General features: G+C 42.9%; 4 protein-coding genes and 1 long non-coding RNA gene across 12 annotated transcripts; 1 reads left to right on the plus strand and 4 right to left on the minus strand.

Moving 5' to 3' along the window:
* Nucleotides 1-676: 676 nt before the first annotated feature.
* On the minus strand, nt 677-8,638 carry LOC128417849 (leukocyte elastase inhibitor-like). Its single transcript, XM_053397047.1, has 6 exons — nt 8,402-8,638; nt 5,750-5,887; nt 4,261-4,378; nt 2,794-2,936; nt 1,333-1,500; nt 677-1,187 (listed from the first exon to the last, which is right to left on the minus strand). Exons 1-6 carry the CDS (start codon nt 8,567-8,569, stop codon nt 774-776), a joined length of 1,149 nt encoding a protein of 382 aa, XP_053253022.1. The 5' UTR covers nt 8,570-8,638; the 3' UTR covers nt 677-773.
* Nucleotides 8,639-15,656: 7,018 nt separating this feature from the next.
* On the minus strand, nt 15,657-25,589 carry LOC128417845 (leukocyte elastase inhibitor-like). 5 transcript variants are annotated; one of them, XM_053397040.1, is made up of 7 exons: nt 25,568-25,589; nt 21,713-21,888; nt 21,119-21,256; nt 19,965-20,082; nt 18,984-19,126; nt 17,417-17,584; nt 15,657-16,311 (listed from the first exon to the last, which is right to left on the minus strand). In XM_053397040.1, the coding sequence occupies exons 2-7, from the start codon at nt 21,878-21,880 to the stop codon at nt 15,904-15,906; spliced, it is 1,143 nt and encodes a 380-aa protein (XP_053253015.1). In that variant the 5' UTR covers nt 21,881-21,888; nt 25,568-25,589; the 3' UTR covers nt 15,657-15,903. The 5 variants fall into 5 exon arrangements, with proteins under 5 accessions (XP_053253015.1, XP_053253012.1, XP_053253011.1 ...); XM_053397037.1 differs by lacking the exon at nt 25,568-25,589 and adding an exon at nt 23,735-24,037; XM_053397036.1 differs by lacking the exon at nt 25,568-25,589 and adding an exon at nt 23,398-23,602.
* Nucleotides 25,590-27,070: 1,481 nt separating this feature from the next.
* LOC128417847 (serpin B6-like) lies at nt 27,071-39,788 on the minus strand. 3 transcript variants are annotated; one of them, XM_053397041.1, is made up of 7 exons: nt 39,517-39,788; nt 34,115-34,292; nt 30,804-30,941; nt 30,185-30,302; nt 29,930-30,072; nt 29,496-29,663; nt 27,071-28,419 (listed from the first exon to the last, which is right to left on the minus strand). In XM_053397041.1, the coding sequence occupies exons 2-7, from the start codon at nt 34,280-34,282 to the stop codon at nt 28,015-28,017; spliced, it is 1,140 nt and encodes a 379-aa protein (XP_053253016.1). In that variant the 5' UTR covers nt 34,283-34,292; nt 39,517-39,788; the 3' UTR covers nt 27,071-28,014. The 3 variants fall into 3 exon arrangements, with proteins under 3 accessions (XP_053253016.1, XP_053253017.1, XP_053253018.1); XM_053397042.1 differs by lacking the exon at nt 39,517-39,788 and adding an exon at nt 39,394-39,499; XM_053397043.1 differs by lacking the exon at nt 39,517-39,788 and adding an exon at nt 39,348-39,369.
* Nucleotides 39,789-39,944: 156 nt separating this feature from the next.
* Nucleotides 39,945-41,675, plus strand: LOC128417850 (uncharacterized). The gene is made up of 2 exons (XR_008331572.1): nt 39,945-40,049; nt 40,585-41,675. It is a non-coding gene; the product is annotated as an uncharacterized LOC128417850 (long non-coding RNA).
* An 895-nt stretch (nt 41,676-42,570) lies between these two features.
* Nucleotides 42,571-49,706, minus strand: LOC128417848 (serpin B6-like). Of its 2 annotated transcripts, none has more exons than XM_053397046.1 (7): nt 49,408-49,706; nt 47,451-47,628; nt 47,074-47,211; nt 45,379-45,496; nt 45,130-45,272; nt 44,199-44,366; nt 42,571-42,985 (listed from the first exon to the last, which is right to left on the minus strand). In XM_053397046.1, exons 2-7 carry the CDS (start codon nt 47,616-47,618, stop codon nt 42,581-42,583), a joined length of 1,140 nt encoding a protein of 379 aa, XP_053253021.1. In that variant the 5' UTR covers nt 47,619-47,628; nt 49,408-49,706; the 3' UTR covers nt 42,571-42,580. The 2 variants fall into 2 exon arrangements, with proteins under 2 accessions (XP_053253021.1, XP_053253020.1); XM_053397045.1 differs by lacking the exon at nt 49,408-49,706 and adding an exon at nt 48,876-49,039.
* Nucleotides 49,707-51,124: the final 1,418 nt, after the last annotated feature.

The raw sequence follows: 51,124 nt of genomic DNA on the forward strand, positions 1-51,124 counted from the left end.
GAGCTGGGACTGAGCAACGGGAGTTCACACCGTCGCAGGGATTCGAACCGCCGACCTTCCGATCGGCAAGCCCTAGGCTCAGTGGTTGAGACCACAGCTCCACCTGCATCACCGAGAAGATGATGATGATGGTGGTGATGGTGATGATGATTATATTTATGAATAGCTTTCCATGAAATATCGCAAACTGATTCCACAGTACAAACAATTAAAACAATTCCATATTTATTTATTTTTTAAAAACCATTTCAAATACAGTACAAATACAGACTAGGAAAAAGATCTCCAGACTGGACATAGAATACCAAATGCAGACTGGGATGAAAGCTTGCCCTCAAAAGGCTCTCTCTCTCTAATAGAAGCCTATTCCTAAGAGTTTTTTATCTTTTACTGTAGGCCCTCATTGAACACTTCTTGAAGCAGATGTCAAACAAATTAGTCTCTATAAGAAGAGGCTAGCTGGGGGGGAAAAACCTTATCAGGTTTGAGTATAACAAACAAATTACTGGAGCTGAATCAGCAGCATGCTGTGATGAATAAAGATTGAATAATTTCCCCAAATTAATCCATATCTAGAATGGACCTCATTCCTTCAAAAGCCTATAAGAACCAAGGAAGGCCGTGGGGAGGATTCCTGCACTTAAAGCAGTTGGAATGTCCCTTCCAACTCCACAATTCCATGATTCTAAGTATCTGGAAAAAAACTAAAACAAGGAAACAAACAACAGTATGTTGTCCATCAATTTATCCGGTTCAATCGTTTATTCTACTTTTCATGGAGAAGCAAACCTGCCCAAGAAAAGTACACTTCTTGTTGGGTTGTGGCAGATAAAAAACAGGAAGGGGTGGTCAGCGTTGAAATCCTCTTCCATAAAATGTGTAGAGGTACATGTTGTTGTAATAACCACAGCAGTTGCTGCCGCCGCTTCTGCTCCCTCTTCATTCACTTCTATAAATGACTTGTGAACAATATGGGACACATAGAGATTCCGGGCTTCTGACATTCCAGACAAATCTGCCTTTCCGCTGTTGAAGATATCCAGCAGTCCCAACGCTGGCAAGTCATTTTTGAGGTTATAGCTCTCCTCCAGTTTAAATTTAGGCAGATGCACATAAACTGCAGTGTTTTCCATCTTTGCTGGGTGTGTCCACTCTAGGAGCTTTCCTAAGGTGAGGTGCTTCTCCAGCTGCAATTTAAATTGAGAGAGAGAGAATGAATTGAACATATTGTTGCTGTTCCGCTTGTACTGCAACTACAGAGTTTTGGCAGTGTACCATTTGGAAAGGTTATTTTAGAGGAAGAAAGGGGGGAAACCAGAAAGTCAGAATCACCTGTTCCAGGCCAGTAGAGTTATCCTCGATATCATCAGGCAGAAGGATCATCATGCTAAATTCTTTTTCCTTGTAAGGAAGTTCTAGCACATGACACCTACACTCAGGAATGTGCCCAAAAGGAAGCTTCTTTTTCAGAAACATCATATTCACTATCTTCTTTTCCTTCTGGATAGTTTTTTTTAATATATAAAGAAATACACAATAATCATATAAAAAGAGAATGTAAGCAAAGACTTCCATCATATGATATGATATGATATGATATGATATGATATGATATGGTATGATATGATATGATATGATATGGTATGATATGATATGATATGGTATGATATGATATGATATGGTATGATATGATATGATATGGTATGATATGATATGATATGATATGATATGATATGATATGGTATGATATGATATGGTATGGTATGATATGATATGATATGATATGGTATGGTATGATATGATATGATATGATATGATATGGTATGATATGATATGATATGGTATGATATGATATTAATTATGTTATATTATATATATTATATTGTTATGTTATATTATATTGTATTGTATTTATTTGCAAGAGTTCATACAGAGAAGGAGGATCTTGTAACAAAACAAAACAAAACATATTAACAGTTAAGCTGTGCTTTATACCATGGCAGAGGAATCCTACTTGGAAGAAAGTCAAACTGAATTCATTGGAACTTACTCCCAGGGCTAAGTGTGCAAAGGATTGTAGCCATTAACAGCACAATCAATTTACAGCACAGCTGATTGTTCTTTGGCAAGGCCAATAAAATAATGACAGGCAAATGCTAAAACAAAGCCTGTAAGTCATTTCCAATGCTTTGCTTTCAAGTTGACCAATGGAAAACTGGTCCAGGAAGTTCAATAAAATGCTTGCTCTTGGTTAAAATTTGATGGGGAAATGTTTGCAATCATATAAATACACCGGGTTGGATCTGGAAGTGTGCCATTCACAATCTGCTACGTCTAGTCATGAACAAGCAACCTTTTATATGTTTGATTGTGAGGTGTATCCAACTAAGCTCTTCTAAGACTCAGCTATACAGCTGCAAATAAAACATCTTAAGTGTGTTGTAAAGTGCATTATACAAATGTGACAATAGATGGCAATGGTGAGCTATGACAAATTTGATATCTTTTTCAAAACCTTTTTTTAAAAGGCATTTTCACAACGTTATTTTTTATGTGTCTAGATTCCACCTAAGAGTATTAATTTAGTAATGTCCATTAATGTTAATAGATCTATCTTTAACCTGACTAACTTGGATACAACCCAACAGCTCAATTGAGCTCATGTGATTCACTGGTACTAACCCTTCCACCCCTGATAATTCAACCATTACATATTTAGCCCTATATATACCTTGTACATTGTACAAGTTGGAGGTACAAGAAAAAATCTTTATAGACTAAGCGTTTAATTACCATATTCAGTCTAAAAGGCATCTCCATAGTGAATTTGTCTTGAAACGTCTCTGCCCAGTCGGCTCTGAAGTAGATGGCATTCACCACAACCAATTTCGTACATTTATCAATTGAATGTTCAGGTAACAAGTCACAGATTTTGCCTTGAAGGAAAAGTTGCATAATAAATTATCTAGCTATTAAGAGCCAATACACACACAATATTATTATTAGAAGAGTAGGGTTATGCTGGAGTCACCCTTATTTTGTTCAGCCCCCAAATCTACCCTTTCCTTTTCATGGACGACCTCTTCAAAATAAAATTATACAAGTTTGAAATAGCAAATCGACGCTGTGCACAGCAGGATTGTATGTCCTCAAGAAATCTCCCCCGATCTCAAGTAGTTTTGCACTTCGATATAATTTTTCATCTTAATTAATAAAGCAATAAATGAACGAATGAACGAAACAGGAACGAAAGAGGAGTGGTGGCAGTTGTTCTACCTAACAGGGCTGGTTTTACTCCCTGGCTGTTGACAATCACCTGGGTTTTGGGGTTTTGGCTCAGGTTTCTGTTGAATCAGGAACACCAAACTCTAACTGGATGCCATCAAAATGGAGGACTTCCATTTGGAAGTCAAGTATCACATGTGTCCCCATTCACACAATAAAGCAGGTGCAGTGTGGAAAACCTTTGGCTCTCCAAATGCTGCTGACCTACAGATCCCATTATCCCTAGTCATGCTTCTTGGGCTGCTGGGAGTTGTGGGTATGCAAAATCTGGAAGGCCAAATGTTCCCCAAACATGCTATGGAGATGACTCCTTGCCAGATTTCTCTCAGTACAAAGCAGTCCTCAAGGTTTTCTACTTTGCCTGGGTAAGGTTAAATAAAGTGTGAAGAATGGTCTTACTGGATTATATTTAGTTGAGATTTCGGTTTCCAGCAGCAGCCAGCCTGCTACTTCAGTGGCATTTTATTTCCAGACCAGTCCCGTTCATCTCAAAATTTAATCCCATGGTTACAGATAGGTAGCCGTGTTGGTCTGCCAACACGTATCTGAAGAAGTGTGCATGCACACGAAAGCTCATACCAAGAACTAACTTAGTTGGTCTTTAAGGTGCTACTGGAAGGAAAAAATTTTTTTGTTTTAATCCCATGGTGTTCACAATAGATTATTCCAGGTAAATGTGCACAGAATTGCAACCTTGGTTAAGCTGCTGTTCCCGACAGTGAAGGCTTCTGCAACACAGTCTCTTAAATCATGTGTGTGTGTGTGTGTGTGTGTGTGTGTGTGTGTGAATGGGTTTTAATTTTCTGTTTTGTTTTGTTTTTTTGTTTTTTGCCACGGATGCTGAAATCATGGCAAATGAGGTTGACAAGCAATGGAATATACTGCAAATTGCAAGAGAGAGAAAAGTGGTGTTGGCTGTTCTTCTTAGTAAAAGATTTGGAAAGCTGAGATAAGAATATTTCAAGAGCCACTCACCTTCAGTTTGGTCCTTAACCCACTGGTTGATTTGTTTTCGTGCATTGTCTGAATTATATCGGAAATCCACTGTGGCTAACTCAGCTCTGTAGAACTTCTGAGTGCCAGCCAAAAAATCCTGGAGAAACCATAGAGGATAGCTGTCAGTGGGCAATAAAACCTTTTAGTCACCCAATTAGATTGGAAGATGCAATTAATCCTCCCATTCCGGAATGGAAAGAGTAATTATTTTATGGAGATTATGAAAGGAACTGTAGTTAATCTTACTCCGAGAAGACCCACTGAAGTTAATGGGGCTGTCTAAATGTTGGTTCTCTTATAATGTACGGAACAGATAAAGAACACTGAGAAATCAGCAATAGCCTCCCTTCCACCTCAAAAAATAAGTATATTCTGGGACAATACAGCCCTGTAGAAAAGGCCTACACACAAGGATGTTCCTTCAGTAATAGTGAACGGACTGTGAATGCACACCTTCCAAGACTGGTCTGCATTATATTTAGTTATGACTGAACTGAAACCTTGGACAGAATGTTCATTAGGGGAAGTCTATTTCATGAAATCAAGATATTGTCATAATAAGGATTATAAACATGATGAAATTTTAGATGCACCCAAAAATGCCAACCACAATAAAATTGGTATCTATATCCCAGTGGCGGCAGAGCCAAATAAGACTACTTTTTCTCCCTTCCCTACAAGGCACAACACTGAGTCTGAAGAGGAGGAGGCTGATTGGAAGTGCCACTCCCTGGTTAGAAGGCAGGAAGGTGGGGGCTGGATGAGGGCAGACAGGTTGGTGGAGCACGGACTGCCCCATTCATCTCAATGGACCAGCTTCCACTGCCCTATCCTTGTTGGAACAGCAACATTTGTGTGTGCATTTTTTTAAAAAAGCATTCAAAGAACAGATGTTTTAGAGTGGACCTATCAGCTCACTGGACTGCAACACACAAAGTCACTTCGTTTGAATTTATTGAAGATTCAACAACCAAGAGCAATGGTTCAACAACACGGAGCAATGGTTCCAAACTACAAGAAAGAAGATTTCACCTAAACATTAGGAAGAACTTCCTGACTGTAAGAGCTGTTCGACAGTGGAATTTGCTGCCAAGGAGTGTGGTGGAGTCTCCTTCTTTGGAGGTTTTTAAGCAGAGGCTTGACAACCATATGTCAGGAGTGCTCTGATGGTGTTTCCTGCATGGCAGGGGGTTGGACTCGATGGCCCTTGTGGTCTCTTCCAATTCTATGATTCTATGATTCTAAGAATAATTGTATTGATGAGTTCATTAAATAACAGAGTCTAGAACCCCTTTCTCCACCCTGCTGACACCCAGATATTTTGGACTACAAATCCCATCACCCCTGTACCTGTCTGATACATTCTGGAGGGTACCAGATTGGGCAAAGATAATCTAGGGTAATAGAAAGCAATTCTGGTGGCCAAGCAAGTTCTCAAAGTTCCTTTACAGTCCAGCAAGCAACTTACCTGCAAAAAGGTGTATGTCTTTTCTCCGTACAGGCTATTAGCCAGCTTCAATATATAGGGTGCACTACTCCTATTAATCTCAGTACTGAGTGCCTGGAATCTTGAATGAAGGTCTTCAACATCATCAAAGTGAAATGTCTGCATGGAAGAAAGAAGTTCTAAGTCATCAGGACGGCAGCCATTTAAACAGATGCTGATTAAGAAACAGACTGCTCAACAAACTTTCTGGTCTCCTAATGATACACACACAGTGTACAGTACAGTTGCCGTGTGGCAGAACCATTGTCAGAGAAAGGATTACTGCAATTAGAGTTCTTTTAAAAGGGGAGGGGGCTGTATGGAACTTTTACTAACAGAGATACAAGAGGAAAAACTGGGGACTCTCCAAAAGCTTTTAAGTGTTATAAGCCATGGTCTTATTCAAAGCGGCTTTGGGGGGCTAGGAATAGAAAAAATTAAAAATCACATATTGTTTCCCTGACAGGGAGTGAATAGAGGGGAGATGTTAACTATAGTTACAAATAAATGGGGCAAATATTCTGAAATAAATGAAAACTGTTGCTGGACTGTGGGGTTTAATTAATTCATTAATATTAATTTTAGTTCCTGTCGTTTTCCTCGCTTATCTTACGACAGAATTGTTATTTATTGGACCTATTTATAAGATTTTGGTAATGATGGTCGGCTGGAGCCCGCCCTACCTGGCCCTTACTCCGCCCCCCAGCCAGCAGCTGATTGGCTACCTGGGGAGAGGGCGGAGCGATGGCCTGCAAGCCAACGCTCTTAAAGAAAACTTCATTAGATCCCTTAGATCTATCCAATTATCACCCAGTTTTGAATCTTCCATATCTGGGTAAGGTAATTGAGAGAGCGGTTGCTGAACAGCTTGGCAGGTTTCTGGAGGAAACAATGGCTTTAGATCCATTTCAGTCCGGTTTCTGTCCTGGTTTCAGGACTGAAATGGCTCTGGTCGCCCTAACATATGATTTCCATAGACAACTGGATCAAGGTGGGTCGGGACTGCTGATTCTCTTAGATCTGTCAGCAGCCTTTGATATGGTCGATCATGATCTTCTGGACCACTGCCTCACCGATGTGGGGATACAGGGCACAGCCCAACAATGGCTGTGCTCTTTTATCTCTGGTCGGGGACAGAGGGTTTCACTAGGGAGGGAGATGTCGTCGTGCCATTCCTTGGTGTGTGGAGTGCCACAGGGCACAATCCTCTCCCCGATGCTTTTTAACATCTTAATGCTCCCCCTTGCCCAGATTGTCCGGAGCTTTGGGCTGGGTTGTCACCAATATGCTGATGACACTCAGCTCTATCTGCTGATGGATGGCCACACCCACTCGGCCCCAGACACATTGACCAGATGCTTGGAGGCTGTGGCTGGATGGTTTCGTGGGAGCCAATTGAAACTAAATCCTTCAAAGACAGAGCTCCTCTGCCTGGGTCGGGATGGCACGGGGAGGAGGGACTAACTCCCTTCTCTTGCGGGGGCCCAATTAGTGCCAGTGCCTTCCGTTAAGAGTTTGGGTGTAATCCTTGACGCCTCCCTTTCCATGGAGGCGCAGGTTACAGCAACAGCTAAGGCAGCATTTTTCCATTAGAATGCATTAAGCAGTTGGTCCCTTACCTTTCCCGCCCCGATCTGGCCACAGTGATCGATGTGACAGTCACCTCCAGGCTTGACTACTGTAATTCGCTCTACATGGGGCTGCCCTTGAAACTGTCCCACAAACTTCAGCGGGTGCAGAATGCTGCAGTGAGGCTCCTCACAGGATCCCTGCCATGGGAGCATATTTACCCAGTGCTTTACCAGTTGCACTGGCTCCCGGTGGGGTCAGGTTCAAGGTGCTGGTTTTGACCTTTAAAGCCCTTTGTGGCTTAGGGCCCTCGTAGTTACAGGACGGCCTCTCCTGGTATGTCCCACAGAGGACCTTAAGGTCCATGAATAACCATAGTTTAGAGCTCCTGGGTCCTAATGAAGTCAGACTATCCTCCACCAGGGCCAGGGCCTTTTCAGTGATGGCTCCCACCTGGTGGAATGCTCTGTCCCATGAGACTTAACCTCCTTCCATCGAGCCTGAAAGACAGAGCTATTCCACTTGCCTTTAATTTGAATTCAGCCTGATCTTTTATTTCCCTTCCCTTCTCTTCCCTCCCCCTCTCCTTTTATGAAGATTACCCACTCTGAGACCCCACAGCTAATTCTCCTCTGGCCTCCTCGCTGGCTCAAGTAGGACTAATTCAGCCAGCTAGCCCTGGTGACTATCTAATGCTTATTGGATGGATTTCCCCCAAATTGATTTTTGAACTTTATTGTTATTCATGTTTTTATACCGTATTTTATGCTGCTTCCATGTTGTATTACAATTAAATGTTTTAAATTTGTTGTTAGCCACCCTAAGCCTGGTTTTCTGAACCGGGAAGGGCGGTGTATAAATAAAAATGTATTATTATTATTTATTATTAATATTTTTGATATCTTCTGATACGCATCTGAGTCCAAACAAACCCTTTTCCTTCTATTTGGGATATTGTAAATGTAAAGGGTTTTTAATGATTTCTAATCTAGCCTTCTTAACAAAATAGCCAGAAATCCGTATAACAGCTGTCACACAAAAAATAGAAATAAAAGCTTTGCTGACCTTTGAGAGCTGTGCTGCTGTGTTGCCTTTGGTCCCCAGGAAAACCATAGCTAGGGCAATAGATATGCTCAAGGGTGAAAAGAAGATGTTGCCTGTTGAGTTGGATTCGTTGAACTTTTGGAAGAGATCAAGGGCAAAATGTGTGTTTGCATTAGCCAGTTCATCCATGGTGAAATTCTGAAAGATTGAAATCAAATGAAAACTTCTGTTATGTTGTTATTACATATGACTATTGACAAAAACACAAGGGGTGCATAAAGCATATGTGGTGGTTACACTAAATCTCATATATATATATATATATATATATATATATATATATATATATATATATATAAAAAATTTTTATTAAATTTTCTGTTTTACAATTTCCAACAAACATTTTACATACTTTAACATATCCAATGACTTCCCTTCTTCTCTTTCCATGGTTCATTTTGCATATCTTACATCCCTGCATATTTTACAATAACTATTCCAATCGGTTGTCCACTATTAACATCCATCAACAATTATTTGCTCTGTTGAATTTATCTTAATGCAGGCAGCATTTTCATACTAAATCTGGTCTTTATTGAGCAATTATTCTGTTCCATTCATCTTGGTCAGTTTAGGGGGATTCCATTAATCCTTTGTTCATGCTCCACTTTTCAATGTCATTTCCCCATTGCACACAAATTCTTTTTAAAAGTGGCTCTGTTGCACTACGGTAGACAGAGTGCTTTGAACTAATTTAGCTGTGCAGACCTAATTTTCTCAGTCTGCTCTTGTATCCCTCCTGAAAAATACTGGCAGTCCAGAGGTTCATGTATAATAATCTCTCACGCGGAGTCGCTTGGCTATGGGGCGATCCTGTGCCGCCAAAGAAGAATACGAAATATTTCCTCAGGTTAGGTTAGTCGCACAGGAACAATCAAGCTTCTTTTTCTTCTTTGGCAATCACTCGGAGCTGAGTAACATTGTCTTCCATGAACGCGGTCTTAACAGTGAGTCTGTAAGTGACTATGGAGGCCAATTCTGGATCCACACGTCTTTCCACATTGGGGACATTGGTTTTTGGGTGGAAGTTGATCACGGTGTGGATTTGCCAAGCGTGCCTTCCTCTTAGCACGTTTCTCCCTTGTGTCCTGAGTTTGTGCGTCTTCAAAGCCCATGACACCTTTGGTAAAGGCTGTTCTTCAATTGGAGCACTCGCAGGCAAGTGCTTCCCAATTGTTGGTGCTTATACTACATTTTTTAAAAAAATTGCCTTGAAACAGTCTTTAAACCTCTTTTGTTGACCACCGGCATTACGCTTTCTATTTTTAAGTTCAGAATAGAGTAGTTGCTTTGGAAGACAATAATCAGGCATCCGCACAATATGACCAGTCTAACAAAGTTGATGTTGAAGAATCATTGCTTCAACACTGGTGATCTTTGCTTCTTCCAGTATACTGGTATTAGTTTGCCTGTCTTCCCAAGTGATGTGTAAAGTTTTTTGGAGACACTGTTGATGGAATCTTTCGAGGAGTTAGAGATGGCGTTTATAAGTGGTCCATATTTCACAAGCATACAGTAAGGTTGGTAGTACCATAGCTTTATAAACAAGCATTTTGTTTCCCTGCAAATGTCCTGGTCCTCAAACACTCTGCACTTCAATCAGGAGAAAGCCGCACTCACAGAGCTCAGGCGGTGCTGGATTTCGGCATCAGTGTCGCGCCAACCCTTCTGACAGGTGAGTGCCTCGCTGCAGTTTTGCTCCCTATGATGGCAGCGTGGCCTGGTGTAGTGCCGGATTACCAAACAGGCAGAGCAGGCACCGGCACCCCATGCCATTTTGGGGCCACACGGCAAAATATAAAGCATTATTGATTTTATCTCAAAAGAAAATTGCAATCAAAAGTGAGATGGGCGCACAACCCTAGAGTCTGTCAAGACTGGCCCGTACGGGCAGGGGTAGCTTTTTATTAGGAGATAATTTGCGAGGGAGTCACTGAGATTTCGACTGCCCTGGGGCCTCCACAGGGTTTGATCTGGCACTGGACTCGTGTGGCGCAGAAGAATCGCACAGCATCTCTGTTTACGGCACTTACCTGGCTGGGCGACAGGAATAAAAGTCCTCGTAGCTGGTCACTGCTTAAGCAGCCCTGTGGGACAAAGCAGCTGTATGTCGGCAAACTGTTAAGTGGTTGGGGTTGGTCTGGGGAGCAAGCGTCGCTCTCTCCAGAGACCTGGGAAGGCTGAGCTGCATCTCAAGTGCCACCCTTCTATGGCTGGAGGGCAGGCAAAGGCCACTGAGGGAATGGGGTGGCTTCACCCTGGCAGGTGTGGCAGCAGGAATTTGGGGTAGCGGAAATGCAATACTAGAAAGGAAAGGAGGAAACAGCTTCAGAAATTGCCTAGGTATGTTTAATTGCTCTTTCAGGGCCGCCTTTTGTATGTGTGTGTACACTGCTGTGTAATTAAAAATATATCAACGTGGCTTGCAGCAATAAAAACACAAAACTACCCAGTAAAAACCATTCAAAGCTTAACATCAGACCTCAGTTAACCCTTGTGGAAGAATTTTTTAAAAAATCACCATAAACAAAATAAACGGTCAGTTATCTTGCATATATAACCCAACAGGGAGCATGTGAGTAACACATTATCCAAAGTATTGACTTTTGGATACAAAGCTTTTGATCAAATACAAAACCTGAAAGATTTTTAAAACCCAAAGCATCCATACAGCTGTGATATGGTTGTTGTTTAATCGTCTTAGTCGTGTTCGACTCTCCATGACCCCTCTCACTTTCTTCTCAAAGCTTCTCCTTTTTTATGTCCATGGAGTTTTCTTGGAAAAATACTGGAGTGGTTTGCCAGTTCCTTCTCCAGATGGATCACAGTTAGTCTAAACTCTTGGCTATGACCTGTCCGTCTTGGGTGGCCCTGCACGGCATAGCTCATAGCTTCTCTGAGTTATTCAAGCCCCTTCGCCACGGCAAGGCAAATCCATGAAGGAGTGTGATACGGTAGCCTTACTCATCTGAGCTTTCCCAGAACAGGTAAGTGGTAGTGGTTTTTCCTATCATGAATAATGGTATTTGGGTTAAGATGACAATTGCTTTTCTTATTGTCTTACGCATAAGAAGGATACAATACATGAGACAAGTGGAGATAATTGTTACATCGATAATTATAGCTAATTAACCAGACAGTGCATAGGAAGGACTTGTTCATGTTTGAAGACACTAGCTTTCATTATGAAATCAAGCCAGCCAGAAGTAAATTTGTCTTTCCTACTTTGTCCTCTGGACATCATCTGTCTTTTTCATGCATAGACAAACTCGGCCCTCCAGATGTTTTGGGACTACAACTCCCATGATCCCTAGCTAACAGGACCAGTGATCAGGGATGATGGGAATTGTAGTCCCAAAACATCTGGAGGGCCGAGTTTGCCTATGCCTGGTCTTTTTAATCTAGCTATTTCCCAGAACCAAATTTGTATTGGTTAGTTATCACTGTGCCTGCAAGGCATCTAGCAATCATGCATCTTGTTGTTGTAGTTTAGTCATCTTAGCTTGTAATGTGACTTCTAAGTTCTCTGCTCTGCAAATCTGAGTTGTTCGGGAAGGATGTTTTCTTAATAGACTACATACACCTGTTAGAAGAAAAGGTTTCAGCACGTATTTAAAAGCTGCACAGGCTAGCTATTTGCTCCCTGTCAGCAGATTTTTACTGGAGTCAGAGCAAACACATTTATAGGTAAGTTACTGTTTAAACAATACCCTTTTTTTTTACTGTTAATTCCACCCTTTGTGCTTGTCTTCAGCATGTGTGCTCAAGGATAGCCAAGACAGTTTTTGTGGACTAAACTGTCCTCACCCATTAAGCCTACATAAAACTGAAAGCTGGAATTAAGGGTCCTGTACAGGGGCGTAAGAAGGGGGGTGCAGTAGGGGTCTGCCCCAGGTATTATCCCAGAGGTGAGTGACAAAATTCCCCCAGGGTGGATCACGCTGCTGCGTGGGTGGATTGCCCCTCGGGGTGCTCAAGCAGCTAGCTCTGCCACTTGTACCATGCTCCCTATTTTGGAACAATGAGTTGGAACATACAGAATCATAACATAGTCTCAATCCACACACCCTTAGTCTAACATATTATGAATGGGGCAAGTATGAGGTTCTCTAGGGGGAGAGGTAAAAGCTAAAGGTAAAGGACAGTTAAGTTCAGTCAAATGGGGTTGTGGCACTCATCTCGTTTTCAGGCCGAGGGAGCTGGTGTTTGTCCATGGACAGCTTTCCGCGTCATGTGGCCAGCATGACTAAATCGCTTCTGGCGCAACGGAACACCGCGACAGAAACCAGAGTGCATGGAAACGCTGTTTACCTTCCTACCGCAGCGGTACCTACGTATTTATCTACTTGCACTGGCGTGCTTTCAGATTGCTAGGTTGGCAGGAGCTGGGACAGAGCAACGAGAGCTCACCACCATCGCAGATTCGAACTGTCAACCTTCTGATCAGCAAGCCTAAGAGGCTCAGTTGTTTACACCACAGTGCCACCCGCTCCTAGGGGGAGGATACTTTGGGTAACAACATATTGCATAGGCCAATTCCATGAGCTTCAAGGAGCCCCAGCTGATGAAGCATCTTGGCCCCAGCTGACCAAGTGTCACGGTGTATTAAGCAGACCATATGAGGAGGTCTCTACCCCTCCTTTCCTTGACCTAAAGAAAACCCAAGCTCTTAGTAAAGTAACTTAGAACTACAAAAACAATAGACAGGAGCAGGTAGAATGTCAGCAGGGGTGTGAAGGATTTCTAGTGTTTTGAACTCTTCGTCACATATAGAACTATCTCCCTTGTTGGGCAGAGGTTGTGGGTGCCTCTGGGGTGCAATGCGCTGCTGTGAACAAGTTTGTTCCCTTGTGTTGAAGGCTGACCTGGAAAAAACTAAGAGAGGCAGAAACGGTGGATGAAGCCTTTAGGAGCATTATAGATGTGCCCTGCTCCTAGAATCATAGAACTGTAGAGCTGGAACCTCCTGAAAGGCAGGAATCACAACTAAAGCATCCATGACAGATGGCCATCCAACCTCTGCTAAAAAAACCCATCTGATGAAGGAGTCCACAATCTCCCAAGGTTCCACTGTCAAACAGCTCTTACTGTCAGAAAGGTCTTCCTGGAGCTGAGTTGGAATCGCCTTCCTTGTAACCTGAAGTCATTGGTTTGGGTCTTACCCTCCAGAGCAGGAGAAAACAAGCTTGCTCCATCTTCCATGTGATCTTCCATTTAGATATTTTAAGATGGCTAGTGTATCTCCTCTCAGACTCCTCTTTTGCAGGCTAAATATACTCAACTCCCTCAACTGTTTCTCATAAGGCTTAGTTTCCAGACCCTCGGTCACCCTCCTCTGCCCATGTTCCAATTTGTCAATATCCTTTTTAAATTGTGGTGCCCAGAACTGGACACAGTATTCCAGCTGTGGTCTGGCCAAAGCAGAATTGAGTGGGACTGTGACTCCCCTTGACCTGGAATCTATAGTTCTGCTGATGCAGCCTAGAATAGCATCAGCTTTATCCTAAAGTGATAATTCACCTGCTGTGAAGAAGCATGAGTCTCAGGGAAGGAGATGGAAACATTTCTTTACAAGGGACCAATTCCTTGGGGAAAGAACAGATATCCTGTTGTGTTGAGGATACTTCTCTGGGAGGGAGGGGTGGAGGGATCCATGCAGCGGGTGGTTCAATAATTACGAAAACAGATAATTGGGTGTGTTATGGGAATGCAGCTCTTACCCACTGTTGTTTCCCAGTCACTGGTATTCAGAGTCTTGCTGTTTCTGATTCTGGAGGTAGCATACCGCTAATGCGGTCTGTTCCTAGCATTCGAAATAAAAATTAAAAAAAATGTCCAGCGGCACCTTATAGACCAACTAAGTTTGTTCTGGTATAAGCTTTCATGTGCATGCACACTTCTTCAGGCACACGAAAGCTTATACAGGAACAAACTCAGTTGGTCTATAAGGTGCTACTGGACAATTTATTTTATTTTTAAAATTTTTATTTTGACTGCATCAGACCAACACGGCTACCTACCTGTTCCTAGAATTATTCACCCACATCAGAGACAAGATGCACATGCCTGTGATGGATAAGGGAATGGGCTTCTTAGGAATTTCTTCCTGACGGGGGGTTGGGTGCAAAAGTTTTTCAATAGCATACAGTGGTACCTCGGGTTACATACGCTTCAGGTTACATATGCTTCAGGTTATAGACTCTGCTAACCCAGAAGTAGTACCTCGGGTTAAGAACTTTGCTTCAGAATGAGAACAGAAATCATGCTCCAGTGGCACAGCGGCAGCAGGAGGCCCCATTAGCTAAAGTGGTGCTTTAGGTTAAGAACAGTTTCAGGTTAAGAACGGACCTCCAGAACAAATTAAGTACTTAACCCGAGGTACCACTGTAAATGGATCTGAATACAAGAATACTTTATATTTTTTGCTCTTGACAGGCTCTTTCAGCAACTATGATCTATCAGAAAATAATCTGGCAGATAGTTGGGGGAGAGGAAGAGGGAATCAACAGTCGGGAATCTTAGCACCAATGATGTGGATAAATGTTGTACAGTCCAAACTGGGTTGCTATGTAGGAAGCTGAAATCCAGGATTTGGAAAGCGGGAGGGATGCAAATTGTAAAGCAGACTCGACTCATCTCATCCACCCCTCATAGACTAACCAAGTGTATGCTTTAAGAGTGTATGCTTTAAGAACTGTGTTGCTGGATCCCATGATGTTGTGGATGTCAAACAGGGGTCAGCAAACTTTTTCAGCAAGGGTCCTTCCACTGTCCCTCAGACCTTGTGGGGGGCCGGACTATATTTTGGAGAGGGAAAAAACTGAACGAATTCCTATGCCCCACAAATAACCAAGAGATGCATTTTAATAAAAGGACACATTCTACTCATGTAAAAACATGCTGATTCCTGGACCGCCCGCGGGCCGGATTTAGAAGGCGATTGGGCCAGATCTGGCCTCTGGGCCTTAGTTTGCCTACCCATGGATTAGTATGTCTGTAAAAGCAGTGTCTTTGTGAAATGAGACTAGCCGACAACTTCGGCTGTTTGTTATACTCAATTTGTTTGAGTATAACAAAGAAATTCAAAGAGCAAGATAGGCTGCAGGAGAAGACAAGGGGCACCATGATACACAAAGACTGAACAGATTACCCAAATTAATTCATATCCAGCTTTGGAGCAACATCCCTTCTTAAAAAAACACACCTCTATTAAATTTATTGCATAGTTTTACTACAATGGCTTCATTTTAAGTAGCATGTCACAATGTAATAAACCAAAAGCTTGCTAATGACACGCAGCAAACAAATTCAAGAAAAGCCACTTCTCTTATAAATCGGTTTCTGAAAAACCTGGTGCCCAGTAATGATTCTTCTTTCTCTCCCTCTCAAAAAAGCAAAATAAGAAAGAGTGTTTTTTGAGGAGCAGCTCTAAGGGCATTTGGTTCATCCATTTATTTTACTTTTCATGGAGAAGCAAATCTGCCCAAGAAAAGTATACTTTTTGTTGGGTTGTGGCGGATAAAAAATATGAAGGGGTGGTCAGCGTTGAAATCCTCTTCCATAGGCAAACTACATAGCATTATCATACCAGCAGTTGCTGCTGCTGCTTCTGTTCCTTCTTCATTCACTTCTACAAATGACTTGTGAACAATTTTGGACACATGGAGCTCCCGGGCTCCTGACATTCCAGACAAATCTGCCTTGCCGCTGTCAAAGACATCCAGCACTCCCAATTCTGCCAAGGGAGTTTTAAGATCGTAGGTCTCCTCCAGCTTAAATTTCGGCAGATGCACCCTAACTTCAGAGTTGCTGTACATTTTTCCTGGGTGTGTCCACTCTTGGAGCTTTCCTAAGGTGAGGTGCTTCTCCAGCTAGAATTTAAAAAGAGAGAGAGAGGATGAATTTAATATGCCATCGCAGCTCAAATATATCTACTTCATGTACAACAACAACAACAGTGCTTTTATAGAAAGCCAGAATGAAAAGCTAGGGAGCGTCTGTGGAGAACAGAGAAATAAATATTCAAGAAGGGGACCCCAACTTTAACTTCATTTATCTCCACCTCAGAATGGTACCCGGTACCAGGGCTAGAAAGAGACGGTTTGCTACCCAAGACCTTCGAGACTCACGATCTGTTGGAAGAGATAATATGATACTCAACGCAGCATTGGTCCCATAAAAGGAAACCTTGTCTGTAGAACAGCTCCTGCTTTAATGGGGATTCGTGTATGAAAAAAATGACATTAGCAAGTATAAGACACACAGAGATACTGATATAGAGTTTTATAAAATCTAAAATTCCACGCGGAAATACTCCCAAAAGCATTTAGCCACTCCTGTGTACTCAGTGGTCTTTAGAAACTGTGGAACAGTAGGAAAATTGTGTCAAAGCAACATATTGAAGGCATTTATTTTGAAGCAAAGTCCAGCTTGTCCCTATTTGAATAGATGAATCGATCTGCAGATAATTCAGAGCATGTGCTGAAGAAGCCAGGCGCTCTGCTTTGGTTTTCTCTGGGGCTGCGATGAGAGCCTGCAATACATGTCTGTCCTCCCAGCAACACAGCCTTTGATCCTGAAAAGTAAAATGTTCCTACAAAAGAGAGGCATGCTGCAAGGCTGCTTCATGTGTTATCCAAGAATACTCCTTTGACAATCAACTGCAAAGCTCAGCTGGTTAGAGTGCCATGCTGATAATGCCAAGGTTGCAGGTTTGATCCCTGTATGGACCAGCTGCATATTCCTGCATTTCAGGGGGTTGGACTAGATGACCCCAGGGTCCCTTCCAACTCTACAATTCTATGAAGACTCAGTTGTAATCATCAATAATAGTAATAATATAGTAAAAAAATTCTGATGTCAATTTCACATGCATATACCATGAACTACAGGTTGTTCTTTTAAAAAAAAAGATTATTGGTAATGTGCCATTTGAAAAAATTATTATAGAGAAAGAAAGGGAGAAATCAGAATCACCTGTTCCAGGCCAGTGGAGTTATCCTCAATGTCATCAGGCAGCAGGATTATCATGCTAAGTTTGTCCCCCTTGTAAGGAAGTTCCAGGACACGGCATTTACACTCAGGGATATATCCCAAAGGAAGCTTCTTTTTCAGAAACATCATCTTCACCGTCTTCTTTTCCTTCTGGGTAGTTTTTTAAAAATGCACAACTATGAGCATGCAAAAACACAGTGCAAGTAAAAGAGTATGTTTAGACACCTAAGAGTTTGTACAAAGAAAAAGGTTCTTTCCAAAACTATGTTAACGGTTGTGCTGTTACAGAGGTTGTGCTGTTACTCAGAAGAAAGCTAGATTTGGGTTCATTGGGACTTCCTCCTAGGGCTAAGTGTGCAAAGGAATGCAACCATTCACATTGTAATCCAGGCATGTCCGAAGTCCATTTTGGGGGCCTAATCTGCTTGGTTTAATCTGGCCCCTGGGGCAGTTTATTTCCTGGGGTAAAATCCTAAAAAAAAACTCAACAACTTCAATCCTAAAAAATGTCAACAACTTTGGTTGGCCCCCACGGCCCTTCACTTCATCAAATCTGTCCCCCTTTGAAAAAAATTTGGACACCGCTGTAATCAGTTCGTGGCACACTCAATATTGCTTTTTGTCATCCAAAGGCAAAGATAATCAAGCAAGCGAATTACTAAAACCAAATTTGTTCTTTTCAGCTGTTTCCTTCAAGCACTGAAGCTGGCCAATGGAAGCTGAAGTCCAATAAAAGCTCAATAAAATATTTTAAAATGAAAATATTGGTTCAGATTTAATATTTTACATTCAGAGAACACACTGGGTTGAATCCAGAGGTGTCCCACCCACGTTTGGGTTTTTTTACTCCCAGTCATGCACAAATAACCTTTACGTGTTTTAGAGCTGCTAAAAAAAGTATTAGCAAGTTGATTATCACCCTTAAACCTAAATTTTGGGTAGCATCCAACTAAAGCATTCTCTCTGTGTAAGGATTTCCCTCCTCTCCTCGCACACCCCATACCCTCCCCAGATGTGCTCCAAAACCCCTAGAACAAATTTATGGGATACTTGGGAGGGGAGGACAAGTGGGGAAGTCCTGCTGCACAAAACACAAATCCTTGCATTGATGGGAAGTGCTACTCAGCGCTACTTTGGATACAACTCTTTATAAGACGGTCGCGGGTGGCGCTGTGGGTTAAACCACTGAACCTAGGGCTTCCTGATTGGAAGGTCAGTAGTTAGAATCCCTGCGATGGGGGGAGCTCCCGTTGCTCGGTCCCTGCTCCTGCCAACCTAGCAGTTCGAAAGCACGTCAAAGTGCAAGTAGATAAATAGGTACCGCTCCGGCGGGAAGGTAAACAGCGTTTCCGTGTGCTGTTCTGGTTCCCCAGAAGCAGCTTAGTCATGCTGGCCAAATGACCCGGAAGCTGTACGCCGGCTCCCTCAGCCAATAAAGCGAGATGAGCGCTGCAACCCCGGAGTCGGCCAGGACTGGACCTAATGGTCAGGGGTCTCTTTACCTTTACCTTTAATAACAGGACAGTGTGGAATATAGGCTTTTTGTTACCTTACTGAGTCTAAAAGGGAGTTCCTCAGTGTCCTCCTCTTGAAATTTCTCTGCCCAGCTGCCTTTGAAGTAGATGGCATTTACCAAAACAAGTTTGGTCAGTTCATTCAGCGAGCCTTCGGATAACAAGTCACGTATTTTACCTGGAAATGGAAGTTACAGAACAAATTAGCTCTGTAAGAAGCAAGGCACTGATTCAGACATGACAGGAGGCTATGGATAACTGTGGCTCAGTGGCTTCTTTTGCTGCTTTTGTGAAGAAAGTGTGCAGATATGCCTGAAACTAATGCATATCCTGATCACCGAAGAATTGATGCTTTTGAATTATGGTGCTGGAGGAGACTCCTGAGAGTCCCATGGACTGCAAGAAGATCAAACCTCTCCATTCTTAAGGAAATCAGCCCTGAGTGCTCACTGGAATGACAGATCCTGAAGCTGAGGCTCCAATACTTTGGCCACCTCATGAGAAGAGAAGACTCCCTGGAAAAGACCCTGATGTTGGGAAAGATGGAGGGCACAAGGAGAAGGGGACGACAGAGGATGGCTGGATAGTGTTCTTGAAGCTACCAGAATGAGTTTGACCAAACTGCGGGAGGCAGTGGAAGACAGGAGTGCCTGGCGTGCTCTGGTCCATGGGGTCACGAAGAGTCGGACACAACTAAATGACAGCAACAATGCATATCCTGGCTTATTAAGTAAAGATCTGACTGGAGACAAGGTAGGGCCAAAACAAAGGAAGGAAGGAAGGAAGGAAGGAAGGAAGAAAGGAAGGAAGGAAGGAAGGAAGGAAGGAAGGAAGGAAGGAAGGAAGGAAGGAAACCCTGGTAGTCCTTCCGAATAATTTTTTTAAGAAACTGAGGTAGTTCAGTCAATAACGCATGAGACACTTAGCTCAGGGTTGTGAGTTCAAGTCTCCGTGGTCCCTTCCAACTTTATGATTCTACGATTCTCTAAGTTGAAAGTTTTCCAAGCACCACTCACCTTCTGTATGATTCTCAACCCACTGGTTAATTTGCTTTCGTGCATCATCTGAAGCATTTAGAAAATCCACTGTGGCTAACTCAGCTCCATACATCTTCTGGGTGCTAGCCAAGAAATCCTGGAGAAATCATAGAAGACAGATATCAATGTACGGGGGGGGGGGTATCTCCCATCTGTGGACTATAAATTGGTCTTTCCATTCCTGGCTGGGGGTGACAGTTTTGTTGGCATCGTTCATCAATCTATTTAAAGAATGCCAGTTATCTCATAATGCACAAATTAGTAAAAACACTCAATTCCCAGTTTAGGGAAGTTTTTAACATTTGATGGTTTACCCAGCCAGATGGGTGGAGTATAAACCATCATTTTTTATTTGTATGCCGCCTTTCCACGGTTAAAAAAACAATGCTCAAGGCGTCTTACAGCATGACAAGATTTACATAATTACAAAAGTCACAAACAATAAATAAACCACATCAAGAAAATACACAACCAAATGGGAAACAATTTCCACATAAATCAAAATCTAAAACTAAGAATACAGCATTGATATCACAGTTTAAAATGACATAGGTAAAAAATAACAGCAATTTAAACAAAAAACCCACAAAAACAAAATAGAGCCCTCTCTGCCCAGCAGCAGCAGCGGCAGCAGTCCTTTACAGAGCCCGTCAGGCCCCGCCCTGGGCCAGGTGGTGAGTGGCAGGACTGGGGCCCTCAGGCGCTGAGCAGTAGTAGTAGTTTGGGTTTTTTCCTCATTCTGTGCGGACGTTCCTGTGGAAAAGTTCTACCTACTCTGCTTAACACAGAAGATACAATCCAAAAGCATTCTATAAAAGTTGTTTCAACACAAATGAATGTGATGTCGTAAACGAATTTGAATGTTTAGCTTTATCCAGGAATGTCAAACACAATAAAGCTGGCAAAAAAAATAAAATAAAATACCCACAACCTACATGAGGCAGCACTTCATTTGTGAGCTTGACATTTGTGGCTTTTAATGTTCTGATGCAGCAGTTTCATAGCACACCAATTCTCCCAAATGAAGAATTACAACCCCACGATGCCCAGTTCCACATCTAGGGAAATAAAAAGAAAATCTCTCGGCCAGCTAATTTTGCAGAGTTTCGTTTATATCCCAGCAATTAACTTACTTGCAAAAAAGCGTAGGTCTTTTCTCCAAACAGCCTATTAGCAAGCTTCAATGTATAGGGTGCTCCGCTCTTGTTAATGTCAGTATTCAGGGCCTGGAATCTTGAGTGAAGGTCTTCAACGACATCAAAGTGAAATGTCTGCACAAGGGAAAAGAGAAGTCCTAACTGATTATCACTAGGACCAATCAAATAAATCTCCCTGTGGAACGCCCTCCCACCAGATGCCAAAGAGAACAACAACTACCAGACTTTTAGAAGACATCTGAAGGCAGATGTTTTTAATGTTTGATGTATTACGGTATTTTAATATTTTTAATAAATTACAGTAAAAGGTTTTAGGACATGGAAGGAAAATAATTAGCTTTATTTCCCTGGTGTGTTACTATCATGATGGGGGGGAAACACACCACTGCAATGAAATCATGGACTATAAACAGCAACATTCAGAATATATTCTGATGCATAATTAAATCGCAACAAAACTGCTCCTACTTTGTGGGATATTAAATGTAAAGTTCTTTGAATGGTTAAAGTTGAACCACCTTAGAAAAATAACCAGAAATCAAGATAAAACCTGAAAAGATTTTTGCTGACCTTTGAGAGTTGTGTGGCTGTGTTACCTTTAGCCCCCAAGGAAACCATGGCGATTGCAGCAGATATGCTAAGCGGTGAAAAAAAGATGTTGCCTGTTTTGTTGGCTTCACTGAACTTTTGGAAGAGATCAAGGGCAAAATGTGTGTTTGCGTTAGCCAACTTCTCCATGGTGGAATCTGAAAAGCATGAAAAGAAAAACCATGTCACTTATTACTTTTGACCAACACACACACACACAATCTATACGCAGTCAGGAAAACAGGAACCTGACTTCGGCAGACGTGTCACAAAATAACAAATATAGTTATGGTCTCTCTCTGCCTCTGTCCACATCCTTTTTGTGATAGTGCCATGGGGCAGCAGCCTGGTATGTGCAAAAAGGGCTCTTTCCCCAAATTCTCTTCAAGTTAATAAACTTTCTAAAATCTCCCTGCAACCACCAAGTGCTAGATCCACATGACTGAGCTTTGGGAAGCTCAGCAACCTGTCTTGAGTCGCCTCTAAATGCACCTTCCAGGCACACGGACATCACAGGTGAGCGGCAATTTAGGAGAGGAAGCTGCCTTCCAGGCTCCCTTCCAACTCTATGGTTCTAGGATTTTATTATCAGCCTGGCAGCCAGAGAAGAAGGAAGTTCTGTTTGTCTCATTCATGCCCAGAGGAAAAACTCCACCTGCTGGTTTTCTGTTAAAGTGGTTAAACTCTGGACTCCTCCCTCTGCCAAACACAGAAACATGAGCTTCCCAGCTCTTTCCCTGACAGTTTTTAAACAGCTGTATGATGGGGAAAAGGTATCAACAGCAGGAGCTCTTTTCCATAAAATCTGCGGCATGCAGGATCTTAAAAACATTTTTAATATTTGATGATTTACTATGTGCTATAAACCGCCAGAGTGGCTGGGGAAAGCCAGATGGGCAGGGTAGAAATAATAAAATTCTTATTAATAATAATAAATCTCTGCCTGCAGGTTTAATCACTAGTATATTCAGGCCATATGAAAGCCTCCAGTTCAGATCCACTACCAGGTAGTGTAGCCTGCAGAATGGGCATAGCCAGGGGGAGCATTTGCCCCATCCCCTAAATCAAGTAAATAAATAAAAATACTTAACTAAAAGTAGAAATCATGGAAAGATTTTGACAGATTCCACGGCCACCCCAGCACTTGGGGTCAAAAGAAGGTAATTTGAGTGACTGGGGAAACCCAGCTAGACAGAGCCAGACTGAGGGTGATGGCTGATGGGTGTCCTAACCCCCCTCCAAACATAAATCCTGGCTACGCCCAAGGGCTGCAGTTAGATGACTCAGAATAACGTAGTTGCCAAAGTTCCTGGGGTTGGATGACCCTAGGGCAGAGGCGTCCAACTCCCAAGAGACTGCGATCTACTCACAGAATTAAAAACTGGCAGTGATTTCCCCCCTTTTGGGGGGTTCAGATCAAAGTTGTTGCGCTTTTAGGGAGGAAAGCCCCGTTTTTGTTGACCTGATTTTAGGCAGGAAATGGAAAAGGTCGCTCAGCGGAAGATCAATAAGGATCATGCGCGAATGGAGGACGGAGCGGGGGGGGCGCACGGCAGGATGCTCTTTTGCAAGCGCTAGGAAAAGGAGCCCACGATCTATCGCGACCAGTAGATCGCGACAGGCCTACTGGACATCCCTGCCCTAGGGGAATCCCCTTCCAGGTCTACCATTCGACGGGACATCCCCCTGCCCCAAAGCGCAACTTCACCCTGCCGACGAGCTTGTCTCTTCTGTTCCTCCTCCCTGTATCCCTTTCTTGGGAAATCCCAAGCCCCCGAGGATCGGATGTCAGCAGCTCCGCCCAATGCATCCCTGCTTTTCTTCTGCAACAGTTTTCCAAGTGCAGCTTTCCCGTCTTGCAGCGCCGAGAGGGGGCGAAATGTGGAGACCAGGCAGCCGCCCGGGCTGTGCGCCCTTCGGAGCGCGCCGCGCCCCTCGAGGCAAAGGCGCTGCGCTCCCTTCTCCTCCTGCCACGACTGGGCCAGAAATTGTGCTTTTTCTTACCTGGTGGGCGGCAAGACCCAGAGCCAAGTTTCCCGGGAGCGTCAGTCACCGTCGAGGGAGCCCCGCTCTACTGAAAGAGGCTGGAAGGCAGGGCGGAGGGAAGCGCCCCGGGCAGCTCTAAAACTGCGAGGGGAGACTGAAAGCGGAGCAACGCCTTAGGCGCCGCCCTTCGACGGAGGGAACCCGGAGGGGGTTGGACAGGTGCGACGGTGCGGGAGACCAGAAAGAACCTTTCTCTTGATCAAGATGGGCAGGTGACAGCAAAGGTTGCAAGGTTTTTAGCTGGGGCAATCAGAATAAGATCCACTATTTGACTATGGATTCAAAACCCTAAAAATGTATTTTATATAATTGACTTTTTATTTCTATTCTTTGTATATCGTACTGTTGTTTTATTGCTACGGCCGATGGCTGACGCAAATAAAGATTCACCTGGTCGCATGGGCGTACCGATTTCCCCCCCAACTTCCAGGTCCCCAAAATGAGGGGCGGTCAAAGGCTGCGACTGTGCCTTGGAAATTCGGAAGACCTTTTTTGGTTAAATTAATGTGATTTATTCCTGCATTGCAGAGGGTTGCGCTTGATGAGCTTTGCGGGGATCCCTTCAAACTACGATTCTATGAATTTAGTTTTGCTCGGTAAGGAAAATGTATGTAAAATGGCATGGAAACCATTAAAAATGATGGCCAAATGCTTGCAGTTATATTACATATTATTACTATTACGAGTTATTTTTCTGTATCAATATGGGACATTTCCAGAAGGCAATATTAACATTATTTTGTTTCCCAAAAGCTTCATCAAAGGCAGAATTGACGTGGGGGGCGGGATTTCTGAATGGTGTTTTGTCCTGGATCTTAGGCAAGTCAAAATCCTGCTCAGAAACCTTTGGGATGTCCTGGTTTTTACTTTTTGAAATATGGCAGCCCTACTCATCAGACTAGGCATACCAAGCAAAAATAATAGATCTTAATTCCTCACACCCAAAAACATGTTTTCCAAGACCCCACGATGAAGAAATTTGCAAATATTATGTTCTGCCCCTAAAATGACATGCTCTAAATTGCCTGCAGGAATTAGGAGAAAAGTGCTGGAACAGAAGAGATGTGTTAATTGCGGGTGCAGGGGTTTGTATGTGTACTATTGTAATGCTTAAAAGTTGGTGTTACTTTGCATTTTGCTTTTGGTACCAGGAGATTATTTGGAACAGAAGCCATGCCACCCTGTACAAGGAAGACTTTTGAAGAATATAATTGGTGGGCACACCTTGTGAGAAACAGCACGTCATTTTTAAACTTTTTGTCAGAGATCGTTAGGGTTGTCTGACGACGTGGTAAATTAAAATAAGGTTACCAGATGTCCCCGTTTCCCGGGGACAGTCCCCTGATTTACAAATCAGTGCACTGACAAAATCCATTTAAGTTGGAAAGTGTCCCTGAATTCATTGAAAAAAATCTGGTAACCTTAAATCAAGACATACCATAGTTTGCACAATCACGTTCAGAATCAATTTCCGCCTGGATCCTTATTAACTATGACAATTGTGTAAAACACTGTGACACAGGTCCAGTGCCAGATTAACCTATAAACTAAGCAAGTTATAGTTTAGGGCCCCACTCTCTTGCCCCCCCCCAAATCTGAATGTACATTTCCAAAATATAAAAAACAAAATAAAACCTACCGGTACATACAGCAAGTGTTTTGTGTTGTGTAGGCTCCTATGATGTAAGTAATGGGTCCATAAATTACCATATAGCATATATTCAACACATAAAAACAGCAACAATTTGTTGTTGACAAAATGACAGCTGGACATATAAACGGCCCCCTTACCTTCAGTAGCTTAGGGCCTCATCAAACCTAAATCCGGCCCTGCACAGGTCAGTGCCAAGGGTTTACCAGGTAAATACAGCCAGTGTTTTTCAGGAACAGAAATCCAGACAGAAGGGGAAAAGTACAAAAGTTTTGCTGATTACTGGTGGAATGCACTGACTCCAAATTCCTCCACTTACTATGCAGTATACAGGGCATTTTCCCACTCACAGCCACAACAGGGAATAGAATTACAGGTAGGTTAAAGTGGGTTGTTGCCTAACTTGACACCTTCAGCAAGGAGGAAGGGCTGGTCATCTAGTTTTCAGGTAGTAGTAAGCCTTTGACTGGCAAGGCATCACCAGTGGAACAAACACACTGATCAGCCTGATCATCTGTCAGCCTGATGATAACTGAAAATTAGGCTTTGTAGAAGTAACATAAGTGAGGCTCATTATGTTACATCGTTCACTCTCAATTACTGTGGACTTTTTTAGAACTCCTTTTTCACTTTGAGCAACATCTCTTCCCCACCCACTTGCAAAAAAAATAAAAGGAAAACAATTAATGGCCTCATTGGACCATTGTTCCTTTTTAGTTTCAAGCTGTAGTCACAATACCATCATCATCATCAAACCTTTATTGCATTAGCATACAGCAATAGCAGGATAAGACAAAAATGCTAGAGAGAAGCAACCTAACAAAATTCAAACGATATTACTGGCATTGTGACATTTAAATACGAAAGCTGCGATAATGCGCCTAAATGTATTGGGTGAAATAAAGCGTGCTCACATTACTGAATTGAACAGTGCAATGAAATTCTTTCTTCCAGTGTGTTACACAGCTCTTTCAGCACAGCTTCCAAAGCAGGGCAATGTTACTAACTTAGAAAAATTAAAAAGCACCCTTAAGACAAAGATTGATTAGTATGTTCTATGACAGAAATGGGTACGGTTGAGGCATAGCCTCAACTCAAAACCCATTCAGCTGCACTTGTTTTGGAAGAATACACCGACATTGTTTGTGTGCTTTTACACATATCCAATTCGTGCTAGCACATTTTTTGTGGGGGAGGCACCCCACTAAACTTTCCCAGGAGACGAAAACAGAGTCACATTGAAGAACAATTTGCCAGCGACAAGTACCAGGTACAGAGATTGTCCCTGATAAGCAGACTGCTGAAATGTTTCTGCAGTGCTTCACTCGTCTCATTTTTCCGCAAGTGGGTGCATCTCAAAGGTCATATGAAATTGCTTGCGTGCTAGAGAAGAGGCAGCATAAGCCAGGTACTGTTGGCAGTTGTAGCACAGTCAGCTTAAGCTGAATGGATTGGCAAATGCCACACCCAGAGAGAGGACTTCACCTGTACTCATGCGGAAATTAGCTGACTGACTGTTTACACATGTTGTTGGCAACCAGTGTCTTAAGTGGGGAAGAGACTGGTGACGTTGAAGCTACAGGGTCAGAATAAATCTCGCCCATAGCTGCTGTTTAATGAATTCAGTAGCAGTACAATCAGAACACAAAACAATTTCATTTTTATTTTAAATCCAATAATACATGAATCGATATCCATTCATACATAAATGTCACTTGCAGGTTGCCAAGTCAAAATTCTGTGACTACTTTTTTTTGCATGTAACGTCAAAGAATAATACACTGTAGACCGAACATCAGATTTATACTTCTGCTTGTGCACTGCATTCTTCGCAAGGCGAAATTTTTCTGTGTGTTGTAGAAATCATTGCACTTTTTCTGCGTTGCAATAACTAAATAAGGCTCTTCATTTTCACTTTGGTTACCAATATCTTAAATTTATATGCTGGTGTGAACGCCAGAAATTGGTACAGTACTAAACAATTGTGTTTGTTTATCAAGTGCACATGAGGTTATATGGTAGGATCTCCTTTGATAGAAGCTGTTTTTGGTGGTTGCTAATGCCTCTTTAAGAACAAAACCACCTCCCCACCCCCACCCTGAAGTATCCTGTGAAAATAAAGGTCCAGAACAAAATGGACCTCACAAATATTAGGAACTTGTAGCAAAGCTGCCTGGTAAAAAAAAAAATGAGCCCTCTATGTTTTTATTAAGAGCATGGAAAAGATGAAGAGGTATGCAGTTAATAAGATCTGCTTCATCTTCACCAATATTGCTAATGGTCTGTGATACAAGTGCCTCCTTATACTAAATAAGGCACACACAATACATCAATGTTCATTAGGAGTAGGGTTTAAGGAAGGCCACAGTTCTCAGTTGGCCCATTTTAAGATGTGATCCCCTTATGCACAACTGTTAATCAAATATGAATGGTGCTGGGAAAAGCTGTCGCAAGCAGAGAAACAGCAGTGAAGACGGGATAAGACAATATAACTTTGAAATAATAGGATGAGAAATCGAAAACTTGATATACTGCCAGCAGGCTGCAGCGGGGAATGTTTGTGCTGCACACACAGGACACCCATTGTTCAGGGAGAGCAAAACCTACCATAGAAGAGAAGGCTTTGTGTTTTGTTGTGCCGAATGAAGAAGACAAAGGGATGGTCGGCTGTGACACAGGGCACAATCATAGCGCACCGCAGCATCATAACAGCAGCAGTAGCAGCAGCGGCCTCAGTTCCCTCTTCGTTTACCTCTACAAAGGATTTGTGAACAACCTCAGACAAAACCAAGTCATTGTTGGGAGACATCCTGGAGAAATCTGCCTTGCTTGGGTCAAACGCCTCAGCCATTCCCATGCTGCTCAGAACAGGCTTCAGGTCGTATTTTTCCTCCAGTTTAAATTTGGGTAGAGACAGCTCAACTTCAGTTAGGTCCATCATCTCAGGGTTAATCCAATCCTTGAGTTTCTCATAGGTCATTTCTCTCTCCAGCTAAAATAAGACAAACACGAGGCATTCAAGGAAAAAAGGAAATCCTGGCTGCATATATAAATCCTCACATTTCTCACATAAAACCATTTTCACTGGATTCACAGTGACTCAAATGACTCCATGTACATCACTTAAACAAACTTGTTTGACAATTGCCCTGTCTGTCCGGGTAAAATTCCTTTCTGCTCAACTTGCTTTTATGCCTTCCATCTTTCTGAACAAGACAGAACACTGGCAGACTTAACTATGCTTATAGAAATATACGGTAAACAGCTATATCACACATATATTGCTCCTTCTGGGGTAGTTTATCCACCTCTGGTTCCTACCCTGCACGCAGCTCTCACCTGTGGCATCTAGAAGCCACCCTCTGGGAAATGGCTTTAACTGGCCAGCTAAACCAGGTGAGGGTACCCAATGGGTCTCAAACTCTCTGTGTTAGGGACTTGCCCTGCATGCAAATATAGGCTCTGGCAGACTGAGCGGAGAAGACCAATAGTGGGTGCAATGGTCGAGGAGGCAGTTAGTGCTGTATAGGGGCAGACGGGGCTCATCAACCTGGGAAAGCAGCCCATCTAGGAGAAGGGAAATTCTGATCCTAAACCTCCACTGTCTTGCAGGATAACTTTGGGAGAAGAAAGGCTAAGGAGTAAACTCTATACAAATCTAGAGTGGAGTCCCTAAGACAGTTGGATGGTGCTTTGCACGCCTCCTTCCAGCAACTCCTGCAGCCAAACTGGTGCCAAACGTATCACTCTGCTTTCCTTTGGACATCAGCAAGGCCGAGAGGGGGCCCCTGTTGTCTGGGCAGCCCAAGATGTCTATACACACTGCCCAGGTTTACACCCCGGGGATGTCACTTTGGCGCTGCTGGCATGGTGGTTTGACTTCACCCCTGGAGGCACACTCCATTCTCTCTCAAGACAGACAAATGCCAACAATGTAACATGTTACACTGGGCACTTGGAAGAATCACGTAGAAGCTGGAAGAATCTCTTGTCGTGTACAGCGACCAACAAGGGCAATTTTTACGGGCGAGAATTTAGATGGTTTTATTCTCAGCAACAATGCCTCACCCTTTCCAGGCCTGTAGAATTATCTGCAATCTCATCAGGAAGCAGGATGATCATGCTGAGCTCGTTATCAACATAAGGAATCTCGAGAATTTTGGTGCGAAGTTCCGATATCCATGTCATGTTGAATTTAGCTTTCTTGAACATCATCTGCACTGGTTTGCTTTCATTCTGCAAATGGAGAAGAATTTTGTTTTAAGAATATAATCTTTTCTATTGCTTGAGCTGCTCTGTATCTTGTTTACTGTTCATCCTCTATTGTCTCTGCAAAAGAATGTCCTTAGGACATGGTGGGAAGGGAAATCCCAACTGGTCAACTGATGAAAGAAAAAAACAGAAGGAGGGAACACTCCAAATATCACAATGTATGTAATTTAATCAAAACGATAAAGACTGTGTGCTCAGTGATGTTCTTCACATTATTTCCCACCTCATACCTTGCTAATTTTGAACGGCCTTTCCTGTGTGTGATCTTTGTTGAACTGATTTGCCCAGTTTCCCTTGAAATAGATAGCATTCACCAAGACCAGCCTTGTACTGGAGTCAATTATTCCTGGGGCGAGCAGATTTTGGATTTTACCTTGAAGAGGGATTAAAGAGCTGTTTTAATAAGAACATATTTTTCAGACACAAACTCATATTTTAAGAAGTAAAACTCAGACAATATGGAAGCCCAAGAATTTGCTACTCACTTGCTGTCTGTTCTTCCACCCAATTATTTATGTATTTCCTGGAATCGTCTGATGCTTTAATGAAGTCTAGTTTCTCTAGACCTGCTCGATAGAATTTCTGGCTGGAGTCTATGAATGACTTAAATAAATATGTTTCAGAATTAAAAGCTATATATGGATCTATATATATCATATACACACAAACTTTGATTTCATTCAGGTTTTGTCCCACAGAAAAGAGAGGGAAAGAAGGATGTTTCTTCCATTTTCAGATACCGAAAGATGTGAAACACGTATGCAGATGCTTAATTTAACTTCAGTTGATAAGAAAAAGCTCATGGCATGTGCAATAGCCAAAACAGCCAAAACAGATAAACTGAACCGGACCCAAACAAAATTCTTTTGCTCAAGAATACACATAGCAATCATTGTCTTATTCTTATATATGAGAGTCCTACATGAAAGGTCCGTATGCAGGATGCTAAATTCTTACCAAGATTTGCCCCTGTATCAATCCTGCTCAATGCAGGCGGGATAGTGAGTGCTTAGGTGCGTTTCTGATCTGCGACAGAACACGGTTCACTATCAGAACAGAGACCACTTCCTGTTCTCTAGCATATTTGTAAACCATGTAACTTACTGAAATAAACTCATAGGATGTTTCTCCAAATAGCCTGTTGGCTAGCCTAAGCAAGTACTTGGTGTCTGGCTTGTTGATTTCAGAAATAAGTTTCTTGTATCCCTGGTGAAACTCTACGTCGTTGGTCACAGACAGCACCTGTAAGATGATAAATGGTTAACGGATAATGTTAAGTTATTTAAATACAGACATTTATCCACGTACTCCTAAAAAACCGTTATCAGTTGAAAACCCATGTCTTTTAGCAAACGAGAGTAAAATATATAAAACAAACAACCATTGTGACAATGATTTGTTGGGGGGGCTTACCATTTGAGGAGGAAAAACAAAACAAAATCACAATGAGATTTGATAGTAATAAAAATGAAGAAGCAAAAAGCAGATTGTTCCGTTCCTGTTCAAGATTTCACAAGACAAATATCTGAAGCAGTTAGAACGGAAGCAGGCAAAAGAGAGTGACTATTAGTTTTCACATATTCTTTTCAAAAAACAATAACAAAAACTACATACTAAATTGCTGGGTTTTCATCTTCCCCCTAACAATTTAACTTAACTTTCTAAATAAAACTGGGCTGTCATGTTTCAGCATGGGCCATGTTCTTCTGCGCAAGGACGGAGTAACTAAAATTTGATGATGCACTGAGAATTGAACTCTGGGCAGTGCTAACCAACCATAGCTAAAGATCAAGCTGCTTATCAGGAGCTCAGGAAACATTTGGAGCAGTCACAGCAGAAACAGATGCATGCAGCTGCCAGTAGCCTAGGAAAAACTAAGGGGGGGGGGCCAAAGAACCACTGCAATTACAGAGAAGAACCTCCCTGCAGCGGGAAGGTTTTCTGGGTGTGACATAAGAAATACTTTTCACATAAGTCAACTTCATTCAAGACGGCAAACTGGGCACACAAAACTAAGTGTCCTTTGTTCTGGGGAAGAAAAACATGGAATCTAAATTTGCTTTTCTTTTTTCGTTATACTGGTAATACCTGCTAGACAAGAAAGAGAAAGCCCACATGTTCCATAGTCCTTCTTTGGTACTGTTTTTGTTGATTTAGCAGGACTGCCCAACTTGTGATTATCAAAGAGATTGTAAATACAATTGTAAGTGGTGTAAGTGGTGGCCTTCATTTCCTTAAGTGGGCTGTGCAGGCCTGGTCCAATAGGCGGCCACAAACTAAATTCAAGAATTCAAAGCATGGTGGTTTTTACTTTGTTTTGTGTGAATAGGAATTCTTCCCTATGGAACCATGACCTAAGTCCAGTTCATGCACATAAGGCACATAAGGCAATTGTGACTGGGGAATGGGGCCGTGCTATTAGCTCCACCCCTGATTTTGCAGACATTTCCCAGATTAACTCGGCTTTCTAGCTTTCTCTAGATTCAGCGCAATGAGCTGTCCTCCTTTAGGGCCAAACTAGACTTGATGCCATTCGCACACCTACGAATTGCACTAATGGCTTTTTAAGAGTAAACAGTGCATTCAAATTGGAACCTCCACAGGTGGCAGAGAGTTAAAGTTCTTCTACCTAGTCATTTCGACACTTTGGCACCCTATTTGCAAAATTTAACAATTCCAAAATACAGATGTGCTTTCACTTCCAGAAAATTGAATATACTGCCTTCGGCTGTACTTGAGGGTCGATTTCAAAAAATTCCACTGGAAATACAGTTATGTCCCTGTGGAGATGGCAGTATTGAGTCACTGGCTCATATGTTTCTGGCCTGCACTCTTTATAAAGATTTGAGGAGTGGGGTTATTACCCCTCTACTACAGTCCATGCCGGCTCGCTCAACCATTGCTACTGCCTCCTTTCTTTTAGCAGATCAAGATGATCAGGTGACAGCAAAAACTGCAAGGTTCTTAGCTGGGGGAATTAGAATAAGATCTATTATTTGATTATTGATGTAAACCCCCAAAATGAATTTTCTAGAGTTAAGTTTTTACCTTCAATACATTTTATTTTATTGCTATGGCTAGTGGCTGGTACAAATAAAGATTCTATCTGTCTGTCTATGAAAAAAGCCCTTCTACCTGTGTTCCAATTCAGACTGGGCCTCCTCAGTCTGTTATTTAAGTTTTAAAAGTCATTAAAATGGATAATTGTGTGAACGGGCCTCCCCTAGTTTGAGGCTCAGGAAGGATGCTTAGGACCATAGCCTTAGGTAAATGTAAAGGGACCCCTGACAGTTAGGTACAGTCACAGACAACTCTGGGCTTGTGGCGCTCATCTCCCTTTACTGGCAGAGGGAGCCGGCGTTTGTCCGCAGATAGTTTTTCCAGGTCATGTGGCCAGCATAACTAAGCAGCTTCTGGCGAAACCAGAGCAGCACACGGAAACACCGTTTACCTTCCCGCCGGAGCGGTACCTACCTTATTTTTCGCTCTATAGGGCGCACCTGACCATAGGGTGCACCTAGTTTTCAGAGGGGGAAATCAAGGAAAAAAATATGATTCCCCCCCCCCAGCTCTGGGAGCAGCGGACAGGCTGCACACAGCCTGTGCACTTCTCCCAGACCTTCTCCCTGCTATTGCGGGAGGTGGGGGAATTCCCCCATCTCCCACAAAAGCCCACAGGAGGGAGAAGGGACTGACTTGGCCAGTCAGTCCCTTCTCCCTCCTTGGGGAAAAGCCCCCAAGAGTGGCGCACTCTTTAAAGGCTGCGCGGCTCCTGCGGGCTTTTCTAGGATGTGGGAGAATTCCCCCACCTCGTAGAAAAGCCCACAGAAGCCGCACACCTTTTAAAGAGCGCACGGCTTTTGCGCGCTTTTGCAGGAGGTGGGGGAATTCCCCCATCTCCCACAAAAGCCCACAGGAGCCGAGCACCCTTTAAAGAGTACGCGGCTCCTGCAGGCTTTTCGAACAAGCCTGTGAGGCTGGCAGTGGGGGGAAGCGCTGCTTTCCCCCACCGCCAGCCTCAAAGACCAGACTCTCCTGGCTTCAGCGAAAGCAACGCAAAGCCTCCGGAGCGCAGGCTTCGGAGGCTTTGCGTTGCTATCGCTGAAGCCAGGGAGCCTGCATTCGCTCCATAGGACGCACACACATCTCCCCTTAATATTTGGAGAGGGGATAGTGCGTCCTATAGAGTGAAAAATACGGTATTTATCTACTTGCACTTTGACGTGCTTTGGAACTGCTAGGTTGGCAGGAGCTGGGACCGAACAATGGGAGCTCACTAGCAGCCTGAGGGTCCCGCTAATAAATGCATATTTCAGCCTGACCTGCTACAAAGAAAAGGATGCAGCATGCATGCCTCATTTAAGAGTCAAAAGTCAAGCTCCCCCCTCCCCTTAATAGTATTTATCTGGATATACCTTTGCCATTTGGGCTGCAGTGTTCCCTGCCGCACCCAGAGAGACCATTGTCAAAGCAGAAGAAATGCTCAAAGGAGAAAAAAACATGTTCGCTGTATTATCATTTTCACTTAGCTTCTTGAACAGATTGAGGGCAAAGGCACTGTTTGCTGCAGTGAGGCGGTCCATGTCTTATAACCTACGAAACAAGCACAGATAAGACAGTCATCTAGTTTGTCCGCTCGGAGGTCACTTTTACAAGAAAAAAACCAAACCTAAGCATTTGTGTTCAGATCCCACACATGTGTCCTAATGACATATCAACCTGCAATTCCTACTTTTGAATATTTTCATGCTCTCCAAAATGCCACCCACCCACCGTTTTCGGGGGGGGGGGCTGCAGCCCACAGAGGAACTGTCAATCACATGCAACATGTCTTTAGGTGAAAGCAATGGCCAGCACACAGTAATTTGCAAAAATGCCCAGGAAGAGAATAACATTCGCCCTCACTTGATTTCTAAGAAGATCAGCATTAAATTAAAAGTCTATAGCATATTACATGCCACATTACTCCCTTTGGGACATAAAAAGAAATAGAGGGAGGGAAAGCATCATTTGAGAGCCTGTTGTCCCTCCCAACTGCATAATTCTAGCTTCAAAAACAGGACTATTAAAGCCTCAGGTCGCAGAATTAAGTTAGCAAGCCAACAGCTATAATAGCCTGACTTTCGCAATTAAGTCTATGTTTGATAAACCGAGTCCTGAACGGGATCAAGTTTGCATGAAGTCCTGTTTGATGCTTTTATAACTATATTGTGACTACTAATCCTAAGATGTACAAATGTTTCAAAACTCCTTCTACCAATATGCATTAGGGGGGAAGATCTAGGCACAATAAATCAACCCAGCCCCAGCCCCATGAAATTCACATCTGAACGTTTTCCTGTCATGAAGATGCAATGAGACAAGCTTCGCCTGCTGGATTTATCTGTCTTGGAGGTTCAGAGACATAGGAACTCTGCCATTTTTTTCTGGCTGGCAGAGCTGCCAAGGCCAGGTTTTCTTGTTTTTGAAACAAAACAAAACAAAGCAAAACAAAACAAAACACTCTTGCCAAGCTAGCACACATTTCCTTGTTATTTAAAGCCAGAATTTTGGCATGTGTTTTTTCTTCCATCACAGGGGAAAGGAAAGGAAAGGAAAGTGAAGCCTTCAGAACTGCTCCAAGCTGTGAACCTATTTAAAGGCACAGAAAAAAAATCCTTAGGGAAGTGATCCCAAACGGCTCTGATCTCTCTGCAAAACATTAGCAGTCAGGGAAATACACAACTCTCATACAGACAGAGCTAAGCAGGTAAGGAAAGCTACACAACACAACTGTTATATATAATATTGTTTACCATAAGACGTGGTTGATGATTCACTGTAATTAAAATACATAAGGGTATAAACTTAGCAACCTAATATCAGGATTAATCAGGAGGTTTGTTTAGTTACCACACTGTCAATTTCAAGCCACCGCAGGTCATCTCTTTATTCTAGACAAAGAGGAAAAGCTATTTCTCATATTTATTAATTAGATTGCTACTTCATTGTATGAAACAATGCATTTTTAGGCATGGAATATTTTCCACAGAAAAGTACAGTTGTGGAAAATTCTCTGCTTCACATCAGTGAGTAAGCCTGTAACATACTGGGACACAATCCACAATGCGGTGCTTGATGCCACTGACTCGAAAAGAGCACTGATCCTGCACAGAGTTGGTGTCAGTCGGCCTTCGTTTATCCCGATTCCTTTAAAGAATAATTCTAACATTCTAAAGAATATATACACACACACACGTGGAATAATTAACGTGGCACCACCTTGTGAATTCTGAGTGGTTATAATACCGTAAATAAGGGAACCATGAAGATTCGCAGTGTGATTTGAGCTTTTGACTTACAGAATACATACTTATGCTGTATTTTATTTTTTTAAAGTGAAATCCTTTGCTATGTTATCCAGCTTCTTGTCCAATGCCTCTGAAAGCAGTCTTTCCTAATTCTTTTGGTACGTTTCCAGTTACAATATGTCTCTTTTGTTCATTACGAGACACAATTTTTTATACATTTGTTATACATTTGTATTGAGGACCGTTTAAAAAAGAACATGAAAAAGATATTTCTGGTTGAAGACATGGCATTAAGCCCTGTCTTCTGTTTGCTTTGCACTGTAATAGAGACAATCTTCTCGGCCTTGAGCCATCCCTTCTACGAAAGATCTCCAATTACACAGAGGCCGCCTGGGACAGAGAAAGAATGGATGCTCTCTCTTTGTATATATTAGTGTATACACAACTAAGCAGTTCTCTGAATTGGTCTGCGGTGCTAGTTCTGCTTGGAAAGAACTCTGGCTTCAGGCATGGAATTGTACTATCCAAATTTGTTTGTTCCATTATTGGAGATGGGTTCTTCATTCCCCGGAACACAGATCCTTCCAAGGAATGCATGCCAGCGCTGGGTGCAGCCAGAGGCAAACGTAGGTGTGGCAACAGGTGTGACTTTTACCTTTGTACTGTAGGTTACATTCCAGCCACACAAAGTGACAGGGATTTCTACACCCATGATGCATTTGTCCAGGCAAGCAAGAGGCATCAATCATCACAGTCCAAAGACTATTCCAGCCAGGCAGAAGCACTCAAGAAGAGGTGCAGAGTGGGATCAGTGAGGGACTTGGCCTACTGATGGAGGGAGGGCCGAGATATAGAGATGGCTGGAGGGCCACATTATAGGGCTCCACACTTTTGGTGTTATTTTACAACAACAGAACCACTGAGAGCTAAAGCTCTCCAAACACATCCCTAAAGTTATTCCTCCCACCCTCAACAAATTACCTTACTTGGTTGGTCGGTTGGTTTTGGCAATCAAGATCTACATCCAGTTCAGCCACACAGCTACAAAGAGGCTTTGCCAAAAAAAGAAAACCCTCCACAAAGCAATCCAATGGATAAAAAAGGAGCAAGGTGAATGGCCCCATCTGCTGTGTGTGCTTAAAGCAGTATCATAACACTTTAAAGGAGCATCTCCACCCCCATCGTTCAGCCTGGACACTGAGGTTCTCCTCCGAGGGCCTTCTGGCGGTTCCCTCTCTGCGAGAAGTGAGGTTACAGGGAACCAGGTAGAGGATCTTCTCAGTAGTGGCGCCCACCCTGTGGAACGCCCTCCCATCAGATGTCAAGGAAATAAACAACTACCTGACTTTTAGAAGACATCTGAAGGCAGCCCTGTTTAGGGAAGTTTTTAATGTTTCATGTTTTATCGTGTTTTTAATATTCTGTTGGGAGCCACCCAAAGTGGCTGGGGAAATTCAGCCAGATGGGCAGCGTATAAATAAATCATCATTATCATCATCATTGCAGCCATGGCTTCCATCTCCAATGAATCAACGAAACTGTACTATGTTAAGGTTGCTAAGAGACCCCATTCCCCGCTCCCTGCAGAGATACAATGCCAGAATTCCTCAGGGAAGAGGGATTGATTGTTGAAGTACTCTGAGTGCTCTTCTGGACAGAATCTGGATGCTCTTACAGATGGTGGAGAGAATGTGGCCAAGATCTGCTTCAGTTTGAAGGGTGCAGCAGTGGAGACAGGCTTTGCATTATTACCAAACACTACAGGAATAATCCTTGCTCAGTTGTGCTCAATGGATGCCCACGAGGCAATCTTCATTTCCACAGCAGTCATTTGCTGTTGCAATGGTTAAAACAGAAAACCTAGTGCAAATAACCTAGAGATCTTACCAATAGATCTTAAGCTACCTTCTGCCTATTCCTAGAGACTGGGAAGTATACAAGACAAATAATTAGAAAGTCATATGGTTGATGGTTGTTGTTTTTTAAAAAAATGAATTCTTAATTACTATCCATCCAATGCTTGCCAGTTTAAAACTGCCTGATTAAAATAGTATCTGTACCATAAAGGGATTTTCATCTCTTGTTTACTCTGACAAATGGAATGTATTTAAAAACAGAAGCATTCCTTCCACATTCCACAGCTATTTAGAGATTTTGGAGCAAAAAGAAATAGAAAACAACCGGTTACTACTCCCTCCTGCCTTGAAAATGCACCAATGTCTGAAGATCAGCTGTTTTGTCATAGTAGTATTTAATGATACCAGGAGACACAGTGAGAAGTTTCCCAGCCTCTCAGAGAAGGATAGTGGCAGAAGAGGAGCCACCCTCACAAGGCTGGTGAATACGTACAATGGAAAACTATGGCTCTGTGTTGGCACATAAGCTGCACATCCTTCCTGTGCTACAAAGTCGATTCCTCTATTTGCTTCACTCCTGTGCGTTGGCAATGCAATTGCTACACTCCTCAGCTGGGTGTCGTAATTGACAGCATGGCATGCCAATCTCTGCCAGGCACCCCACTCTTTCCTAGCTGCTGGGAGGCTCCCTGCTTAACCGACACTTTAGAACCCGGCCTAAGGTGTGGGCAGGAACGCCAGGAACTTCCCCCTTTAATTTCTTTCCAAGGAACAGGTAGGAAGTCTGTTGCATCCTAATACGCAAGCCAATAAAAGAGTTTTAGGAATTGGTTGCTGCACATGCACAATGGAAACTCATTAAAATCCACTTCTTCCATGCTTTGCAGGTGATTAGATTTTTCAGTGCAAATATAAAAACAAACAAACCCAACAAGCGCCAATCAAGAACAGGCACCAAGGTGGGTTTTATCTACCCCCCCCCTTGCAAAGCTCCTGTGCGCTAACAGCTGTGCACAGCAGGCAGAAATCCAGCAGGTGAAGCCTTTCCCATTAGAGAAACACAGTATGGAAAGCCGCAACTACTGAATTTCTGCCTCTGTCATGCAGCTGTTCAAAGCACAAAAGCGCCAGTCCTACAGGTGCCAGTCTTGGACAACACCCTGGACCCAGCCAGATTACTTTCAGCGCTCCACCTCAAGAAAGGAAAGCCCAGACGCTGCTGCCAAGCAATCCACCTGGCTTACCCTTTGCAATCCAGTAAGCAACGACTTAGGTTATTAGTCACCACTGACATATATATATATATATATATATATACCGCAGCATCAACTTCTGAAGGCAAGAACCTGCTTTTATTAGTTATGGTACAACCTTTTTTTGCAAGCATATTTGATGTAATGGACTATTAAGTTCCTAGAAGTTTTTTGCGCGCAATAAAGCTGGCAGCCTTTAAGGCGCTCCAAGAACTTTCGTTGCGCGCAAGCCACTCACAGCACGCCTACCTTTCTGGAAGTTAGGATCAGATATTGATTTTCTTCCTCAGCTTACCAAAATAACAGCAGTCCAAGACGAGGCAGCTTTTAACCACACACACACAACATCAGGACCCCCCCTTTTTTTAAAGGACACGCAACAGAGACAAATGGCAACCCAAAGAGAAGAGGACTGTACCGGGAGGAATGGGCGCGGCTGTTACGCACGGATCGCAGGAAGGGCTCCGGCTGCGAGCAAAGAGAGGCACCGAGTGGCGACGGGAAACCGGAGAAGGGGAAACGAAACCATCCCGTCCTGCCAGGGGAGGCGCTCCTGCCTATGACTCAGCCCCTGACTCAGCCGCTATCCGGGAACCTAATAGGGTGGCGAGGGGAAGGAGCCGCAGCTTCGAGCCCCCCAAGTTTGCTGCCGGCTTCCATTGCCACTGAGCATGTGCAGAACGGCTCGCACATGCCCAGGAGGAGGAGACGAAGCCGCTGCCCGTTGCCTTTGCTGGGCGGCACGCCTTTTTCCCCATCGCCGCCTGCTTTTTCCAGAAACGGAGAAGCCTCTCGGAGCAGGAAGGTGGCGCTGCGAAAGCGCAATTGCGCCCTGCTCGCGCTGGTTGTTGGCGCAGCAGAAGTAATCCCCGCAGGCTTACTCTCGAGTAAGGGCGCCTGGCTGCGCAAACCCGGGGAGCCTGACATTAATACAAACAATGCAGTCATAGTGTAAAGTTTATATTCTTTTACTTAGTGTCAGCTTGGATAGATTCTCTTTCTATTCGCTGATAGTTAAATGTTTGGGAAAAGTCAGAAGCCCAAGGCAGTGTAAGTTTATTCAGCATTTGTCAGTGACAACAGCTCACTCATAGGAACACAAGAACCAAACTGACTGAACAACACGATAATAATGCCGAGCATGAACTGACCGTTGACAGTTTGACAGTTGAAAGAGCATGTGCTTACTTGCCATTAGAACATTCGTCCATAGCTGTCAACTTTCAGATTTGAAAATAAGGGATCAGCAGCCTCGAAAATAAAGGATCAGCAGCTTCACCTGTCCCGGGGACAGTCTACGGCATATCTAACAATCCGGGATAGCAGCGGGAAATGGTGCTGGAATAAGGGAATTTCCCGCCAAAAAAGGAAGGTTGACAGCTATGCGTTTGTCTACCAACACTATACGATTGGTTAGAACGCGCCTTGTAACATAAAATGTGTTAAACCCAATACATAACATTGATTTATTGCATTTCCTTGGTAGTGAGAGAGGTTGTGTGTGCGGGGAGCCTAAGGTTATCCCACCAACAAGAATGTCCAGCAACAAATACAACCTGAAAAAAGAGATGACGCATGTACTTCTGTAAACCAAGGAACCACTATGATCTTAGGGTGAAATCAGCTCCTTTGAGGTGTATATTCTAGATATGCAGGCTTGAATCTTTCTGGCCATAGTGAGTGGTGTTGTTGTTTTTTCCCGGACATGCTGGGTGAAGGATGGGAACATCCAGTCTGATTTTTTGATGACTGCAATATTCTCCGGAAAGATTGGGTAAGCTTGTACAGTTCAGAGGAATCTCTGGGTATGTGGTGATTAATCTGTGGACTATTCCGGAGAAGTGTTGGGATTTGGGTGTCCTGCCCATAAGAGTGTGTTTATGAGGAGTGTTGAAGGAGTCCCATCTCTTCAAATGAAAGCACTGTGGGACACCATTTGATCTACTGAAAGTGACCAGATTGTTGTTAACCATGTGGGGAACCTGGGTAATAAACGATATTCAAGCCTTCAATTTGTTGCCCAATACACACAATTACGATGCTTAAAACAAAGGTCAGACTACCTGGGTGAGATTATGATGCCCTGTTAGAACCATGTTGAGGCCTGAGAAGGAGATCCTGCTATAGTTTCTAAGACCATTGCTATTGGGAAACGAGGATGGGTACCAGTTAGGATTCTGACCCATGGTGATGCTGTGTTGCAACTGAGTGAGGTTAAGCATAACGGACAGTTTGTACATAAATGCAAAGGGCAAACTTCTAATGCCTGAAATGCAAGCAAGCTGTGAGGAATCAGAAGTACCAGAATGTGCCTATCAGTGATGCAGAAGGAGAACTCAGATCACAACACTTGAAGAAAATATGTATAAGAACATGAACCATTTCTGCAGAGCAGAGACTTGAGTCAATTAGAACTTGTCAAAGGACTTTCTCCCAGAAGCCTCTGGATTTTGCATGCATTTCCCATACTATCCCACTGGTCCGGAATATATCCTCCAGTTTGGAACAGGTTCCGTCTAATTGCTCTTTCTTTGTACTAACCAGCTGGTGAGATGATGAATATATAAAATAAATAAATAGAGCGTTGTCAATTATTTTAATGCAAGTGGGCTGCACTCCGTGTCATGTGGCACAGGGAGAGAAGGTAAGAGCTTTTAAAAACTACTGTTTTGCACAGTGGAAACATAATTTTCAAAACTACATTTAATGCTTTAAAATGCATGTTTTACAGACGATGACTGGCATTTAGAGAAGAATTAAGAATGTGATGCTGCACACTTGTGTACAGAGACAGATTTGGGCAACAGAAGGAAGGCAGAAAAGCTTATAGAGATAATGTCTAAAACAGCATTAGGCCTCAATGTGATGCCTGTGGTATTTCAGCCTGCTCCTAAGCATTTATACTCAGATTGCCAACCTTTTTGGACCAATGAGGAAATGTGGAATTTTGAGAAACTGCATATGGGCGCCAGTCACAAAATGGCTGCCATGGGGCGTGTGGCATGACACAAAATGGTTGTTGGCAGAGGAGAGAAAGAGAGGCAAAGCCAGTGTCAACTTTAACTTGGCAGGAAGGGAAGGAAGTTCTCTTATGCATTTTTTATTTTTGAGAGTGTGTTTACCATGGGAGGTACTAGTGGGTTCTTTGCATTGGCAACCCCATTCTATGATGAGGAGAATCTGCCAAAGAAGAGGGTGTTTTTTGTTGCCTTGAAGATGAAAGGGTGGTTTGCTTCTAATTTTATGGGATGCTGAGATGACCTTATTACAACGGTGGCTGTTGAGGCAGCTGCTGCCTCAATGCCCTCTTCATTGATCTCCACAAAGGACTTGTGATACACCTCTGACAATGCCAAGTCACTTTTCTTTGACATTCCTGAGAAGTTAGCTTGCTTCAGGGAGAGCAAAATCTACCATAGAAGAGAAGGCTTTGTGTTTTGTTGTGCCGAATGAAGAAGAGAAAGAAGAGAAGTTAGCTTGCTTCAGGGAGAGCAAAATCTACCATAGAAGAGAAGGCTTTGTGTTTTGTTGTGCCGAATGAAGAAGAGAAAGGGATGGTCGGCTGTGACACAGGGCACAATCCTAGCACACCGCTTATTCATAACAGCAGCAGTAGCAGCAGCGGCCTCAGTTCCCTCTTCATTTACCTCTACAAAGGATTTGTGAACAACCTCAGACAAAACCAAGTCATTGTTGGGAGACATCCTAGAGAAATCTGCCTTGCTTGGGTCAAACGCCTCAGCCATTCCCATGCTGCTCAGAACAGGCTTCAGGTCGTATTTTTCCTCCAGTTTAAATTTGGGTAGAGACAGCTGAACTTCAGTTAGGTCCATCATCTCAGGGTTAATCCAATCCTTGAGTTTCTCATAGGTCATTTCTCTCTCCAGCTAAAATAAGACAAACATGAGGCATTCAAGGAAAAAAGGAAATCCTGGCTGCATATATAAATCCTCACATTTCTTACATGAAACCATTTTCACTGGATTCACAGTGACTAACATGACTCCATGTACATCACTTAAACAAACTTGTTTGACAATTGCCGTGTCTGTCTGGGTAGAATTCCTTTCTGCTCAACTTGCTTTTATGCCTTCCATCTTTCTGAATAAGACAGAACACTGGCAGACTTAACTATGCTTATAGAAATATAAACAGCTATATTACACATATATTGCTCCTTCTGGGGTAATTTATCCACCTTTGGTTCCCACCCTGAACTCAGCTCTCACCTGTGGCTCCTAGAAGCTGTCAGCATGTTGAACAATGTATATAAACAATGTTTATAAAATTAAATATGAATACCTATATTTTAGCTGAAAGAATGAAGAAAATTCTTCAAACTATTATACAGTGGTACCTTGGGTTACATATGCATTAGCTTACATACGCCGCTAACCCAGAAATAGTACCTCAGGTTAAAATCTTTGCTTCAGGATGAGAACAGAAATCGTGCAGCGGCAGCAGGAGGCCCCATTAGCTAAAGTTGTGCTTCAGGTTAAGAACAGTTTCAGGTTAAGAACAGACCTCCAGAACGAATTAAGTACTTAACCTGAGGTACCACTGTATAGTAATTTATGGACCTAAAAGGTATCTAAAGCCATTTGCCCATGCAGAATGCAGGCACTATATATAGAAATGAGCAAACCAGTGATATTTTAGGGAGCAGGCAGGACCCATTACTTACATTATAGGAGCCTATACAACACAAAATACTGTTGCTATATGTAGGTTTTATTTTATTTTATTTTTATCTTATATTTTGGAAATGTACATCTAGTTTTTTTTCTTTACATTTTTTGGGGGGCCCCAAGAGAGTGGGGCACTAAGCTATAGCTTGTTTAGCTTATACGTAAATCCGGCACTGACCCCAGGGAGGTCACTTTGGCGCTGCTGGCATGGTGGTTTGACTTCACCCCTGGAGGCAGACGCCATTGTCTCTCGAGACAGACAGATGCCAACAATATAATAAGTTACACTGGGCACTTGGAAGAATCACGTAGAAGCTGCAAGAATCATGCTCTCGTCATGTACAGCAACCAACAAGGGAAATTTTTACGGGCGAGAATTTAGATGGTTTTATTCTCAGCAACAATGCCTCACCTTTTCCAGGCCTGTAGAATTATCTGCAATCTCATCAGGAAGCAGGATGATCATGCTGAGCTCGTTATCAACATAAGGAATCTCGAGAATTTTGGTGCGAAGTTCCGATATCCATGTCATGTTGAATTTAGCTTTCTTGAACATCATCTGCACCGGTTTGCTTTCATTCTGCAAATGGAGAAGAATTTCGTTTTAAGCATATAATCTTTTCTATTTCTTGAGCTGCTCTGCATCTTGTTTACTGTTCATCCTCCATTGTCTCTGCAAAAGAATGTCCTTAGGACATGGTGGGAAGGGAAATCCCAACTGGTCAACTGATGAAAGAAAAAAACAGGAGGGAACACTCTAAATATCAGAATGTGTGTATTTAATTATACCGACAAAAATAGAGTGGCTTGCCAAATATTACTGGAGTACTACAATATATCCAAAACAATGGGAGAAATCGGAAGGATCTCAAAAGAGAAGATAGACAGGGATTGGAAGGTGTTTAAAGGATACTTGCAAAACCATATTGAAAAATCAGAACTCCTATTAGAATAAACAAGTTCCGTTTTAAATACTGAAATACTAAATAAGATGGATAACAATGTGTAATAGAAAAAGAAGCATGAAATTAGGTTAAAGATGTGTGAAAGAAAGTAATAGAAGTGGAAAGAAATTGCAATTGAGTAGATTGGAAGTCTAACACAAAGGTGGGGTGAGGGCTGGTGGATGGTGATGGGAAAAGGAATTATCCGTGGGACTGAATGTAGGTATGTTTGAATATTTTTAAGGGTTGTATGAAATGTATGTTTGTATGCTTGTATATTCGCAATATGTGTATTAATGCTGAATTATTTTAACAATAAAAACTTTTCCAAAAAAAACAAACAAACCGATAAAGACTGTGTGGTCAATGATGTGCTTCACATTATTTCCCACCTCATACCTTGCTAATTTTGAATGGCCTTTCCTCAGTGAGATCTTTGCGGAACTGATTTGCCCAGTTTCCCTTGAAATAGATAGCATTCACCAAGACCAGCCTTGTAGTGGAGCCAATTATTCCTGGGGCGAGCAGATTTTGGATTTTACCTTGAAGAGGGATTAAAGAGCTGTTTTAATAAGAACATATTTTTCAGACACAAACTCATATTTTAAGAAGTAAGACAATATGGAAGCCCAAGAATTTCCTACTCACTTGCTGTCTGTTCTTCCACCCAATTATTTATGTATTTCCTGGAATCGTCTGATGCTCTAATGAAGTCTAGTTTCTCTAGACCTGCTCGATAGAATTTCTGGCTGGAGTCTATGAATGACTTAAACAAGTATGTTTCAGAATTAAAAGCTATATATGGATCTGTATATATCATATACACACAAACTTTGATTTAATTAAGGTTTTGTCCCACAGAAAAGAGGGGGAGAGAAGGATGTTTCTTCCATTTTCAGATACTGAAAGATGTGAAACACGTATGCAGATGCTTAATTTAACTTCAGTTGATAAGAAAAAGCTCATGGCATGTGCAATAGATTCCTATCAGCCAAAACAGATAAACTGAACAGGACCCAAACAAACTTCTTTTGCTCAAGAATACACATAGCAATCCTTGTCTTATTCTTATATATGAGAGTCCTACATGAAAGGTCCATATGCAGGATGCTAAATGCTTACCAAGATTTGTCCCTGTATCAGTCCTGCTCAATGCAGGTGGATAATGAATTCCAATGTGGTGTTTTCTCTTTCTATTCCTCTATGGAGGAAAAACGTTATGTAAGCAATACTTATTTGTCTCCAAATTTGGTAACTCTTTGGAAAGCGTCAACTACCTGTTGTATTACGGTTGTTTTTTAAATGTAATTATCCCCTTGGCTTGATCTAGCAAAAGCTCCATATTCTAACATTGTGTCCCTGGAAGCTCACAAGCATGTCATGAAAGTAACACACATTTCTCTATAATGGCCTGGATTCAAAGGCCTATAAACAGATGGGGAAATGCGGCAGTGCTGGTCTGTGAACTCTTTGTGCAAACACTGGGAGACTTTGCCTTCCAGGTACCATGGCAGATTACAACAATGTAAAATTCTGTACGTATTACATATATTAAAAAGTCACAGCAATGGCCTGGGTCCTGAAAACACATAGGCCATAGGGTAAAGAGGTGCATCTTCAGAGTGGCCGACGAGACTGTATAACACCCAACCTGAAAGACCTACATTGGTTTCCAGTATGTTTCCATGCGCAAGTCAAAGTGTTGGTGCTGACCTTTAAAGCCCTAAAAAGCAGTCCTGTTTAGCTGAAGGAGTGTCTCCAGCCCCATCGTTCTGCCTGGACACTGAGGTCCTCCTCTGAGGGCCTTCTGGTTGTTCCCTCCCTGTGAGAAGTAAGGTTACAGGAAACCAAGCAGACGGCCTTCTTGGTAATGGCCTCTGCCCTGTGGAACGCCCTCCCATCAGATGTCAAGGAAATAAACATCTGACTTTTAGAAACATCTGAAGGCAGACCTGTTGTGGGAAGTTTTTACTGTTTGTAGTTTTCTTCTGTTTTAATGTTCTGCTGGGAGCTGCCCAGAGTGCCTGGGGAAACCCAGCCATATAGGCAGGGTATAAATAATAAATATTATTACTATTATTATCCGAGTAAGGACAGGGAAAAAGAGAAAGAAATGAATCTATCCACCAAGTAGATTGGCTGGTACAACCTGCCACCTGGACTCAAGCTGATCACTGCTGCTAATTCAAATGTCCCTTTCAGTTTGATGGAAGGTTTTATTGCAAAGTACAGAAGGGATAGTGAGTGCTTAGCTGTGTTTCTGATCTGCAACAGAATACGGTTCACTATCTGAACAGAGACCACTTCCTGTTCTCTAGCATATTTGTAAACCATGTAACTTACTGAAATAAACTCATAGGATGTTTCTCCAAATAGCCTGTTGGCTAGCCTAAGCAAGTACTTGGTGTCTGGCTTGTTGATTTCAGAAATAAGTTTTTCGTATCCCTGGTGAAATTCGATGTCGTTGGTCACAGACAGCACCTGTAAGATGATAAATGGTTAATGGATACTGTTCAGTACAGTAATTTAAATACAGACATTTATCTACGTACTCCTTAAAAACTGTATCAGTTGAAAAATCCATGCTTTTCAGCAAACAAGAGAGTGAAATACTGTAAATGCATATTTCAGCCTGACCTGCTACAAAGAAAAGGATGCAGCATGCATGGAGTCAAAAGTCAAGCTCCCCCCTCCCCTTAATAGTATTTATCTGGATATACCTTTGCCATTTGGGTTGCAGTGTTCCCTGCCGCACCCAGAGAGACCATTGTCAAAGCAGAAGAAATGCTCAAAGGAGAAAAAAACATGTTCGCTATATTATCATTTTGACTTAGCTTCTTGAACAGATTGAGGGCAAAGGCACTGTTTGCTGCAGTGAGGCGGTCCATGTCTTATAACCTACGAAACAAGCACAGATAAGACAGTCATCTAGTTTGTCCGCTTGGAGGTCACTTTTACAAGAAAAAACCCCAAACCTAAGCATTTGTTTTCAGATCCCACACGTATCCAAAGGCGTATCAACCTGTAATTCCCATGCTGGAACATTTTCATGCTCTCCAAAATGGCACCCACCCACCGTTTTCTGGTGTGGGGGAGGCTGCAGCCCACAGAGGAACTGTCAATCACATGCAACATTTCTTTAGGTGAAAGCAATGGCCAGCACACAGTAATTTGCAAAAATGCCCAGGAGGAGAGTAACATTTGCCCTCACTTGATTTCTAAGAAGATCAGCTTTAAATTAGAAGTCTATTGCATCTTATAAGCCACATTACCCCCTTTGGGACATACAGTGGTACCTTGGGTTAAATTAATTCATCCCGGAGATCCGTTCTTAACCTGAAACTGTTCTTAACCTGAAGCACCACTTTAGCTAATGGGGCCTCCTGCTGCTGCCGTGCCGCCGCTGCACTATTTCTGTTCTCATCTTGAAGCAAAGTTCTTAACCCGAGGTACCATTTCTGGGTTAGTGGAGTCTGTAACCTGAAGCGTATGTAACCTGAAGTGTATGTAACCCGAGATACCACTGTAAAAAGAAATACAGGGAGGGAAAGCATCATTTAGCCTCAAAAACAGGACTATTAAAGCCTCAGGTCGCAGAATTAAGTTAGCAAGCCAGCAGCTATAATAGCCTGACTTTCGCAATTAAGTCTATGTTTGATAAACCGAGTCCTGAACGGGATCAAGTTTGCCTGAAGTCCTGTTTGATGCTTTTATAACTATATTGTGACTACTGGCACTAAGATGTACAAATCTTTCAAAATTCCTTCTACCAATATTAGGGCAGGCATGTCCGAAGTCTTTTTCGGGGCTTTAATTCGGCCCTTTCTGTCCTGGGGTAAAATCCTAAAAGAAAATTTAAAAAAATGCTCAGCAACTTCAATCCTAAAAAAAAGCTCAACAACTTTGGTAGAGAAACACAGTATGGAAAGCCGCAGCTATTAAATTTCTGCCTGTGTCGTGCAGCTGTTCAAAGGACAGAAGTGTGCACAGAAGTGCAGGTCCCACAGGTGACAACACCCTGAGACCCTCCCAGATTAATTACTTCCTCAACAAGGGAAGTCCCAGACAACATCAGGACTCACCGCCTTTTCTTTAAAAGACACGCAACAGGTACAAATGGCAACCCAAAGAGAAGAGGACTGTACCGGGAGAAATGCGCGCGGCTGTTACGCACGGATCGCAGGAAGGGCTCCGGCTGCGAGCAAAGAGAGGCACCGAGTGGCGACGGGAAACCAGAGAAGGGCAAACGAAACCATCCCGTCCAGCCAGGGGAGGCGCTCCTTCCTGTGACTCAGCCCCTGACTCAGCCGCTATCCGGGAACCTAATGGGGGGAGGAGGAGCCGCAGCCTCGATCCCCGCAAGTTTGCTGCCGGCTTCCATTGCCACTGAGCATGTGCAGAACGGCTCGCACATGCCCAGGAGGAGGAGACGAAGCCGCTGCCCGTTGCCTTTGCCGGGCGGCACGCCTTTTTCCCCATCGCCGCCTGCTTTTTCCTCGGAGCGGGAAGGTGGCGCTCCGAAAGCGCAATTGCACCCTGCTCCCGTTGGTTGTTGGCGCAGCAGAAGCAATCCCCGCAGGCTTACTCCCGAGTAGCGGCGCCTGGGTGCGCAGACCAGGGAATCCTGACATTAATACAAACAATGCAGTTTATAGCGTAAAGCTCATATTCTTTTACTTAGTGTCGGCGTCGCTTGGATAGATCCTCTTTCTATTCGCTGATTGTTAAATGTTCAGAAAAAGTCAGAAGCCCAAGGCAGTGTAAGTTTATTCAGCATTTGTCAGTGACAACAGCTCACTCATAGGAACACAAGAACCAAACTGACTGAACAACACGATAATAATGCCGAGCATGAACTGACCGTTGACAGTTTGGCAGTTGAAAGAGCATGCGCTTACTTGCCATTAGAACATTCGTCCATAGCTGTCAACTTTCAGATTTGAAAATAAGGGATCAGCAGCCTCACCTATCCCGGGGACAGTCTATGGGATATCTAACAATCCGGGATAGCAGCGGGAAATGGCGTTGGAATAAGGGAATTTCCCGCAAAAAAAGGGAAGGTTGACAACTATGTGTTCGTCTACCAACGCTTCTGCGATTGGTTAGAATGCGCCTTGTAACATGAAATGTGTTAAACCCAATACATAACACTGATTTATTGCATTTCCTTGGTAGTGAGAGAGGTTGTGCGTGCGGGGAGCCTAGGGTTATTCTACGAACATGAATGTCTCGCAACAAATGGAATTGATCCCTAGAAAATACAACCTGAAAAAAGAGACGACGCACGTACTTCTGTAAACCAAGGAACCACTATGATCTTAGGGTGAAATCAGCTCCTTTGAGGTGTATATTCTAGATATGCAGGCTTGAATTCTTCTGGCTATATTGAGTGTTGAAATATCTTTTTCCCGGACATGCTGGGTGAAGGATGGGAACATCCAGTCAGATTTTTTGAGGACTGCAATATTCTCCGGAAAGATTGGGTAAGCTTGTACAGTTCAGAGGAATCTCTGGTTATGTGGTGATTAATCTGTGGACTATTCTGGAGAAGTGTTGGGATTTGGGTGTCCTGCCCATAAGAGTGTGTTTATGAGGAGTGTTGAAGGAGTCCCATCTCTTCAAATGAAAGCACGGCGGGACACTATTTGATCTACTGAAAGTGACCAGATTGTTGTTACCCATGTGGGGAACCTTGTCAATAAACGATATTCATGCCTTCAATTTGTTGCCCAATACACACAATTCCGATGCTTAAAACAAAAGTCAGACTACCTGGGTGAGATTATGATGCCCTGTTAGAACCATGTTGAGGCCTGAGAAGGAGATCCTGCTATAGTTTCTCAGACCATTGCTATTGGGAAACGAGGACGGGTACCAGTTAGGATTCTGACCCTGGTGATGCTGTGTTGCAACTGAGTGAGGTTAAGCATAACGGACAGTTTGTACATAAATGCAAAGGGCAAACTTCTAATGCCTGAAATGCAAGCAAGCCATGAGGAATCAGAAGTACCGGAATGTGCCTGTCAGTGATGCAGAAGGAGAACTCAGATCACGACGCTTGAAGAAAATACGTATAGGAACATGAACCATTTCTGCAGAGCAGAGACTTGAGTCAATTAGAACTTGTCAAAGGACTTTCTCCCAGAAGCCTCTGGATTTTGCATGCATTTCCCAAGTTCAGCATACTGTCTCAACTGGTCTGTAACATAGCTGTCAACATTTACCCCTTTTTAAGGGAAATTCCCTTATTCCGAACAGGATTCCTCGCAAGAAAAGGGAAAAGTTGACAGCTATGGTCTGTAATATATCCTCCAGTTTGGAACAGGTTCCATCTAATTGCTCTTTCTTTGTACTAACCAGCTGGTGAGATGATGAATATATATTAAAAAATAAA

Source organism: Podarcis raffonei, chromosome 7, assembly GCF_027172205.1.
Source record: "Podarcis raffonei isolate rPodRaf1 chromosome 7, rPodRaf1.pri, whole genome shotgun sequence".
NCBI classification, from domain to species: Eukaryota; Metazoa; Chordata; class Lepidosauria; order Squamata; family Lacertidae; genus Podarcis; species Podarcis raffonei.

Excerpts from the sequence above, each read along its gene's own strand:
- LOC128417849 (XM_053397047.1), bottom strand. The coding sequence starts at position 8,569 with ATGGATGAACTGGCTAATGCAAACACACATTTTGCCCTTGATCTCTTC. Across the intron at positions 5,888-8,401 it reads CAGCAGCACAGCTCTCAAAG|ACATTTCACTTTGATGATGT; the intron begins GTCAGCAAAGCT and ends TCTTCCATGCAG. Across the intron at positions 1,501-2,793 it reads TGCCTTTTAGACTGAATATG|AAGGAAAAGAAGATAGTGAA; the intron begins GTAATTAAACGC and ends AAAACTATCCAG.
- LOC128417845 (XM_053397040.1), bottom strand. The coding sequence starts at position 21,880 with ATGGAGAAGTTGGCTAACGCAAACACACATTTTGCCCTTGATCTCTTC. Across the intron at positions 20,083-21,118 it reads AGACCTACGCTTTTTTGCAA|GATTTCTTGGCTAGCACCCA; the intron begins GTAAGTTAATTG and ends TGATTTCTCCAG. Across the intron at positions 19,127-19,964 it reads GGTTGAGAATCATACAGAAG|GTAAAATACGTGACTTGTTA; the intron begins GTGAGTGGTGCT and ends TTCCATTTCCAG.
- LOC128417847 (XM_053397041.1), bottom strand. The coding sequence starts at position 34,282 with ATGGACCGCCTCACTGCAGCAAACAGTGCCTTTGCCCTCAATCTGTTC. Across the intron at positions 30,942-34,114 it reads CTGCAGCCCAAATGGCAAAG|GTGCTGTCTGTGACCAACGA; the intron begins GTATATCCAGAT and ends ATCATCTTACAG. Across the intron at positions 28,420-29,495 it reads ATTCTACAGGCCTGGAAAGG|CTGGAGAGAGAAATGACCTA; the intron begins GTGAGGCATTGT and ends GTCTTATTTTAG.
- LOC128417848 (XM_053397046.1), bottom strand. The coding sequence starts at position 47,618 with ATGGACCGCCTCACTGCAGCAAACAGTGCCTTTGCCCTCAATCTGTTC. Across the intron at positions 45,497-47,073 it reads CATCCTATGAGTTTATTTCA|TCATTCATAGACTCCAGCCA; the intron begins GTAAGTTACATG and ends TACTTGTTTAAG. Across the intron at positions 42,986-44,198 it reads ATTCTACAGGCCTGGAAAAG|CTGGAGAGAGAAATGACCTA; the intron begins GTGAGGCATTGT and ends GTCTTATTTTAG.